We start from the raw sequence: 72089 nt of genomic DNA, 5'->3' as shown, positions 1-72089 counted from the left end.
GCTTCCTCTCCAAAGTGAAAAAGGCAGTCTTTTAAGTTCTCATAACTTACCAGGAAAAAGACCCCTTACGGTCAAGGTACATGTCAATTTTAGCTAGAAACCTTCCCCTTCAACTTGGTTGATGCACATGGGGCAACTGGCACCTGCAGGGAATTTCTGCCCAGGAAGAAGGGAAAAGGTTGTTTTCATGGAGTAAGTCCCACATCCCAGACTGATCTTGTCAGTAACTCGTTGAATGGCTCTAGGGAGTCAGCTACATTTTAGAAGCAGGTTTTTTTAAAGTGTAAATGTTTGTTATTAAAAAGAAGAGTTAAATATTTTCAGCCACCTGTAATGGTTTGGTAACTCTCCAGAAACTTTCCCCTCATTCCTAGTCTGAAAATAAAAAACAGACTCAAAAGACAGCTTTTGCTGCAGTCGAATATGTTGAGCACTTACTTTCCTAGCCCACATTAACTCCAGCCCAGGAGAGTGTTTTCTGATGCTCCCCTACATAAGGAGTCAAGGAAGTCTCATGCACAGAGGAAAAGAACGGCACTCTGGGCTCCCCAAGCTGTTGCACAATTTACTGTTGAATGGTAGAAAGTACCTCTAGAGAGACTAACACAGGGAAAAAATATGTTTCTTACTGAGTTGAATGCAATCTTTTTGTATTAAATTAGAGCCCACTCACTCATCAACTTTCAACTTGACCAAAAGCACATTTTGGTTTTCAGTTTCACCCCGCATCTTGCATCACCATACCTCTGGGTATTCATACTAAATCTGCTCATGCATACTAGCAGGTTTGGGGTGATTTTATATTTTTTTAATGATAGTTTTATATGCTGCATCATATGGGGCTAAAACTGAGAAGCTAGCCCTGGTACCTCCGGAGAAAACAGAGATGGAAAGGACTTACCAAGCCCTTGCTTTTGGTCCTTTCTGCTTTGCAACTAACCACAGCACAGGAATACAGACCGGGCCTTGGCAACTACCCATTCATTATTAGCAAATTAACAGCTTCATAATTCCCCGTTTTCTTTTGTTCTGTATGCACAGACACGCACAAACGCATGCATGCCTGGCGACTTGGTTTTTTTTCATCTTGACAAATCCTTCGTCCTGCTCTCCCTAGTTTTCAACAGCACGATGGGGGGCCAAGCAGGAAAGCTTCGCAAGGTCTATCAAACACATTTGTTTGACTCGTTTCCAATTCAGTCCGGATCTTATTGCGGAAATACACAACAGCCACGGAAAACATCTTTTTTCCGCAAGACCTCTAGGCCACTATTGTCAATTGAATATGTGCCCAAAACGTGGGCACGTACAAGCATGTGCACACCAATCTGGGTGCTCCAGAGGACACGGCTGCATTCTGGAAAGATCACCGTGTAAGGACAGACTCGCTCCCCAATGCACCGAAGTTGCAGCCGCTTCCCTCCTCCGCAGAAGCGGCACCACACGCCCCAATACTGAGGCAAGACCAAGCCGGGGTCACCCCCACACAGCGCCACGCTGCTTTGGGACGCCGGCCCGGCTTTTCCTGCCGCTTCCGGGGCTGGCGCTGCTTCAGAGGCCACCCATGGCCATCGTGCAGCACGGACAGAGCCCCAGCGAGACACCCCCTGCAAGGCCATCCAAGGGAAAAGATTGTTTTATCCATGAGAGGGGAGGAAAATATAAAGCTCCTGTGTTGTTTTCCACTCGGGATGAAGAGAGGAAAGAGAGCTCTCTTATTTTTGGTAGCTAACACATGTTCACCGCGCATCGCTTTCAAAGGGAGCGGAGGCAGCACGGGGGTGGGTCTCAGCAGTGCGAGCTTTGGGCAGAGCCCTCTCCGGGCGGTGGGTCACTCCCGCCCGAAACAGACGGAGAAATGCCACAGCCGGAGTGGGTGCTCCCACCCCCTGCAGAGAACCACAGTGGCGGGGGCAGCCCCACGTCCTCCATCCCGTGAATCTGCCCTTCCTCTCTCCGGCGCCTCGTGCAACTCAATGTGGCCCTTTGTTTCAGGGGAAATAAATAAATGTTTTCTTGACCCGAAATGAACTCCAAGGTTTTAAATTCACCAATAGGCCATAAGAAAAAATGATTTTTTGAGTTAATGCCTCCGATTTATTTTCACATTTATGTGTTGACAGCCAAACAAAAAATAAGTATTCACACAATGAAGTTCTGTCTTCCACTTGTTTTTCACATGAATGAGACTACATATTTCTAGTTACTGGTCCCGGGAAACTTTTCCAGATTTTATTTTAAAAATAAATAGAAATGCTTGGGAGAAGAGTTAAGATTATAATAAGCATGGATAAGTGTTACTTAGCAACTTTGTCCCTTGGAGAAGGCTTAATACTATTTATTTTATTTATCTGCTACATTTAGCTGGACAGATTCCATATTCCATTACAGTACAGAAGTGATATATTTCATCCTGTAATGATAATTCCCAGTTAATTATTACAATCAAATGTGTTTATTTAAAGCCAAGCATATACTAAAACTTATGATGCAGAGCCCATTTCCTTAAGAATCAATGCAATGTTATTCCAAATTTCCATAAGAAAAAATACCATTTTAAAATGCAAACTTGTAGATACAATGGAAAACGAATTCTATTCAGATGGTGCAATTAACCTCCAGTATAAATAATCTGTGGTGTATATTGTAATATGATAATGTGAAAGTCCAAAAGAACTCATTCCCAGACCACATCAGAAAATCTACTGAGTCAACAACTGTAGCAGACAATAACAGCACGAGTTAAAGAAGCAGAGCTTTAAAGCAGGTTGGTTCAAACTGTGCAGTATTTAAAATGTCACTGACAAGATTAAATACGACCATTCACATCCAAGCACTACATGAATTCCCTCAGAAAAGATTTGGTACATAAGATCTGTGAAGCAACAGCTAGTTCAACTTGCTAAGTCAAATTATCGCACGAGGAAGACTGTTTCTGCTGCTGTTTTGCATTATCACCAACAGTTTTTAAATCATTTAAAAAGAAAATGATTTGCTTAATCCATTTGCTTAAATTTTGTTTAAATTACATTAAGCAAACACATCTGAAGCTCACTTCCTTGCCTAAGGATTCTCTGTACACACAGAATGTGTCTATGGAACAGATGTAAGGAACTGTAATGAAAAAGGGCATCATTATCGCAATAAACATCTTGTTTCAACTTCTCTCAGATCAAAAACCCCAGCATTTTGGTGGGATATAAGTGATTCAACTATATATGTAGAAACAGCACAAGAGCCGTATGGTAATAATTACTAGAAGTGCATAGTTCACTTTTTCTTGACAAGAGCCACATGGCTTTTTTTAATCTATTGTATCACATATATGATGTAACAGTATATCAATGCAAATCAAACAAACACAAAGCAGCTTTCCAGCTGAGGCTCCAGACACACAGAAGTCAGGCAGCTCCAACTTCTGGGTCCCATTCCCAGATTAGCCCTCAACGGTCACATTTTCTCTTTCTAGCCGCAATGTTAAAAATGCATGGTTTAAATCACCAGAGAAAGGAGAGAAACCACCACCACATTTATTATGAATTCCAACACCACAGCAAAGCTGAACACAGGAAAAAAAAGAGTATCCCTCTAGAAGCGGCCCGGAGTGATCACCTCAGGAAGGAGTTGCTTATCACTCCTTAGCGAATACAAGGGCGTCCCTCTTCCACAGCGACACCTTTACCACACAGCTTGGTTTAATATGAACCTGCCACTTGCCCCACAGCTTAAGGCTACAGCAGACAAAACAAAATTCAGTAGAAGCCCTGGAAGCTAAGCAAGGGAGTATGGCACTACGTGGGAAAAGCAGCCAAGAGGAAATGGCTGTAGGTCAGTCCTGCCTAGTAATTTCCCAGGTGCCATGCACCCAAATTTCAGCATGGTAATGTTTTAGAAACACTGTACTTCAAAGTTCTTGATTTCTTTTTGAGAAATGCAATATCTAAAGGCTGTAAGAAAAGTGTCACGGCCCCATGACACAACACACTCATCTGGTGCGAGTTCATGACGCTGGATCAAAATCACTCCAGAGAGGATCCTGATGGGTTAGCTATGTGCCACAAGTCAGCCTCGACTTCTGAGAAGGGTGCTCAGGGAACAATCCAAAGCTTTGTACCGCAGCACCCCCAAGGGGAACACAGTGTCTGGGATTCCGTGGTGAGGATTAACCTTTGCCCAAGGCCAGCAGTGGGTGCAAGGTGCTGCTCCGCTCCTACCTGCTCCCATGACAATCCCAGCATCAGGCAATCAAATAAAAACGCCTGCTGTGCAGACCATTTGCTGCTTTTGCCATACTCTGGTTTTATTTATCCTTTTGGGATCTTATTTTCTGGGCACACAACTGAACGCTGGGCCCTTGGCCAGCCCAACCACTCCCTGCTCTGCTCTCACCCTGCAGCCCAAAGCACTGGGTTTGTCCCATCCTGACAACTTTGATTACCAGGGAGCTTCACCCTACCCCTTGCAGCAGGAACCTACGGCTCCAGGCACCACCCCTGGCCATGACACCTTTGTCCCCACCAGCTCCCACTCTGCACCTGCCGCATTCTGCTGTATGTCATCTGCTGTGAAGAGCAAAGCCTGCTTGCCATGCCGAGCACCTCAGTATAATTATAGAGCCACCAACAAGGGTGTGAGCAGGTGCGGATCAGGCCCCTGTTGCACTGCTCAGGGTGAAAGTGAAAAGGGGTTGGGTGAGATGTCCACTCTGAGACAGCTGGGAATACCTTCAAGAGGCTATTGCACCGGGCGACAGCTGGCTCTATAAGGAAGGGAACTACCAAAAAGCACCTCCATAGTGCAGTACTGCTCATATCTCATGATGTACACGGCACAAAGCAGCCACCATGATGCCACGCAGTCCAGGACACTCTGTGGCTTGCATCAGCCAGCGATGGTTGTCACATTGCTGTCTTGGCAGTGGCCATTCAAAATGCAATTGCAGATTACACTTGACCGTTTCAAGCCTGTACCACCAGTTTTATTGCATTGCACAGAACCAATTTTAATAATCCAAATTAATCCTAATTAATAGGGGAAGCTGTGGCAACATCATAAAAAGTAAAAGGCCTTCTTCACATTTGAGGTTTGGATTTCACAGAATTCACATATCTTAATTTCATGACTATATATTAAGGTCAAACCAGCAAATGAAGTAAGTTAATCCAGCTTCTACTTCAATGAACAGAAAAAAGGCTCTCATTATTGTCCTGTCAAATCACTTGATTTTATAAATCAGATGTAAGTCAGATGAACATTTATAAATCCAGAAAGATTAATCAAGTCTTTCTCATTCCTTTAAGTCTACAAAGTTTAGATGTGGCAGGAAAATGAGCTAATTTAAAATTATCGTTTTGGTCAGCATGTCTATTTACAGTGTTCAGTTACACGATCATATCATTTTGCACAGCCCTCTTTATATTGGCAAGCTATAAAAGAGCTTTTTCAAATGGAACCATTGTTCTGCTGCATGTTCTAAGAATAGCACAGACTATATATAAGGCCTCAGCTCCAGGGCTGTGCAGAGGATCTGCCTTGATAAATTCAGAAGTTTCCTATTGCATCAAAGTTCCTTCCTCCTTTCTCTTCCCAGTCTCTCTTGCCCAAATATACCAGACTGTATTTGGGCCAAGAAGCCCCCCTGCTCCCACATAGATTAAGTACTGATCTTTTGTCTTTTCTTTCCTAGAACAGACAACTGTATTTTATTATTTCCAAATTTGAAAGGCTGCTCCTTTTTTTTTTTTTTTAAAACCGTATTTAGCCTACCTGGTACACAATAACAGAACTAGGTGTTATTTGCAGGTCGGTATTTACAGTTGCTTGCTAAGAGATGCTGACAGAAAGCTTCCCAGGGCCCCTGCCCAGCTCTGGACCTCTCCTCTGATCGTCACTGGGTGATGTTTTACCCATAACAGAGTAGTGCCATTTCAGTCCTGAGTCTATCACTGTAAAACCATTGCGAAGTCTACTAGAAAACTCAATTTGGGATACTTTGTACTTTCTCACTGAAGTAAAAATATTGTGGTCAGTAGTATGAAGGTCATTAAAGCAGCTACAAAGTTTCGTTTTGCTTTTAGCTGGAGAGAGGAGAAAAAGAACAGCTTCTTATTTTCTGGCTGGTTAAAGAAATTGGAAGGACATCAGTGTTGATAATATTTGATAATATTGAGGGTGGGTAACCAAAAATAAAGCATCAACTGACAGAATAAAAAATAATCCTAGGTTTAAACCTAGGATTTGGGCAATTTTAAACAGCCAACAAATAGCGAGTCCACCACTGACATATTGATGATCAAATACAAAGTGAGGATTTGCCACCAAGTTGAACTGCTCAGAAAAATTACATAGGTGCAATGTAATGACAGTTTATAATCCCTTTTGTCTATTTTAACAAGCTGCCAACACCATTTTGAATATGCACACTTGTGCCTTCTCTCCACCTCTGTTGGGCTAACACCGCAGGGAGCAGTAGGATGGAGGTAACAAGATCGTTCCTCCCAGTTCAGTACAATTCCACTGAAATGGGATAATTCTAAACAACAGGATGGTTCCCACAGAGGGAAAATAATTTTTGGGGGGCCACATGGTCCCTCTGAACCAAAACACCTGGCAGGATCCCCCAAAGGAGGGGCAAGGGTGGAAGCAAGCAGATAATAAAAGAAACAAAAAGTTATGAAAGGAGTAGTAACTCCTTTTTACTCCTGTCAGAGATTTCCAATATCCTCCCAAATTAGGGTCTCAGTGAAAGAAAAGGGAAAAGCATAGCTTATCCAGCTGAGACAGACTCCCGGGGAGTCCCAAGGGCAGGCTGACCTCCAGACACAGGAGATGCTTTAGCAAGTCTGTGTTGCTCTCTGCCTGCAAAGGCCTGTGCTTAAGCCCAGGGCAAAGCAATTGTGGGATAAAAACCACCTGTGCAAAGGTTTTGGTATCTGTAAGGGTTTGATGGTGCTTCACAAAAACCTCCTACAGAAATGAAATGTAAGAGGGAGGGCAGTGCAATTCCCAAGTATCACTGGAGGCAACATCAGATCAGTGCTTATCCCCAAGGTCCCAGAGCACCTGACAGACACCCGGCAAATCAACCCAGGGGGTCATCAAGAGGCCAGATGTCATCATAGTGAGAGACCAAAAGTTATGCGAGAATATTTTTTCAGATTTGTAGATATTTTCGAAACTACGCAGACTGTTTCCATGCAATTTCTTCTAATCTAACTCTGCATCCCAAACATGCAGACCGGGAATGCAGCAGTCTGCCACGAGCTGCTCATGAGAGGGAAGAGGATCCAGCTGCTATTTATACATGTTATATACTACTGTCCACTCTCTCTTAGCAAGTGACTTCAGACTGTGGCATGGACAAATACTTGAGGGACAGACCCTCATCTTATTTCTGTTTCAGAAATCCCATCAGCATGCTCACTGAAGAAACAGCTCCTAGAAAAGCTGCATGCAAGCTTATAGAGCTAGATTTTAAAACTGTGTTAGTTTTGGCCTGGCTCTGGTCCCTCTGGAGTGATTTTGGCCAGCACTCTTGGTTTCTTAGAATCTCACAGATAGTATTACAACAGGAAGATTTCTTCAAGCACACACTCTGATGCACTGTGGGGACATTTCTGGCATCTTTAAAGAACCTGACTTCTCTGGAACTGGAGAGACCATGAAAGGGATAGAAAAATACAGGTAGTGTAGCCCTATTTCAGTAGATACCCCTTCAAGTCCCATCAAGTTGTGTGAAATCTTTATGTTGGATCAAAGAGGATCTTCTGAATAAATAAATGAAGCAAACTTGGCTGACAGAGCAGAGACCATTTAAAAATATAAAGTAACACAAAAGGCTTTCCTAATAGCTACAGTGCTTATCACTTTATCTGGGCGTTCCCCTTTCATACGCTTGAACATTTTATATCGATGAATAATATTAGAGCATTATTTAAACAAATGTTCTGTCGCTGTCCTCAAGCAGTGCCGGTCTTCTGTGTAGCAGACAGCACTAACAAGAAACAAGGTCCAAGATCATCTAATAAAATGGAAAGGAAAAGGGAAATGAAGAGAGCACTCAAGTTACTGCTTCAACTGAGGTCTCTGAAGCAAGAGATGAAACATTGCCTAGCAAATGTGAAAAAGTAAAACCTGGCCTTCAGAAAGGAGGTCACCATAGTTTGGGAGTGCACTGAAGGACTCAGGTTACTTCTCTGAGAAGTATGTTTTGGCTTTACTATTAGTAGCAACCCTGGGTCATCTGGCCTTTCCATTGACTTCTGCCAGGATTTAATTACAGTTGCTCTACTAGGCTGTATGAAAAATATAACATGTAGACATGTTACCTGGCAAGGCTGAAATATAGGTAAGCAGCATCTGTTCCACTTGGGTGAAAGAGTCACTGAGCAGAAGGAATAAACTATTTGCTGAAAGGTGCAAGCCAGATCTGTGGCAAAGCCAAGACTAGAAGCCAGCATTTATCATTTCTAAGGAAAAAACCTTTGGGATGGTGGCTACTTGCTGAACCTGAGGAAAGAAGAGAGGGACAAGAAAATCCTTTCCATTAAAACGAAGCACAGTGTGTGATTTGATTATTCAGTTATAAAAGCATGACTGACACAAAATGTATCAAGCAGCTTCGCACCCTAAAAGGTAACAAGCAACAAACAGTGATGCGAGACATGATTAAGGTAAGTCATCTGGATAACATGATGATAATCTGGATCCCATAATTCATTATCATCCTCCAAATAAACTACAAAGATGACTTCACTGCTTACACCTGTAATACCATCAGTCTGTAGGCACTAGCTGCTGGTAGAGGGAAGCTACCACTCACTATGAGCACAGCAACACAAGCCGTCCCTTGGACACCTGTGCACTGAAACGGCCCCACTCTGCTCCCATGAGCACTCTATGTAAATCCAAGAGGGATCTGTTTATATTCTTAATGTTTCTGGACAGTTTACAGTAGCTTAAGTAAATCTTTAACATGAGTGGCTGAACGGTACAGCATCTGCATTTTCTTCACAATAAGAACCAATTTTATACCCTCAAACAGCAGAGATATTTTTTTTTTTGATAGAACACTTCATGAAAATGGCTTATAAACAAGAAGTGAAATGCCATTTTTAAAAAAATCACAATACTAAGAACAAGGTTGAATTTAAGAAAAAAATAGGGGAAGAGAAAAAAATCAATTTGAAGGATAAAGACTTTACATAAAAGGCTAAAAAATATATAGCATATAAATCGTAAAAAAAAAGTCCAGAAAAGGCCTGAGAACTCAGGGAGTACATCCTTGTGCTTGAAGGACTGTCTACACATCATTTCTGACAGATATTTCTCAAACTTGTTTTTAAAAACTTCAACATCAGTCTTCACCATCTTCAGGCAACCACTTTCCACATTTCACTATCCTTTTCCTGAGAAAGTATTTCCTAATACCTCTTTCCACTGAAACTTCTTGTCTAAACTTTTTTTAAAAAAATGTAAACCGATTAATTCTTGTAGCGGCAACGTTGGATACAGAACGATACCATGTTGCCCTTGGTTCTGCAGTAACCTTTTACTTGTTTGAAGATTATCACCACGTTTTCCTTCACTCCTCAGAGAAAAGTGAACAGTTTGCTTTCTGTGTCTTCCCTCATATTTTAAGCACACCTCTGATTGTTCCCATGGCCTAGGAAACAACACTCTCCGATTGATGTCTATATTTCTTTACCTCAAGTGTTTAACATTGCACATGCCACTCCAGCAGAGAATTCAAGGGAAAGATCATCTCGCCTCTGACGTACACCCCTCCTTGGCCCTGCTCCTGTTACGACGCTGCTCTTTCCCCAGCAGCTGGGCAAAGATTCTTATCAGGCATCTTACCTTTTAACTTACCCACCGAGAGAGCCTTTCCAATGAAAAACACTGCCTCCTCCCACTGCTGATCGCTGCTTCCAAGAGGGGGTTAATAGTTGTGGTCATCCTGCACTGCAGCAGTGGCAGAGATTTGAAGGCTTTACCAGTGCAGTAGCTCATTCACTAAACCACTAATTCTCACATGCTGTCAGTGTAGGAAACAGATTTTAAGCTTTTGAGTTTTTGATTTGAAAAAAATCAAGTTTTTTTGAATTTTCATGTGCTGAAATTACTGGGGATATAAATGCATTCAGAGCTGGCTGGTGGTCTTCTGCTTAAAAACACCAAGGGTGCAGCCTTCAACCTGCAGCATGGGGCAGTGCAGCCAAACAGCCAAACCACTGCAGGCAGGGCCAGGGGCCGCACCACTTACAGATCCCATGCTGACCTGCCAGCCGTGTTGTGCAGACCAAGTTTCTCAGCCTTCCAGCATACGAACATCTCCCGCTTTTCCTGGCTTTGTCTGTGCAGTTCTTCCTTTTCTCTACTCCTTTTGGCTGCCCAGTTAGCCAGGAAAATGTATCACTAACTTGCATGCACAGGGTAAGAAGCACCTATGTCACCGAAATTAAGTGACCATCCACACACAAAAAAAAAGTGGGGAAGAAAAATGAAAGAGAAAAAGGTCTTTCATATACAACAAATGGAGAAACTCTCCCTGTAGTTTTAGAGGAACAGCTTATCAGCACTTAATGAATCACCTGGCTGTGGAGAGATGATTCTTTCATCCATGTTGAAGGTTTCACATTAAAAAAAAAGTAGTCAATGACTCTTTACTATGTCTCTCTACAAGTAGTTGACTTGTGTTTCTGCTTTTGTTACGAGCAAAAGGACCAGTTCAGAAATACTTTCCATATTAGATCTCTAGTGAAACCAGAAGAAAGAACTGCTCCTACTATTGCGCAAACCAGTAAACCCTGTCAGTCTTCAGACACACCAAGGAAGCCGTCTCATAGAGATGGCAAGGTCTGTGTCTCTGCTGCACCTGTTATCTCAGCCATTACAAAAAGGTAACCTCACCGCATAACACTTGAGAACCAAAAGCAAATATATTTCACTGAAGGTATTTCCCCATCCTTTCATCTAACACTCATCACTGTTAAAATGCTTAGCCACTGTCACAGAGTTTTTATTTCCAGAGCCCTTTACAGATATTAACAATGCCTGTGGAGACTGTGGTGAGGAAGAAACACAAAGCAGATCTGCAGAAGTGAGGAGAGCTCCATCTCAGAAGCCTTTCATCTCTCATATCATACTTTCTGGTTAAGTGATCACCTCTGATTTGTTGAATTAGAATCTTGATTGTGTACTTGGCATCAAGCGAAGGAACTACCAGCAATATTAACAGGGTTATTCAGGACTGGGGATGGAAGTCCCCATTGTTTAAAGCAAGAGTTAGACAGTATTACCACATGATCCCCTCACTCAGACTCTTTGAAGTGTTATGAAAACATTTTTAAAGCAATATTTGCCACAGGGTAGTCACTCATGTTACATCTGTCTTACCCCTCCTCTTTTCATCTGCGAGCACCTCATTACCAGTGGATAATACTGATGTTGTAATACCACTTTCCCTTGGGAACAAAATAATAATCATCTGTGTCATTTGAGAAGGATCTCGCTCAGGCCTTCATGTGCAGGAACGCACAGCGATAAAGCATGCCCGACAAAAACATTTGATTTTGTTCTGTTCTCAATTCAAGAAATACAGGTAAAATGTGGGATCATTTGTTCCTAGTAAGGGGTTTTGAATACTTTTTTGTTTGCTCAAAGAGCAAATACATCTGCCCGTTAAGACAGAAATTAAACTAAAGGTGCCTGTAAATGCAAAAGTGCTGTTGTTATTAATATATTTCTATTTGTCTGTAGACTATGATAACTATTTCTTTCATTAGGTTCATGATTCAGATCTGTATTTTCTTTTCCCTGGAATATGACTTACTAGGACTCACACTATGATGTGTTTTATCAGAAAATTAACCTGTTCAAACCAGCTCAAGAATTCAAGAATAAGGTGAAAAAAAAACATAGAAGGAAAGACTGCAAGGGCCAGAAAATGTGCTGAAATCTTTGTATGCAACGTGCTTGTTTGCATTTTAGGGGAATTTTTCAAGGAAATATTTCAGATTTGGGCTTGGCAGATGATATCATTAGTGGAAAGGAGGAGAAAACATGGCTAAGATCTACAGGGGTAAGTGATGAGCCCCAGTCCTGTTCCAAATGGGGAACTTTGATTCTGCGTCCTTTGCCTGAAACACAACTGCCTCTCAAAACCCCTAAAGCAGACCCTTGTATATTGCACTTTCAGTTGTGGAAGATTTAAGCTAAATTCTTCCAACCCTCACAAATTATTATGGAAATCTCCACTGAGAATATTTAGATAGAAGAATAACACCTTTGCAGAAGTCCAGCTGCAGCACCTGTCCTCGACCTCTTGCAGACTTCAACACCGTGCAGCCAGTTCCCCATCAGCAGAGCAGCTCCAGTCGTGCTGGAGAGGTGCTCTGTTGCTCCACATCTGTTTATTTTTAGGAAGGCAATCTCTGCTCCAAATCTTACAATTCCTCTGGTTTTGTTTTGCTTTGCTTTTGAGATCAATGAACTTCAGAGAAATATGAAGGCAACCTCCAATACTAACACAGCCTAAACTTATATCAAAAATGGGACTGCTCTTCCACAAGAGAATAGAACATTTCACACTGTACCCTGTCCTGGCTCCGTCTCCCAAAACTCACAAAACAGCCTCCAAAGGACAGTCTCCAGCGAGACCTCACCTGGAGTACTGCATTCAGCTCTGGAGTCCCCGACAGAAGAAGGACATGGAGCTGTTGGAGTGGGTCCAGAGGAGGGCCACAAAAATGATCCAAGGGCTGGAACATCTCTCCTATGAAGACAGGCTGAGAGAGTTGGGGTTGTTCAGTTTGGAGAAGAGAAGCAGCCTTCCAGTACCCAAAGGGGGCCTACAAGAAAGCTGGAGAGGGACTTTTTGAAAGGGCAAACAGTGATAGAACAAGGGGCAATGGCTTTAATCTGAAAGAGGGTAGATTTAGATTAGCTATGAGGACGAAATTCTTCATTCTGAGGGTGGTGAGGCACCGGAAGAGATTGCTCAGAGAAGTTGTGGATGCCCCATCCCTGGAAGTGTTCAAGGCCAGGTTGGATGAGGCTTTGAGCAACCTGATCTAGTGGAAAGTGTCCCTGCCCATGGCAGGGGGGTTTAGAACTAGATGATCTTTGAGGTCCCTTCCAATCCAAACCATTCTGATTGTATGTCCAAGCCCTGCCTCCAGACAGAAGAGTGAATGAAGGTCAGCCCCCAAGCCAACTGAAGCAGAATAATGGCAGAGTGGAACAATCTGAACAGAAGGTATTTTTAAACTTTATCCTCAGGGGAGTTAAAAAACTGTACTTAATGCTAGCTGTTGTCAAGAGTAACTGTGGTATCGTGGGAAAAAAAGGCTAAAGTCACATAATAATTACACGCCCTTTGATGTTTATTAAGAACAGCTACTCTTAGAAAATTATAATGCTATGTTCACAGATTAGAGCTTAAGTTCCATCAGCACTTTCATTGTAATATTTAGTGAGATTAGTCATTTTGTTAACGAAACATACAATTGGATTATTTTTAAAAATGTTTTATGTACAAATCTTTTAACTTACAAGTATATGACTGAGTTGATGATATACATAATTGTCAAATCTATCCACAGCGATGACCCTCACTCTTGTGTACAGGGGTACATGTACACACACACTTTGGCTTTTGAGAGATAAATGTACTCCTAGTTTTATGTAGGGTCTGTGTTTACATGAGGTGAAAATCCCGCTTTACTTGGAAATGACAGCAAGTATCAAAAAAGAATTTCATCCACCATGTCTAGACTGGGGCAAACTGACAGACAGTGGCTCACATTGTGTGCATATGAGAGAGAAAACAAAGAGGGAGATGCATGAAAAAAAAGTATCTTTCCACAGTTTCTCATCAATACAAAGGTGCATCTAGAGAAGGGGACAAAAATAACTATTCCTTCAGTCTGCTTTCCTGGACCAGAAGCTACAGTGACTAGGTAACTCAATTGTGCTCAGTACATACGAATCCCTGCTGTCATCATAGATGGGTGTTTTCCAGGCCTTTGAATATTCATTACACAACATCCTGGGGAGGCAGCAATTGTTTCTGGAGTGAAACCAAGCAGAGCAAAAGAAACGGCCTAATCTGAATGCATAGATAAATAAACAGGCACTTAGAGCAATTTAGGAGAAATTTGGGTATGCAAGTTCAAGCAAGTGATCCATAAGATCTCCTCCCAGCTGCCTAGGCTGTGGGGTGTCCAAGTTCTCATCAGTGAAGTGAATCTCAGGCTTTTGTGCATTTTCTGAGCACCTCCAAACTCTGACTGTAGACTGGGTCAAGCCTAGCCGAAAACATGGCAGTTGTGAGCACAGAATGGGACACCAAGTTCAACCACCTTCCTCATTCTTGCTAGGTACAGACCCAGCACTCTCATCTATCACTTCCTGCCTTAAAAATTGGACTACTGGGAGGAGAAAGCCAGAGACAAATTCTCACTTTGGAGCTGGGCTGGTGTATAGAAAAGAGGAATACAATATTCAGAGTAAGAATATGTTGTTTTGTTGACAATGCTGACAAGTAAAAGCAAATGCTTTCTAATCATTACAGGCAAAACTTTTCAATCTTCTAAAAAATAGTACTATAAACTGACAGAAAAAAAACCAAGGGATTTTAGTTTGGGCTTTCACACTTGTTCACACTGTTAATTAATAGCATCCTTATTGGTCATTTCAGTGGAGCAGGAAGTCAGGCATCAAATCTGATTACATATCCAGCCTGGAATTAATTCCTCTCCAAGTCACAGCAGACAGACTAACGGGGCAATACAAAGCAAATTGTCTGTCATACCTTACTCATCACAGCGGAAATTTTATTGTTTAGAGCCGCCAGTTTGCAAGCACCGCATTCAGGATACATCTTCATTTTTAAAAAAAATCCCAGTCCCAAAGGCCATCCAGTTGCAACAGCTGTACTCTCAGATGAGCACTGTTTACATTCCTCCAGCAGAATGAGATAATACAAGAATGTAAAAAATTCAGTCAAATCTGCTGAAGAGAATTCTCTCCTTTACAAAACATCTGAATTCTGAGCAATGGAATTTTCCACAACTGTAGAGGGCCATTTTCCGATTTCCGTACTTTCAAGTGATCTATTGGCTGGTCTTGCACAACTGTAAACACAGCAGTACATTTTTCAATGACATCCTTTTAGCCGGATACTTTGTTAATCTCCTATTCAGTTTCCTGGGCAGCTACTCTGAAGAATAATAGTTGAGTTGGAAAAGCACTTCATTTTGACATGAAAGACTTGTGATTCTTTTCCAACTGAATGAAGACAGTGAGTACAGTAGTTTTCTCACAATACGGTACCCTGCTTTAGAAAAACACACACATACACAACATTTTCCCCTTCACCCTCATCTCTTCAACTTGTACTTCAAAAGAATGTTCATATTATTACACAATGAGTTGATACTCTGTTTTAAATCATAAATGTTTGGGAACAAAGAGTCTCAGCAAGAATGATACTCCAGAAGGCAACACTTAATTTCGATTTGTGATACAGCTTCAATACAAGCATTTCTATACGAGGCATTTCTTTGTTTTTTTCTTTCTTTGTTTTAGGAGATAATATTAAAAGCTGGCAAAACAGAAAAAGGATGAACAATTATTTCTTTAGATTAGCAAAATCTTACATAAGAGGCAAAACGTGTCCTTGCTGTTTTGACTTAATGGAAGTCAGATCTAGCATTTGAAGCAGACCTTATGCTCTGGGTACAAGAGTGCAAAAATTGAAATATACGATGCAAAACAATACTAAGGACTGCCTATCCCACATCACAGATGAATACCTACCAGCCTACACAAGAACAATTAAATCTAAATTCCTAAATGGAGATCAGATGTCACAGGAGATTACAAACGTAATACGGGTCATTTCATCTCTAGTTTACCGATTTACACACAGTCCAAGAGAGCATAGAACAAAAAAGTCATTAGCAACAGACATCTGCTAGTAGCCAAATGAGCTGATCTCAATCCAGCTTTTTCTGGACATGCAGATAAATTGGGACAAAGAGGAGGTGAGAAAGAGAAGTGGCAGTGGAAGCACCAGAAAACATATACAGTTAGAAACCTTCCAGCTTCTGTGAGAGAAGCCTAGTGCTGTCCCATTTCTTGATTCTTAGTGGCCCACGAGAAGTCGACAGTCAAAACACCACAGGAACATCAGCATCACTTTACTGGGAATTTCAGTCTCCAATGTTTTAAGCGTTTTTCACAAAGCAAGTCTTATCTTTAGAAAAGGATTTGAAAGTTATGCAATAAATAGCTTTCCTATATTAGAAGGAAGGTAAAAACTATTCTGTTTAAGTGAGCATGTTGTTTCACAAGAAGATAGGCTTTCAGACACTTCATCAGGACTGTCATCACATATCATGGCATTGATTTACATTTAAAGGGGGAGAGGGAGGATTTTGCTCTCTAAATCTGGGCTTTACTATAAGCAGACACAACTTAGGTGAGAGCTAGATTTCAACTTCCATTGCAAGGCCAACAAGCTACAAGCAAGAATAAAAGACATGTAACACACTGGGGAAGACAGATACTTCTCGAGCAAGTCAGAATTAATAAGTGCTCCTTAAGAGAGCCTCTTTCCTGGGAATGTGGATGAATACTTTCAGGCTTCACTGAAAATGAAGTACTGCACACACATATACTACAATATATCCATACTAGGATATGGCAATGAGCAACCAAAAGCTCCAGACCTCACTGACAGCTAATACCATGAATCCTAAAAATGAGAAAACTCTACAGAGGAATGAGATGCTCCATTTCATTAGCTCCTTTTCTTCCACTTGCATTTTTTTTAACATTCATGAAAAGGTAACTAGGTTGCTAGATTATCCTTAAATCTCAGAGATTAGGCAAAGAACACAATCAATAGTTAATTTGCAAAGTACTCATTTTGCCTTTTCCCAGATAATAGCATCCAGGTAATCGAAGCAGGACAGCATGGCTGTAAAGTCTAGGCAGAACCAAACTTAGGAACAACAAGAATAACAAAGAGTTAACATTAGACAATAGCAACTTATTGTTTCCATTTTAGGAATAATTATTTGAACTAAAAATTCAGGCCATTTCTGAAATGTGAAAACATCTGTTCAAGAACCTCAGTATAAATTAAGTCATCTCAATATATACAAAGAATGAATAAAATTACTCCACAAATAAGTCAAATATTCCATATTGGTTACAAATATTTAGTTAGTTCCATTCCAACTCTTAAACAAGGAAAGTGGATCCAGAGCTTGGAGGAGAAGTTGCAAATGTGTTTCAGGTTCCTTAAAATATTACTGTTAAAGAGAGGACGCAGGAACATTACAACTGAAAAGTTAGAGTTTATTGTTCAGTTTTAATTAGAATTTAGGTTGATGTAATACACACAGGTAAGTAACATGTAAACTAAATGAGATAATTGAAAGCCACGCTTAACAGATTTTTATTGCTGTATTCTCCATCCCTCTAGTTTAAGGAACTGTTCGTCATGTTCCACAGAGGTGCAGAGGTTCTTCAGGGACTCGGCACAGGATACTGACACTTCTTATTAAATAATGCCATCAACTTCTGGGGATATTTTTAAAGTAATAAAAAAACCACCATTATTTTTATACCCGAAACAAGTTAGAAGAACAAACTATTCCTCCATTCCAGCCCAAGAGAAAGCATTAGACATAGTACGTGTTGTGGTGGGTACTGTTACATTTTGTTACAAGCTAAATCAAGTTTAAAACCACTGTTTAGACAATAGCTCAGTCGTCTTAGTATTAATCAGGCTTTTTCCTTTTAAAACAGATCTTATTCCATTTTCTGTTTGTTTGTTCCTTTGCTATGATAGTAAACACTCGAGTCTTAGCTCAGAGCGCTCCTCTTAGTAATGTTCTGAACTATAAACAAAGTTGATGTTATACAAAATTTGTCAGATAGGAAGACTTGACTGTTACAACAGGCTTTGCCTACCATACGCTTTGCTTCTTTGCATCAAAAGGAATTGGTTCTTTTCGGTTCATGTTTTCTTTTGCTGAACTGCAACACTCCTTAACACATTGCAACACTCCTTAACATTGCAAGATTTTTAAGGGTGAAATAGCACAACATGGAGATTGACGGGAAGACTGACTGCCCAATTCAAGTTTAATTTTCATTTCTTTCTCTTATTATCCTCTGCTGAAGTGGACCAGTCACTATTTTCAGCTTGTTTGGGCTATTCTGTTAGCAGCTGATCTATTAGAAACAGAGTAAAAATTGAGAAGCACGAGGAGACCAGACCCGCTGTCTGCTCCACAGGAAAGCCATTTCTGGATTTTAACAGTTTTCTTGCCTTCTGATCAGCAGCTTTTTTCTGCACAAACTATTGGTACATTCTCTTTCTTTGAGACATCTGTGGTGTATAGCCACAAGGTAGGTTAGGGAGGCTGGGATGCAGCCACCCCTGAAGGAGCAGTTCGGGGAGCAGCAGGGGTGGGTTTGGGATGGGCTTCCCCAGAAAGGGGAAGTGGCCTTCTCCTGCCCCTCTCACCTCTGCCTGTGTGATACCATAAGCTCCATTTATGCCAACATTAGTATTTGTGAGAGGTCAGACCTCACCTGGCAGAAGGAAATCCCAAGAGGTGGAACTATGATCAGTATAGAAAGGCTGAAAACAAGAGCCAAAACTAAGCGTGAGGGGGGAACGCAGGACCACGGCTCTCGGCGAGCACAGCCTTGATTCTGCCTTAAACCTCATCCTTGGGTGGAATAGCCCAAGAAAGCGTCCAGGATGTAACCACAAGCGAGAGAGAGCACAGCCTTGGCCGGGACACAGCAGTCATTTTGCCACATGCCTCTATAAGGGAGTAGCAGAGACTGCCTGTGCTCTGGCTGCCAGGCTCCATCAGCCCGGGTTCCCGGGAATAAGTGAGCAGTTGATCTGACCAGAGTTTAAGTTATTTATACCAACAAACAGTTTGCCTTCTCGACACTATATTTTATAACCAGATATGCCGCTCCTGTTGGCCGTTAACGTCTTGGGCGCTGCTCCCGAATAACTCGACTCCGGTTTCACATTCCTCACCTCCACATTCGTGCCGTCCGGCCGTTTATGTTACAGATTGCCTGGCCTCAAGAGGCTGCTGTCTGCTGTCCGTTCCCCCATCCCGGCCCCGGCCCTGCCTCCTTGTCCCCTCTTAACAGGGCCTTTGTCGGTTGCCACGGGGGTCAGCGGTGGCACCCGGGAGCCGCTACTGCCGGCAGACTCGCTGCCCGCCCCGCTGGGCCCTCCTCCGGGAAGCACCAGCCCTGATCAGCTCCACGCAGGGCCCTCAGCGACAGGAAAAACAAAAGGCAGGACATCGCACATGGTCAGCAAAGCAAAGCCCCGATTCCATTCTTCACCTACGGTGTGTTTTCCTTTCAGTCTTGCACATTCCCAGCAGGAAATTAATCCTCCAGAACAACACAGCTCATTCCTTCAGGCCGGTCTGGCTGGAGCTGAATTCCTGTTCTTCACTTTAATCCTAGACCATCTGCCCACCTCTGGCTGATGTATATTAAAAAAAAAAAAGTTACCGTTTTGGTTAATCTCACAAAACTGCAAATCCAAGATTACACTGAATTAATCCCTTAAACTGGTTTACAGTGATCAAACTACATGACAGGCACAATGTGAAAGTGACAGTTATTTCTTAAGACCTTTCCCAGTTGTATCTTAATTACAGAGCAGGTGAATGAGAAAGGCAGCTTTGCCAACGGATGTTTCTAAAAGATGACACTTTCTATCGAGCAATTACTGTAACGAAGCCCTAATCCTCCATTAACATTACCACAGGCCCCCAGGACACGAATCAATAACAGGAGCCCTGGATTGATCCAGGGCTGAATTCTGAGTTGCCCCCGGAGCTGGGGACAAGGCAGGGGACTGTGCCAGGGCAGCACACACAATTTGCCATTGCCGCACCTTCGGAACACCCGGTGAGGGTGCCCGGCTGGCTGGCTCACTAATTACTGCTTGTGAATGCAGGTCACACGTCAGGACACAAATCTCTGGAGGAGTGAAAGCAACAACCAAGTACAATGGGGTTGAACCCATCGTGAATAGAGACCTAATAGGTAAATATTTGTGTACCTGTACCTTTCTTAAAGGCTGTATTCAGCTCGCTCTTCAAAGAGCAGGTTGAAAGAGCACTGCCTACCCTCTATTTATTCCCGTTAGAGACTACTATTACCCCTTTGGGCCAGTCTTTAGCTAACGTTCAGATTCTTTTTGTTGAGGAAACTGAAGACTGAATTACATATAAACAGGGTAGCAACCCTGTTTATTTACTGAAAACGGGCATTAAATTGTATTTCTCTTAATACAATCATCAAACAGTAAGAAGGAATTTCTTTGCTCTTTATTCCAAGCCTTTTATTCACCAGCCAACACTTCACCCCAAAAGCACAACCTTTTTTCTTTTTTTTTTTCCTCCTCTCAGGGCCCCATTACTGAAGCTCATCTGACCGTTCTTGGCTTTCTCCAGTGGTCTCTGCCTGCTTTTGTGGTATCCTGGCTGTGCTGCCTACACACTGTTTCATCCAGCCCATACCCAGACGTACCCTGTTCCTCATTTCTAGCCCTTTCTGAAACTCTTGCAGTTATATAGCTCATGTCCCAGGTGACCTTCAATGCATTGTGTCACGGTCAACAGCTACTGCCATTTCAGGTTTTTTTTATATTTGTTTTAAGGAAAAAGTGGATTTTACAATCATTAGTTTCCAGGAGACCTGACAGTTTCTGCTCCAATGATCTACTCATTTCTGCAAGGACTCTGGACTACTCTGAGTACCCCAGGTCACTTCAGCAATCTGAGTCAGTCTCCTCACACAGTGCAATTGGTAAGCCCCATATGGAAAATATCTGTTTCCACTGTTTTCACTCTGAAACCCAATTCCCAGAGGTGTAAATAAGGCATAGAAGGAGCAAAGGAAAAAGCTTTGTGGTTACCTACTCCCTTCTGCCAGGTATCACATCACACAGAAAAGCTCCTATCTGTGCCTGCACATGCTGGGTGACAGTCACACATGAGTGGTGGCTGTGGCCAGCTGAAACCAGGAGCAGACAATATGACTCCTGGTTTCTGCGTGCTGTTTCATCTTCCCTTCTGCTATAAGGGAAAAGAGAAACCACAGCACTTGCAGAGCATGCTCCTGCCACTGCAGCACCATGGAGGAAGGGGACTCTTGGGAACTTCGGTCCCTTGGCTTCCCAAAGATCCCATAACTGGAATGCTCTCTCAATGGCATCATCAGTCAGATACTGATACTAGAAAACATTATTATCTTACTTTAACACTGCTCCAAAACTCTAAAGACTACATTAACAAGAAAATAAGGGATAAGAAACCAAATTCCTTTTAAAACAGCTAGACTATGTTTCAAGGGGCTTTAATCAAATCCATATTGCATGCAGTTTAGTTGTAGATCTTTACTACCAGTAAGAAAGCCTGAGAGGTGAGAGTTAATGCTGGTTTTCTTGTATCCTGGAGAGAGATATTCATGCAACTTCATCCCTCAGAAGCTACACCAATAAACTATACTTCTTATGAAGCTTGCACAAAACTCTCCTCTCAGCAGAATCAAAATGACACATATTTGTAGACGGAAGGGAAAGGGAAGGGAAGGCAAGGCAAGGCAAAAGAAAATGAAAACACTGGATTTGTCGATACACAACCAGACCTCTACTCCAGCTAGTTCATTATTCCCAAGTAGTGCCACCAATAAATACGTTAAGGAAAAAAGATACACAGGACTGATGTAAAGATTCTGCTTCCCATTGAAGTTATCCTAACCGTTAAGAACTGTAGTTTACTTCACAGCCTGAGGTTTTTTAGCACTTATTGCTACCGCTTCTGAAGATACTGCTATATGGCAGCTGCCTACCTGAACTTTCACATGAACTGTTGAATCTTGCCATCCGTTATTTCCTAAAGCACATAGCGGCAATGAGCTCCACTCTCTAATCGCATATTGTAAGAAAAAGTTGCTGCGTGACTATCCATCCTGAATTCCACTACCTGGAAACTATATAACTTATGATTAAAGGAAGTACAAGTATTTCTGCTCACCCTTGCTCAACATATTGCTTCTTTCAGGGCAACATACAGGCAGAGCTCCGTCAATTAAAGCTGTTCATTATAGATACATTTCAGTGCTGTATTTGTTCCATTTTACACTTTGTTTTGGGCTTTCTCAGGCAGTATCACATCTGTTCAGACCCCAAAACATGCAGTGTGGAAAGTATATCTAATGAAGACAGAATTCCAGGCACATTCCTGAGAAGCTGTGAAACAAAGCAAAACCTTGATAGTTTCTGTTATTGTTTGGACTTGATTTGAAAACGAAGTTGGTAATCTTTTGATCATATACACTGTAAAACCTTATTGTAAAGCCATAAATACTATTTCCTGCTGTAAGAAAATTCATGGGCTATTTTCCAGATGCATTGTAGCACAATGGGCATGGCATCAAAAGACAAGATCAATGAGTACAGAAAAAACATATATCACTTTTTTTTTAATAAGTTAAATCACTTGACAAGTTTGAATGGGAATCCTAACACGTTTAAGGTAAGATTTTAATACAGAAGAAGTGGCCAACACACTGCACAGGAATTTGTCCCTTTAACAGATGCATTATGAAATACGTGAAATATCCCAATTTTGTCAGAAAAGAATGGGCTAAATCCTCGTCTTAGTTACTGACAGGTTTCAGTTCCCATGGGATGGAATTTGGTGTGGTGAATTTAACAGGAAACAATAGACCAAACAATCTCCTTGCCTGTAAAAATTAAACACTGTATTTTCATAACTTGGGAGTTATGTAAGGAATATCTCAAAGGCACGCAGTTATAAGAGCTCCACACTCAGCAAGCACACTTTGAAGGATAAGGCCAAATGATAATTGCCTCCAGAACTTGGGAAGTATAGAGATCTCAAATAATCACAATCCCCAGAGCACGTTAGTCAGTTTGGAAGTTGTTTCATGCACATTTGGACAGAGGTGCGGGGGAAGAAGGACCAGGGGAGGGAGGAGGCCTTCGCACAGCCAAGTTTAATCATTCTTGCTCCATGTGCACATGCTCATCTTTAACTAGCTAAGCACCTTGTTCCCCTGAAAGTCCCAAGGCATATATGTAGGCAACTTATACCCATACCACTCCCATGCACAAGGTTAAATACATCCCAGCGTTTTCAGGAGCAGAAACTGGATCTCAACCACCTTCAACATCACTAGATTGGCTGCTTTCCCATCAGTAAAAATATGTACACTTTGGTCATGCAGGACAGTAGTAATCTCATACACACCCTTCTGTGTGTATATTGGCTCACAGAGACCTCAGTCCAGAGTACTGTATCCTAATTTTAAACTAGTTTATTTTAAATTTAATAAAATACACATATTTAAACAAAACTATGAAAACATCCATCCATCTGAGAAACCAGATCTCAGAGGACTGGGAGGCGAGAATTAGGAACAGGAGATAGAAAACATCTTAAGAGCCCAGCCCTCACCTTTGTCTTGCTTGTTAATTCCTACCAGACAATGTAGACATCAGGCCTGTGGCTTTTTGGCTGCCTTGTGGTCTGCTTCGTGTTTCCCCAACATTCAGAGCTAGCTCACTCATGACTGGAAAGGGATAGTTGAAGAAAACTGTAAAGTTAGATTTTGAGGAAAGATTTGAAGAATGCAAGAAGCAATGCAAGAAGTAATCTGGAATGACCGGAAGGAAGCTGCAGAAAGTGGAAAGAAGATCTCTGCCTGAGAGACCTGTGCCCCAACAGAGGCACATTTGTAGAGCAAGAGAGTCACTACTTGAGGACACAGCAATCACACCATGTGCATTTCAAAGGTTACTTTGGACAAGCTCCAGCCTGAACCCGTGGCCCACCAGGTGTGCTCCTAAGAATACTGACAGGATTAGCTTCATGCAAAGGGAATTCAGTCAAGCCATGTACTCCAAGTCTTGCAGCTCGATTCAAAGAACAGCAAGTGATGATGATGGGAAGGTTTGTTTCAAAATACACTCCCAATCCAAACTAAAATGCTGGGTGGACACATCCTGGGAGATGTGACATTGCCAAGGCAGGGTAAATGGGCAAAAAGAGCTCCACTGGAATTTTGAAGAGGGAAGAGGCCTTTGAACTCCATATGGATATAAACGAGGAAATCATGCAGACCACATGATCCATTCAGAAGAAATTGTGGTTTATTCTAATCAGCCATACTACACAGCTGAGACCAGGGGAAGGTCAGGTTTCCATATTCTCCTACCAACCAGGAGCAATAGACTCAATCCCACCAGGCCATGCCCTACTGTTAGGTATGGAGCACATCCTCTCGCTGTTCCTGTACCTCCATACTCTCTTGATATGAGGGAACCTCTGAAAGTTACCGTGGCTACACACCTAAGTTTTTTGCTTTGGTCTCACAGAACTTATAACAATGCAAATACAACCCAAATCAAGGTGCAAGTCCTCAGTGCAGGGACTACATAAGACTATAGGACCCTATTTCTGTCCCTCTACTCTGCTTTTGTGAGACCCCACCTGGAATACTGCGTTCAGCTCTGGAGTCTCAACACGAGAAGGACATGGAGCTGCTGGAGCGGGTCCAGAGGGGGGCCACAAAGATGATCCAAGGGCTGGAACACCTCTCCTATGAAGACAGGCTGAGACAGTTGGAGCTGTTCAGTTTGGAGAAGAGAAGGCTCCGGGTGATTTTATTGCAGCCTTCCAGTCCTTAAAGGGGACCTACAGGAAAGCTGTAGAGGGACTTTTTACAAGGGCATGTAGTGATAGGACAAGGGGCAATGGTTTTAAACCGACAGAGGGTAGATTTAGATTAGATAAAAGGAACAAATTTTTCACTCTGAGGGTGGTGAGGCAGTGGAACAGGTTGCCCAGAGAAGTAGATGCCCCATCCCTGGAAGTGTTCAAGGCCAGGTTGGATGAGGTGTTGGGCAACCTGGTGTAGTGGAGGGTTTCCCTGCCCATGGCAGGAGGGTTGGAACTAGATGATCTTTGAGATCCCTTCCAACCCAAACCATTCTATGATTCTACGACCCTGTCGTCTTAGCACCAAACAGCTTTTCTGTATGCTTGTGAGATGTATTAGATATAGCCTCTGATTCAACTTGGGAGACATATAGTTGTCACATTTCCTCAGAAATACTCATTCAGGCAGGAGAAAAATCAGTGAGCTGATTCTGTGTTTTGTCGGTTAAACTAATGCAAAAAGTCACTTGAAATATTACCCGGAGAAGTAGTCCATCTTCTTGTGCTGTGCTCTGCAGGGCTGTCACCACAGTAAAACCAAGTTTTTATGGAATGTTTCACCCATCTTTTTAAACACAGACTTTCTGACCTCTGATCTCGGAGGCAGAAGCCTGCTATTTCCAAGTGTTGCTCTACCATGGCTTTTAGCCGCACACAGGTGAGGTGGAGTCAGGATCCATCTCGGTGACAGAGCACCATTGCTGGATTTCTGTAAGACCAAGGGCAACTGGGAATAGCAGACAGTAATGAGGGAGCTGCAAAACTGAAGATAAGACTTTTTCCTCCCTGCATTCATCCTGTGATCAATGTGGGAAGTACGACAGGTGAATCTAGGCTGTCTTTGGAGGCCATTGTCAATGCCACACTCAGGGCCAATGTGAAGAGCAAAGCCCCAGCTCAGGAGCAGCCAGAGAGTGCCTGCTGGGGCGTGCCGGACCCCGTGTGTCTGCCAGGCTCAAAAAGCCAAGCACAGGCAAATGCACGAAAGAGACCAAACCGGCAGCATCTTATGTCCTCAAGGCCACTTTTGAAGAGCAATGTAAATATCTATGTAATATCTAATTAATATAATTAAGCTTTAAGAGTAAATTACTACATAACAATTCATTTCCTGAAACAGATGGAGCCTCTGTTCCTCTTTTCCACTTAATTCGTTTGTCTGTCTGCTTTTCCGCCTGCACTTAGCAACAACAGGTCAGTCCTGAACTCCACTGTATCAATGGGTATTCCCATTGGCTTTCAGGGAACTTGTGATCCCCTTGTCTTTATCAACGGACAGAAAGCATAAAGATTTAAGTAAAAGTTAAAGATATGAATTATCCATAAAGCCAGACTGTTTACTAATGTAAATAAGCAGTTATGCTGCAGATACCACTCCTTCCAGAATTATTCAGAGATGATTTCTGAGAAACTCCACTCCATCAATGCCAATGGGCAGAGGTGCAGAAATCCAGCTATAAATTTGTGATCACAAGCTTGAAACAAAAATAACACAAGCTGCAACACGCAAACAGGCACGTCCAAATCAGAGCATCATATTAGAGTGCTCTTCCCACATACACGGCAGAATGACAGTCAGTTATCACCCGCAGTGTCGAGCCATGAAGCATCTAAGGTGTGGCTCTTCCTGAATGAGCATGAGCAAAGCAGTGACCATATATAGTGGCAGGATACTCCTTGGCTACCAAACACCATTCTGTTCCAAAGCACATGATTTTATTTCCCCCCCTAACCTGCAGGCTCATTCATCATCGTATTATTCGAGTTTCATGCTGTTATAACCCTGTTAACACCAGGCCCATAGAACCCCTGATTGCCTGCTGATACTGAAAGAAAGCACATGTCTTTCCAGTGACATAAAACCAAGTTTTGTTCTGTAGTTTCTTTCAAAACAAGCTGTTCCGTTGCATTCAAGTGCATGACAACTCTCTAAATTAAGGGACACTTGGCAACACGGTTCTAGAAAAATTAAATAAAATACATTATTAAAAGTCAAAACTTGCCTGCATAAAGCAGCTTTTTTTTTCATCCCCTCCTTCTACATTATTTAACTCCTGAGTTTTTGACAGATTTGTACTTGTTGTACACGTCCTTTGCAATCATTATAACAGGGAGAGAAAAAAAAAGAAGAAAAAAATAAGGTTGATTTCTTTAGTAGACTATTTGTTTAACATTTTAATCCCGGATATTCTCCTACCACATTCAAGAAGAATACACAGTAATACCTGTCAATTTTAAAATCAATAAAAGAAGAGCTGCCTTGTGGGCTTGCATTTAGCCATTTCAGCTGAAAGCAACAAATGAATAGCTAAAAACAGCTGAATCCAGGAGAATGTAAATAAGAGATCCTTGCCAAATCCTTCCTGGTTACCAAATACTCTACCAAGTTTAAAGATCCCATTGCGATATCTTTGTACTTTATTTATAAGGCTTTGAGTAAGCCACTCCCTTTCCATATTTGTTTGAGTTTGTGCCCGTGTTCTCATGATTATTGCAGAACCAAATCCAGGTGAAAGGTTGTTCTTGTTTCACACCAACATTCATCCGATTTTTTCCCCCTTTCCTGATGATATATTTTTAAACCATCAACTGAAATCTTAGAAGAATTCAACCAAAATATTTGAAGTTCTGTAGAAGGTTTGTTTTTTTCTTCAGAAACAAGGCACCTTTCACAAAGCACTCGCACTGCACAGCGGGTCTCAAAGACCTCATTCTAAGGAGCTTTGTGAAGCTTCCAAAGGAGGAAAAACTTTTCCTGCTTGTCTCTTTTCTTCAGCGGACTGAGAACTTTTTGAATCAGAGTACAGACCAACTATTTGGATATCTCTTCACTTCATCAGTGATATCTGTGCTGTACTGGATGCACTCCCAAAGTCCTGCCTGAACATATTCCAGGCTGAGTTGTGCAGGACTTAGGAGGGGTTCTCTGAACGCCGTCTCTCCTCTGCACCTTCACTGGGAAAGCAGAAACGCGTTCCCAGGGTGTTACACAACTTCGCCGCAGGTAAAGCATGAGATACCGAGTGGGAATGGTAATTAGAAAAAATTCGAAACCGAGTGACCTTCCCTCAGTGCTAACATGCCACATAGTACTTGCTTTGTCCTGACATGTGAGGCACTTCTCTTCTGTATCTAATCCAGGAATCACTTTACGTTTCATGAATCTACATGCAACATGAGTCAGATATAAACAGAGTTGCCCAACCCTTTAAAAAATTCCATTACACTTACTCTTCCTGCCAATTCAAGTGAAAGTTTTAGGCAGAGCAGGTGACCCACAACTCGCTAACTTTTTTCCCCTCATGTGAGAGGCTAGGATGAGACGACGGGTGACGGTGCAGATCACTACTTGCACCAGACATCACCAGCCTTGTTTTCTCGGTTCAGTCCTGCTGAGAGCTCTTTTCATGTCTCTGACACTCTCCACTCCCTGGTTGGCATGGTCCTTTTCAGGCGTCAGTCTCACTGAGCCTCAGCGAGGATGCCTTGCAGGTGTCATCTGGTGCCTTGCACTCATGACACAGGGCTGACCAGACAGCTACAGAGCTCAAGAGCTTTCTTTGGTGGACTACACTTCTCCAACAATAAACATCCTAGAGCTGTGTGGCTTACAAAATAATAGAAACTCCCTATAATCATCAAGTCTACTTTCATTTTTTTTTATTTTTATTTAATTTTCCAAGTATTTTCTGCCTACCCCAGAGCTCCAATGAAATGAAGTGAATTTATTTCATAGGCATGTACTTTTCTCCTACAAAAAAAAATTTGTGGGAGGATCTGTAGATACAGCCTTGTAGGTACCTTACAGACAAAAAGTTGAGAGAAAACAAGAATGTTTTGTTTGCAGAAACAGGGGAGAAAATGCACTGTTTTCAAGTTCTTGGTACCGAACAGTGAAAGTTGCTTATATTCATCTACCTTTAACTGCACAAAGGGCTGGCACAAATGGTAACCATGGGTTTCTCCCCTCAACTTGAGAGAAAGCTGGCTGATACACACCAGAGACTTGAACTTAAAATGAAGTTCAGAAAAATTAAACTAAAAAATTTAAATTTCAATTAAAAATTAAACAGGTTTAGAAAAATAGGCTCATAGGGTTAGATAAATACATCTTTGCTCTCCACCTAGTTCCTTCCTGAAACGCTTGCTTGCTAGCTGGCTGATTACTGCCCTCCTCCCCCAATATAAAACAAAATAAGAAATCTTTATCTCCAACCTCATTTCAGTGACTCACACCAAAAACATACCCTTTTACTTCCCTGAACTTCTGAGGAGTTTAAAAATGCAATCCTCAAAGCCCCAAGGGAAGTTTGGTCTTTCATAATAGCCTAGGAGCCCCACCTGAGGTATGAAGAATGCTTTGAAACATGCCTGTGATTAATTAATTAACATATTGGCACCTAACTAGCCTCTTAACACTCCGCCTAATGTTTTAGTTTAGAGCTGCCTGTGCCTGTCACAGAGACTGTGTGGATCGGTGCCATTACCTTGTAGAGAATAACACGTTTTACATCTAAGTAAACATAACAATGTAACACAGATACAGCAGCTTGAATCAAGGATTAATTACAGCGATTCCTAGTGCTTAAAGAGCAGGCAGTTTACAAAAGGAGGAAGCAATTACTTTTAAAGACAGGTTTTTTTCGCTTCAACGTTTCTGAGCAGTTGCATCGTTCTTACTCCTGACAACAAAGGCAAAACCGGCACGTTAGAAAACAGCCCTAAAGATGAGAGTCACCGCTCTGCCCTTCCATCTGCTCTCCCAAGGGAAACAGAGGCTTCCTCTGCCCTCTCCCCACGTATCGCTGGAGCCCTCCATGGTCAGAGCTCCCTGGGTAGGCGGGTGCTGGTAGGTGCCCTGGCCTGCACCCAGGGCGAAGTCCCCAGTGGACACTGATGGCAGGGAGTGGAGGGATGACGGATGATTAACTCAGCAGCCTTGTGCGCAATGCTTCCTCACAGATGACGGGATTCAGAAAATCATGAGATTTAGGCCCTGCACACTCTTTCTTATCAGCTGAGGAACTCAACCAGGTCATTTAATTCATAGAAAAAGAAGTTTGATAAAAAAAGGTGAGTTGTTTTAAACCCTCGTTGAAGCGTTAACTAAATTACTTGGTTAACCGGGGTATTTTGGAATATTTCTGGTTGTTTAGGTAAGCATAAAACCCACACAACCATAATAACAAAGTACAACCAAAATACTTAAACAAACACAAATCACCTTTCTCCCCTTCCAGCTACTAGAATAAATAACTTGTTTGTTGCATAAGAGAGAGTCTTAGGCAAATATGAAATCAAAGGAAGGAGTTTTGCATTTAGCCCTGAGAGTAAGGAGGCTCATAGCCATCTATACATCTTGTGGCAGCACATTTCAACATGCAGCTGTAACTCCAGGGAAAGCTTCCTCCCATGCTCATGGCTTCCCTATGTTCGTTAACAGCTTTATTATTGTGGGAGGACTAGCAGCAGAAGAGCTCTTCATCAAAGGCGGTGTTGATGCAACTGCTAGTAGATATCCCAGGTGGGATTTCTGGGTTGCTTTCCATCAGCTTGGAAGGGCACAGTCAGTCTGCAGATGGTGGCTCCAACTGCTATCAGGGTCTGTCCCCTCCAGCCCATGCAGAGTGAGAGCAGCTGTCTCTTCTCTTTCTTTTTTAATTTGTATACTGGTCTTTACTTTGGTTTGACTACAGATAGCAAACCTCCTGAAACACCAGGAAGCACTACAAAGTTATACACTGAATTTGGAGGTGGCTTGTGAATGTCCCACAATCAGTGGAAAGCTCATTTGTATCTAGTTTCCAAATTTAAAACATGGAAGAAAATAGTAAACAGCACAGGATTTCTCTCTGGAAATGGCACGAAGTCCAGATCTTGTAGTTATATTCATAAAAGGAGGCTACTTTTCTAGTCATGAGTGAGACACAAGACAAACAAAACTGGATCAGTGTTCACCAATAAAACCACGAGATAAAAATTCTGGTAGAAAACAAGCAAGTGAGATTCAGTTTAGAAGAAAAATGCATATAGAAAATAATAACCCTAAACCCTTTAGGAAAGAGTAGCCTTTCTAGACAAGACTGAGCTGATACCGAATGTCAAAATATTTATAAGCCTAAAAATCTATAATTCTGTACTTTTGATATAGAACTAGGATATGTTGATCTTTCTTGTACGACTCTGTATACAGATCTGGATACCTCCATACCAGAATGATGTTCACAAATTGGAAGGAATTCAGCAAAGAGCAACAGTGGACACAAAAGAGCTACAGAGACTAATGTATGTTGAGAGAGTAAAGAGGTGAACACAGAACCTGAGGGCAAAAGAAAAAATGGTAACTCTTACAAAATATTCGAAAAGTGTGAACAGCAAGGAATTCAACTGTTTAGATCGCTACACTAAGAAGTAAGAATAGTGGAAGTAAGAAAAGTAACTTATCCTATCCATTGTATTACTAAGGAAATATAAACATCATGTACTAAGTAGTCTCATTTGGAGGTGGAAATCAGGAACCAGATTTGTTTCAAACCTGTTGTTCCTATGTTTGTTTTCCACTGTTTTCATAGATTCATAGAATGGCATAGGCTGGAAGGGACCTCAGAGATCATCTATTCCAACCTACCTGTCATGGGCAGGGACACCTCTCAACTAGATCAGGCTACTCAAGGCTCCATCCGATCTGGCCTTGAACACCTCCAGGGAAGGGGCATCCACAACCTCTCCGGGCAATCTATTCCAAACTCTCACCGCCCTCGTACTGAAGAATTTCTTCCTAAAATCTAATCTAAATCTGTTCTCCTTCAGCTTAAACCCATTTCCCCTTGTCCTATCAGTGGACACTCTTGTAAAAAGTCCCTCCCCAGCCTTCCTGTAGGTTCCCTTCAGGTATTGGAAGGCAGCTATTAGGTCCCCCCGAAATCTTCTCTTTTCAAGGATGAACAATCCCAGCTCCTGCAACCTGTCCTCGTAGCAGAGGAGCTCCAGCCCCTGGATCATCTTTGTGGCCCTCCTCTGAACACGCTCCAACAGATCTATGTCTCTCTTATGGTGGGGACACCAGAACTGGATGCAGTATTCGAGGTGGAGTCTCACAAGGGCAGAGTAAGGGGGGAGAATCACCTCTCTTGACCTGCTGACCACGCCTCTCTTGATACATCCCAGGATGCGGTTGGCATTCTGGGCCGCATGAGCGCACTGCCGGCTCATGTTGAGCTTCTCATCTATAAACACCCCCAAATCCTTCTCTTCAGGGCTACTCTCAATCCACTCTGTGCCCAGTTTGTCTTTGTGCCTAGGATTGGCCCGACCCAGGTGAAGGACCTCACATTTTGACTTGTTGAAGCTCATGCAGTTACCACTGGCCCATTTCTCAAGCCTACCAAGGTCCCTCTGGATGGCATCTCTTCCCTCAAGTGAGTCCACAGCACCACACAACTTGTTGTCATCGGCAAACTTATTGAGGGTGCACTCAATGCTGTCATCCATGTCGCTGACAAAGATGTTGAACAGCACTGGACCCAGACACACTACTGACTAGTTTTACACACCAGTGTAACCTTTTCTCTGCAATAACATCACCATAGTATACTGAATTTCTTCTCCAAAGAATCCAAAGATTTAGCTCTCTCTTTCTAAATATACATACACAGTAACCAAGAAACAAGAGTGGATTATTTTTTTTTACTGCTGATTGAGCATCTGTCATTTCCACTCTTCCCACATTTCCAAACTCTGTATTCTAGGAGTTACTATGCTTCCTCTCAGCAACAAAAGCATTACAACCACAGCCAATGTTATGGGTGCTTAAAACTCAGGCCTGTCGTACAGAGATGAGCCTTGACCCAGCATTTCATCATGGACCGTGCAAATAACTCTGCGCCATTGCAAGTGGCCACATTTTGCTCACAATGACATATCTGTCGCTAGGCTTGAAGGTACATCTGTAACCCGAGCCCCACTGCCTTGACAGGATCATAATTCACAGGCTAATCAAAAATAGCTGATGACAGCACTTGTTGTTCAAGGGAAGGAAATAGCCTTTGAAGGGCATTTCCACTCATCGGACTTTGTTATGCAACACCAAAATACATCTTTCTGAGCATCTGGAGACCTTTGTAAAGCACAAATTTCGCTCTTTCCCAAAGGGATGATGGGTGAGAAAAAAGCATCAGGTATAAATTCCAGAACTTGCTTTTCTCTTCCTCCCTTAAAATTTTCACAGTCGATGGCATAGTCGGAGTCAACAAGACTCAGTTGACTCCAACTCTCTAGTATGATCATATTTTTATTAGACACTCTTCACAATTTTTATTCTCACTACATGGTACAAAATACTGCATTTTTAACAAGAATCACCTGCATAAAATGTTACATTCGTCATTTAAGATTCTCAGTTAGTTCTGAAAAGGTTAGAGGAAAAATTTGAAGAGAAATAATAATCACAGTTATGTGAAATCTTTACTTTTCAAACCATGTTAATCACAAGCTATATATACTGATTATGTATTTGTACAGAAATCTGGTCATAAAGAATCATTGAAATACAAATTCACACTGTATGCTACCAATTTCCTTCTCGGAAAAAATTACTTATTTATCTAAAGATCAATTTTTATTTTAGTTAAATATTTGGATAACAAAGGCAGTGAGAATTTCCAGGTTCAGTTATTCTTCTTCCACATAGCTTCCCTTCACAAAAGTTAAACTAATACTGTTACAATGCGTGTTAATTATGCTTTGAATTCTGCATGAGCTTGGCTTTATGACCAAATTTTGTAGATCTTAGTTAAGAAAAATTACTTTTGAAACCAAGAGGAATGTTGACCAATCAGAACTGCAAACTGTAATCCTGCACAGCTATAAGCTGCACAGTTGTTGGTGTATGAAAACAGCAGTATAAATTAGTCCAAAATCTACATTAAAAGCACCAATTTAGAAAGAAAATGTGTCCCAAAAGAGTCAAAGACTCAAGGACTTGCTTATTGTTTTTAACCTCTCAGATTCTTCTGCAAGTTCAGCTGTGGGTGACAACACAGAAAACATTTTCTCAGTTGTTCAGTGGCTGTAAGTGACGTAGGGTGGTGGTCGCTGGCAGCAATTTATGCACTTATCAGGAGGGGGGAAGCCATCTACAAAGTGACTGGTCCCTGCCAGGGCCTGGGCACACACTAGTGACCCTTTCACTGCTTCTGCCCAGGCTTGGCTTCTCCCATGGCCAAACCTACAGAGTGTGAGACTGAATTCACTGGAAGCTATGGCAAGACATACTCTAGGACTATGTCACGCCCTGGTTTCAGACATTAGAATTATCAACCTGATGTTTTTCCATCACATCATCAGCAATTAAAAAGAGGAGCAGGAGACTGAAAACTAAGTGCCATAGGGAACAAAACACCAGGAGGGATTTGATCCTCTGTGCACACATCCTCCTCAGCATCCCATCCCTCAGTTGTTACAGGGACACCCAGCACTTTGCAGCTGAGAATATTTTGGCAGTATGAAAAGCCAGATTTGTACGCAGCCAGCTGTGATAGGCTTGACCATGTCTTACCAGTGGATGTATTAATCTCTTACTGGGGGGTGTTAACCCCATAGCAAGGAAATACAGCTATGCCGCTACCCTGCGCACACCCAAGGCAGGTAACGCATTGCATGGGACTGGATTATGTTCTGTCCGAAAATCTGACCTTTGCAAAAGAGAAAGAGTCTATTAGGAATTAATGTACTGCACATAGAAATGTCTGCTTGCATTCCTCTTTCACAGACATGTGTTTGGCGCCTGGGGTATTAACTTTCAGACTTTGTTTCTTTTTACTGCATATTCGTCTACGGTACTGTTGCCTGCAAATGGGGTGCAGTAGTAAAACAAGCTGTGCTGCCTTTGCCCTTTCCCAGTTCCCTCAGATGAAAAGGTAGTTCATTCATAAGATCATAAGTGACCTTAATAATTTCTTATATAAGACACCATAATCTAATGAGAGTTTACTTTCAATTTTGGTCAGAACTACAACCCATATTATGTTTCTATTTCTAAGTAACATATTTTTATTTTTTTTTTAATGCTCCAGTAGGAATAAAATAAACAGCAATGTAATGAAGTGTCTCTGGGAAACAAGATGGAAAATAATAAATGCTTTGACACAAAACTAAAGGTAAATCATTGTTGTTTAATAAACATAAAACGGTTTTCAAAAATATTACATCCTTATCTCGTTCAGAGCTACATTACATGCTATTTTAATCAGCCTTCTTGCATAAATAAAATGCAACTCTTACTTTGCAGACACATGAATGAAAAAGATATTCAGCAGGATGCTACTCACAAACCATCCAAAGGTAGTTTTGACCATAATGCACAGAAATCAATCTGACTAATCTGTACAATCTGTGTTCTGAAAACTCTCTGTTCTATAAGAGAATTTGCTAAATTTCTTCAGAATTAATGTATTTCTCACTTCACAGACGAACATATCATTAAGATCAATCCAGCAAATTTTTTTTAATATAGCTGATAATATGTTTTGATTGTATATCTTTCCTTGTGTTCCCATGCATTTTTGGTAGTTCTACTCCTTTATCCTTATTTTGCAAGAATAACCACATAGGTTTCTTTTTCGGCACTAGCAGGTTACAGTGCTCAAGGCAGACACCAAGAATTACATAACCCGATGAGTCTCTATTCATTTTTTGCTGTTTGTAAATAACAACAAGCATTAGTACCTATGTATAATGCGTATTGTATTCATATGTATAATGTATATCGCATTCATTCAATATTAGGCAAAAAATAATTTCAATAGCAGGATGTAACTGCTTATGCATTATTAAGTAAAGGAAGCTGGAAAGAACATTTATGTGAATATACTCCAGAAAAGAGTAAATGGCAAGAGAATACTGGGGGCAGAAGTCATTTCACCATCTTCTAACATGACAGCAACTGTGTATTCACATACACACAGCTACTCAGCGCAGGAAAGCTGAGATTAAAAGCTGTGCATGAATACATGTGGACAATGATATTAACACTAGTCACTCAAAAGAGGATAAAGAGGCAATGGGTCAAAAAAAGGAAGTGATTTTTGTTAGCAGCGTTATCTTCATGTATTCACTAGCATCAGAGCTTTTAAGGTTTTGAGAGCAGAATTCCTTATTCTGTAGCATGGACACAAAAAGGCTCACACAGACCACAACAAACAAGCGCTTTCACACAGCAAAGTGGTTACAGTATTTACCTTCCTGAGATAGATGTTACTGGAAATTACGTGCATTTGGAAAAACACTTATTTTTCCCTACATGAAATACAAACAATTTTTATTATTTTTTTTTCTGTTGTTTAAAGCTACTTCTAGGTATCTCTGGATTTCTAGTTTAAAATCCTCTATGAGGAATCCATTCTAAATGGTGGAATTTCATGATGATATTTCAAAAAAAAATTTTCCTTCTGTTTTCATAGCTCTATCTGGTGCTATAACATATCAGTAAATACTGATCTGGTTGCTGTGAACCAGAGTAGCACCTGCTATTCTGCTTATAGAAAAGTATATTGATCTGGACATAATTCAGTTAATCTAGTGATTTTTTATTTTATTTTTCAACATCAGTTCAACTCATTTCAAAAAGCTGTACAGAACAGGGCGTTGTTATTGTAAGGGTAATAGTGCACGATCACAGAATAATCTTCATTTTTAAAGAACATCTCATCCAAAAACTCTGTGTACAACTTATTATATTTGCAAATTGAAATAGGGTCCTTCCTTCCGTCTCAGTTTACCCCAGTGAGAAATGAGCTCCTTTTTTTCTGTCTTGCCATGAATTTTAGCCCCTATTCCTTTGCATACACAGAAGGGGGAGCTCCCATGTGGGACTATACTCCTTGAACTGTCTCCCTGCCATCACCGTTGCCAGTCTCACTCCTGATCCCAAGTGAGCAGAGAAGTGACACACCAGTGAAGGGACATAGTATCCTTCCACATGTATGGGAGCCTCCTCAGAGAAATTAGCAACACTACATTAGTGTAAAGCACTTGATTACACAGATCGAGAGATGGATCCCACCTGAAAAGCTTCCTTTGACAGCCACCAGATGGGTCCTCAGTGGGCAAGGGGACCAGCACCCATGCAGCTCCAGCCTCTCTGTTGACCCTCCGAGAACCCTCCCAGCCAGAATTCAAAGTGACTTGCTCAGGCTGGGACAGCTCTGGATCATTGCACTACGGAATCATCAATCGCATTAAACCATTACATCTCCTCTTCTGAAAAAGATGACGGTGAATTCTCTCTCCATCCCTTCTTTGCTTTCACTCACAACAGCAGGTGTGCAAAGCCCCAAACCAAGAAAACCTGACACATCCTTTCACTAATATCACTTCAGTACACTATTTTACCCTAATTAGCTCACACTTACATTACAGATACTTGTCCAGGAACGTATCTTGCCTCACTAGATAACAGTGAGTAGAAATTTCACCATAAACATACAGCTGAATCTTGTGTTAGCTGTGAGTATAAATCTATTAATGCATTTCTAAACTGAATATCTCTATTCCAGTTAATTTCCAATTTAAATCATCTAGATTTTAAACCAGCTGTCCCCAAGTAAGGATGTGAAAGCTGACTTACTTCCCCCTCAGATGAAAACCAGACAAACCTTTCTGTTCACAGAAGAAATAGTATGACTCACCCATTATTTTGTAAATCTACTCTGTGGAAAGCAGTAAGATTTGGAGGTGCTTAGAGGGAAAGAAAAGTCACTGAAAGAAACACTACTCCCACCAGCTCCATGAACCATCAGTACCTTCCTCTGTTTTCCCTAAAAGATTTATTGTTTTCTCAGGAGGAGAGTAGAAAGCATAAGAACAGGGATCACAACTTTTCCAAAAGATGTGAATAATGAAAAAAAAGAAAAAATAAATAAAGCTTCAGTGGCCAGTTACGATACTAGGATGCTTCAGATGTCACTTCTGGGCTCTGTCAAAGACTTTCTGAGTGACCTTGGCTTAGATCAGTCAAAATCCCTCTGGGCCCCAAGTCCATACATTAAGCAGGGATAACAGTAATACATCTTTGTGAACCTGTAGAGACAGTTCCTTTGTGTAATAGCTATCTCCATCAGTTACCTAGGACACTACTGACATTTTGCCCGAGTTGACACTGCCGTACGATGTAGGCCGCTATGATGATGCAATAGATGCTCAACAACTTTCTGAGCAATATCATAACACCTAAAGCAGATCCAGTTAACTTTGTGCACTTATTCAGTCTCAAATAGAATAGTGTCTGAGCATATTTAGTCTACCTGTGTCCATGTACTCACCTCAGGTGGGCAACTGCTTGTGTAAGAAAGATGTACAAGGAGGCTAAGAAACAGCTTCTCATGAGATCTGAGGCATCTAAGTTAGATGTAAGTGGACACTAAATGCCTAAGCCCAAACCGCAGGTCTTGAAATACCACCTTTGCTGCTGCCTAATCCTGTATGCATCTGTGTCTTTGTCAGCAGAGGTCTGACAAAGATCCTATCTTCAGGACAGGATCTGTTGTCTGCATGTGACCTAAAGTCACCAGCAACTGCTCTGTGACCCGTGTCCTAAGATATCTACAGTGCCACTGTGCACTCTTCCTAGTGCTGCGTGGCAGGTGAACACGCACACTACACCTAGAAGAACAAGCACTGGAGTAAGTATTGCAGTAGCTGTTATTTCACTTAGAGGAGGAAGAGAAAAAGTCCTGTTACACAATAGCTTAGCAGTTCCAGAAGATGAGGAAAACCTGCCCCCAGATCCCAAGCGCATGCAAACCCACCTCTGCCATCTCTCAGAACAGCCTGAAGCAGGAGGCCTGGAGCCACACACTGCACATGGCACAAGGAATGATCCCATCACTTAATGAGTGTGAGAAAGAGTCTGTGTGACTCTCCAGTCGAGGGGTCACATCCTTGCCAAGAAGGCAGGACACCTGAGTTCTCAAATCTGCCCCAGGTACTATAATATGTAAACAGTTTTGTGTCATCCACAGTAGAAGAGCAGGTGAAGTCTCAAGTACTCACATATACTCACACACAGGTATGTATATAAATGTGTCCAAAGAAAAATGAGTCACTGCACATCATTTTTTAGAGTTGCAGTGAAAACAGCGTACTCTAAGGACGACTCCTGACTGGAGGAAGGCTCTACATACAATCTAGAGTGAGCTCCAAAGCTGAGTAAAGAAATGGGGCTCAGAACATACTTTATAATACTAAAAAACTGGGAAAGAGCAAGGACAGATGGTCAGAGGTTTGAAACAGCTTCCATGTAAGGAAACGATCAAATACATCAGTCTAGGAAGTAGATGACTGAGGAAAGATGTAGCAGAAGCGTATAAAATCCTAAGTGCCATGAAGAGGGTAGCCTGGCATCAATTTTGTATTGCATCTACAAATTCAAGAATGAGGGATATCAAATGAAGCTCCAAATAAGAATTCAAATGGAATTAAAAGGTGTAGTTCTCATGAAATGGGTGGAACTCCTTGTAAGGAATATCAAAGACGATAGAAGTTGATATGGGTTTGAGCAGCAACCAGATCGGCTTTTCTTATGTTCTTCCCTAAGAATCCGCTTAAGACAACTGGTAGTTTGGAGGTAGGGATAGGTTTTAATTCAGGAAAAAGAACAAAAACAGTCTCTCACATCATAAATTTTACAGTCAAGTTCCCTGGATGTAGGGAAATGGCAGGAGTCAGCCTCCCTGAAGGTGCTCATGATGAGGCTCACTCTCAAAAATTATCTTCATGATCAGATCATCTCCCTGTCAGCTAAGTGTCATAGGCAGCCTGCTGGGCTGAGCGAATCCACGTTCTGACTCAGCACAGCCATTCTTACGTTCACCCAGCCCCACAGTATCACTATTGATTATCAGAGTCAACTGATATTGACTGTCAGTATCAATTTGTTTCAGTATCTAACTCCACACACATCCCTGCTTTGGTATCCACTCGATAGGCATTCCTTACGTAGAAGATGCGTTGGCATTGCAGGTTTGAGCATCCCAAGCCTTTTCTTCTAACCGGAGCTAACACTTAGAGCCGGCTTCACGTTGCTTAGTAGGCAGCCCAACACCTGGAAAATGGACCCTGTTAGTCTTTTAAGACACTAAGCTGGGAGCCTAGACATCATACAGAGTGGGGAAAGGCATTCCCAAGGAACAAGGTAAAAATCCCTGCTGAGTGGGGACCTACCTAGAGGTAGCCAATAGGAAACACATTTTTTCAGGAATACACTAACGGACACCATCTCTGAGTCAAGATACAGGTCTTAAAAGGCAACTGAGTCTATCTGGAACAAGGCATAGGTGCTGAAATAAACGTTCATCATCATACTCAACTGCCTATGGTCTTCTAGCTTTAAAAGTTACACAGGTTTTATAACTTCTTTCTTTACCTAACTTCTATCTAGATTGCACTAGAAGTGTCAACGGGGTATTTTGGATCTTGCTCTTAATACAAACATGTCTTGAGAGGAGAATCAGTTAGCTAAACAGAAAGAGTCTGATGAAAACTTAATTAAAGGAGATGGAAATAACTTCATTGTACATCCTACTCTAAGAATATATGAACCTTATGGAGTTTGAGTTTTTGTGAACCTAAGGGATTTTTAAACTCTCTGAGGGCTTGCAAAATGAATTTGGTCTCTTTTTACTCTGTTATTTAAACTCATAGTTTATTTTATTTCATATAAGGATAATTCAATTTTTTAAAAACCACAAAAAATGTTTTTCTAGCTAGAGACAATCATGTGCAATGTATTAAGGACAGAACAGCCTCCAAGTCCAAGGTTTGGCACAGTCTCAATCCTAAAGAGACATACTTACAGAAATTGGGATTTTTTTTCTTTCCCTTTTCTCTGCTCCTTTCCCAGGATGTCTCTTTCTTTTGCACACAGTCAGCTCTCTGCTTCTTTTCTCACCCTATTTTTCACCATATATACTTCTGTCTTCTCCTTTTTTCATACTCACCCTTAAAGACATAAGTAAGATGTGCTCCCAGTAATGCTGGAGTTGACGTTAAAATTTTTAATGAATAATGTTTCAGCAGGTTTGAAGTCTGTCAGAATGTTTTAGTCCACATCTAATAAGAACAGGATGTCCATGGATTATTTCCAGCACTCTCTCTTGTGAGTTTATCGCTTCTGATTCGGAAGCACTGCATTTTGAATAGCACCAGGCCAAACCTTCAAAAAGTATTCACTCAAATTAAAATTTTGAATTTGTCTGATGTCTTCATGCTCCATTTGCACTCACTCATCATGAACATGCCAATATGTGAAACAATGACAGAACTGATCAGAGTAAGAAGTTAATTTTAACTAAATACATAAAAAATTCAACAGTTGGGAAGAACCTTAAGATCAAGAAGAATTCCTAGAAATTATCAGTTTTTGAATAAATTCGAGATAGCAGTAAATATTCAACAGGGATTTCTTTAAGAAAAAAATCTAATTCACACAGATACATATCAGTAAAATATTCAGCACAAATATTGAGCATACTTTTATCAGAGACAGAGTTGAATTAATGGTTCATTCAGCTACTCTGAAACAACAGTCCAACCTCCAGGGCCACCAACCACCAGCACCAGGAGGAACTTTAAAACTAAACCCAGCCTCTATTATTGTGGCACGTCATCATGCACATCATCAGTAGTGACACATGCCTCAAATCTTACCTATCCTCCTGCAAAAACATCTAAACCACTTGTTTCTAACCAGCTTCCTTCCCCAGACACAGATAATTAAAAGTCCAACAGCATCTTCCAAGCAGCCTCTGCTTTCTGCTACTTGAGAGCCATAGACAACTACAATGAAAAAGGAATGTAGAAATCAGCTGAGTATACATAATCTGTAAAATTATATTCTCTCTTGCAGAGAAGAGTTACTTTATAAAACAGAGTTCATCAAGTAGCCCCCAAAATAAACTAGGCACCCTCCTCAGTCTAGTTCCTTTATCAGACCTCCTCCAGGTCACTTCAAATCACTGCAGATACAGGAGAGTTAGAAGAAATTAAAAGCTAATTCTTGAAGGGGAAAATGTTCAAAAAAAGAAAATTTGAACATTTAAAAGGCAAGATAACTTCCAAAGAATAGTAAGTAATGTGCTATCAGAGGCCTAAGTTTCACAAGTTGCATTTTTTAAGCAGAGACGTGCATTCTCATACCAGCAAACACTGTTGTTCCTGAGCCAGGTTTGCACAGAGGATGCAGTTTTATCGGTTCTTTCTTGTGTCACAAAATGTACAGTAGTTTACAGCCTACAGTGATTCAAATTGCTATATTTTGAAAGACTGCCACTAGTTCTCCAGACTGTAAATTAAAATCCTTTTCTTGTGTCCCAGTGCAGATCCTCATGTGTGTCTGACCAGCAGAAGCTGGCTGCTCTGCGCTGGATTAAAAACCTAGGTTAAAAAAAAAAAAAAATAAAAAAAAGAGGTGTGCATTGATTTGGGGCATATTTTATTTCACATATACATACATTTAGAAACATTTATTGCATTAGTGCTACTGCCAGAAACAATTTAGAAGATTTTGGATCTGAATTTACCTTTTTGTTGCATTTTTAAGGAAAAGTCTGACAACACAGGTCAATCTATTCTCAGCTTACAGTCTTTTAAATTACAGTGAAAAGCTCCCTGTTGCTGACAGCAGCGTTAGCATTAGCATTTGCCTATTAGTGTGTTGCCTGGAAGTCCTTGGCAAAAATCAGGATTCTGCCTGTCTGCAAACAGGACTTTGTGAAGAAGGTCGGTATTAACTGTGATTATTAGAGTTAACTGTAACTAGAACCACTGCTCAAAGGAAAATTTTGGAAAATCTTGGACCCGCATTCAGACTGGCTGCTCTGGCCACTTCTGTGGTAATTGCTTAGTCCGCATTCTTGAAACCCTTAGTTGCTAACTCTGGCTGGCTTTAAACTGGAGCTCCTTTTCCTGTCAAAATCCCAAGACACAGAATCAACAGAAACAATGGAGAAGAGGATGTTATTTTACTTCACACAGTATTAACTGAATACAGAATAAGGACAGAGGCTGCACCAAAATGTAAGGGAACTTCACGTTTCTATAGTGCAGGCAGTAAACTGCCTATATCTGAAAGGTTCTTTCTTTTTCTCTAGAAGCAAAGAGGAGGCTATAAGTGCACATAAAGGGTAAAAACAATACTAACAAAAGAGGAAGAACTCAAAAAAAAAGACACTATGGAGCAGTCAGACTCTGTTTCTTAAACAGTTAATGACCATCTTTCATTGGTGTACTTGCATAATTTCAAAACACTTTATTATTGAGAAATCAACGCAGATTATTTCCTTTGCAAATATGACAGCCAGAATATTTCATAGAGGGTTCCTTTCCTTTACAAAATGTCACGACTCCAGTCAGCAAACAATACAGTTTTGTTAATTAGTTACTCAACCTCACATGCAAAGTAATAAACCTTGTGATATGTTGCTCTTGCTCCACAAACTCTCCCACAAATAAATGTCTTTTGACAATAAAGAAGTGATATTTCCCATCCCCCTTGAGTGGATATGTGTTAGTTCTGCAGCATTTCTGTGCTACAATGAATCTACAGAAAAGACTTGAGGTGATGGCACAGATTTCACAAAATACATTACAAAATGCTTACATTGTACATTCCTCTGTACCCACCATTAAAAGGGACATGTAGCAGCTTGCTGCTGCTTTGCTGTAGGAGGACCTGCAACGCGTATGCAAAATAATGAAAGAAAATAAACATTTTTAAGGACCTGATCCTGCAAGTTGTTGAGCCACCACCAATGATTTCCATGGGAATGTTTGTGCTTAAAGTTAAGAACGTGCTTAAGAGGTGTGCTGAGTCAAAGCCAGAGAACTCAACTTCTCAGAGCATTTGTATTTTTCCTCATTTGAAACTACAAAGATGATCTTGACACTTTACTCTGCTGTTTTAATTAGCTGATATATTCTAGATGTATGCAAGTTAGAACAACGTGCTTTCCTTTTCACTTAAAACTGCATTTTCACCTGTGTGCCTAAATACTTTAAGAAAACCCCTCCTCTGCCTAACCTGAAAAGAACTCATTGACACATTATTCTATTTCATAATTAATTAAAGTGGGTACTCTGAGTATGTGCTTTACCATGTGTTTTATCTGATTGCGTTTGATCTGCCTGACCTTTTAATTAAAAGGGGAAACAGATTTATCCGTGGTGAAAACATGACACGATCACCAGCTCTGCCGTACTTTCTAGAATCTATAAGAACCTTTTGTACCCAGGTTTTACAACTGTATTGTGAGTCATCTTCCCAGCACAGAGATGTCATCATGTTTACCACACCGTATTTTCTTTTTCTTGTCCCAATTTCCGTTCTGGCTTTAACTGAACTTAGACTTTCCCCATTGCTTCCTGTGTTAAATCCATGCTGCCGAGAACTTTGTGCTGATCTCTTAACCTCTTGTATTCATGTTTACTACGTATTGCATAGTCATTATTAAAATCAGTAACATTTTCTTGGAAACATTTTTAAGGTCACTGAGGTATTTTGGACTGTTGCCTGTTAGTAATCTGCCTACAAAGAATACTCTAAATCAGTCCTTGGGCAGTTGAACTATGATTGTTGCTCGTTTCATTGGTGCTCTCAAATGACTGGGGTTCTGTTGCAATAGAAGCTTCACAAATACAGGAAGAAATGGTACAAAAGAACGCACTGTTGCCCAGATGATACAGGTTTTAAAACTCTTTAACCAAAACGGCACACGACTTGCGTCAACGAACAATGTTGTAAATGTTCTCACACTGTTGGCCAGGGTCAAAGCAGCTGGGTTTTAAGAGCAATTTTTTTTTACAGAAGCTAAAACACTAAGTCAATGCTTTAGTTCTTATGCTTATAAACAGAAACTTTCAAATGCAAGTGGCTGCAATAACTAGATTTAATATATCATACTGCAGTGTACTTTGGATCTTAAAGACAAAGACAAAATTTGGATGCTCTTGTTTTGTCATGATGAAAAGCATAAGAAATGTCATATTCTTAGACTACTTGTCTTAAATAAAGTTGAAGAAAATATCCTACCTGTGCATAGTCATCTACATAGTCTTCCACAACATTTATAGAACATTTTAACATCTTTATCCCAAAATAATTTGAGAAATTATTGTCTCAGTGGTTGCTTCACTTGTCACTGGCTTCAGTGGCAAAACCAGTTTAAGAAGCCTGGGCTTCTCCTCTTTCACCACACCAGTTTGCTGCCTCCCCAGCAATTCTCACAGAGCTGTTGGTGGAGCTTTGCAAGAAGGTGTATTGCTGAAAGGATCTACATTACGAGCAACCCTGGAGAGGCTGATACATTGTTGTGTAGGGGTAGAAATGAGAGACAAGCAGAAGAGGCACAAGGGAAGAGGCAGGACTCCTTGAACTGACATTATCTTCGTAACACAGGCTGACATCCTGAGAAATATCCTCCTGTGGCTGAGGAGCAGCTATGGGGAGGTGTGAAGAACTCTGCTGCAAGCTCTTAACGCCTTCAGTGAAGAGGAGAAGGCACGGAGGCTTTAGCAGCAGTTGTGACTTCCAAAAGCTAACTAATCACAGGCATTAAAGAGGTTACAAACTCATCCCCCCATCTCAAGGTCTACAAACTACAGATAAAAAATTCCTTCTTTTTTTGGGACTGCTTGTTCCTTCAGTTGTTGTCATGTTGCTATTTCACCAATGCTGCTGTCACCTTACACATTTTTCTTAACCAAAAAATTGCACTGAAGGTGAGGTTAGATTTAAAGAAAACCCAGTCAGACAAACTTCTCCAGTTGTGGCAGACCCAGTGCCAGCAGTTACCCATGCAGACTTCCCCAAGCTGCTTATTCAGGCCTCACCACCCATCCCAGGTGAGATGGCTGCATCTTCCCATCTGCTGGCGTCACTGCATGAATAGTCTCCTCTAACCCAGTTCTGTCAAAATTGATCCATTTAAAAAAAAAAAAAATCCCTCACTATAAAGTGTTTAAACTCACTCAAATGATTTTGACAGAATAATGTTAATGAGTAACCAGACATTCAGTTCTGCTGGAGGCTGAGGGTAGGGAGGGGGACAAAAGTTTCCAGCTGAAAGAAAGCAGCAGGCGCGTGACAGAAACCTGGGTAAGTCAGTCCCTCCACCCCATTGGCAGCCATCAAATGTAGGCTAGTCTCATACTGGCTAACAAAGTCAAAGCTAACCCTTCAGTTACTCCCAACTGATGCTTTTCAGTCAGTCAACAGCATGCTACTCAAGAACAAGTAGACAAGACAACTCAAGAGTGCCGCAGTCCAGACAGTATCTGGATTGTGGAGTAAAAGATGAAAAAGTAAAACCAAAAAAAAATACCCACATTTTTAAAATATGAAGTTTGAGCTTTTGTTTAGACATCACGCAGTATAAAAACTTGAAAATATCCATTTAAGTTTCAACTTTTCATTTCAAGTAACAATACTCCTTGAAATGCAAAATACCAGCTTTCAATGAGAGTTGCAAAACTATGGGGCAAGTTAGTCTCTTAGGATGCACATTTCCAAACTTTAATTAACCATGGAGAGACAATTGCCTTATCTTATTGTCTTGGATTTCTCAAGTTCCTTTTTCCATCAAATACGTTTCAGTTGTGGTCATATGTCATTGATTTGGTAACTACATTTGCTCTCTTTCGGACTAGTCTTGTGTTGATCTAATCTTGAGTTAAATCCAGGTCAGTTCATTCAAAATTTGGCTGTGCCAGAACGGGACCTTTTGATGGTAAATAAAACATTTATTAATTATTCTAATGTTTCAGACACTATGGATGTGATGCTGGTTTTTTATCCTGATACAATGGAATGTCACTCAGTCAAGAGCAAAATAAAGCAACATAAAGCAAAACATTGCTTTATATCAGGCTATATCGTTGCTCACTGAGTAACACAGCAGCAAGAATCAGCCTCTCTGAATCTTTTATATCTTAAGGGAAAATTACCTAGCTGACACATCATTCTTTAATGTAATTTTTCCATGTCTTACTCCTTTCAAAAGAAACGCAGGGCTATACTTTAGAAACCATGTAATACATAACAGGTGTGGTATTTGGTAATTTTACTTGCATCGAATAAGCAAATACTCCTAAAGAGCCCTTACAAAAATCTAAATTTGGTCTCGGGAATCCTGCCTTAGCATACCTAAAACAAAGGAGTTACATATAAGCATGCATTATTTTTGCAGCTGATTTCAAGGTTGATGGGCAGGTAAAACATTTTCAAATGTTTGCTTGTGGATCTCTTCTTTTTCATATGCTGAGCTAAATGAGTATAAGTGCCAGTGCAGCTCAAACTATTTATTTTCTTGTAGCTGTCCTTGGAAAAAACTACAATCATTGTTAGCAAGAACAGCAAATTCATCTTCATCACAAGTTTAGATAAGGAAAGATTTTACTGGAAGTTGTAAGAAAGAAAAGCACTTTCCAGAGCAATATGTATTGTCAAAAGACCATTCTTGTACAGTATCTGTTTATTAGAAGCTATTGAAAAAAATAACAGTAATAGAAGCATTAGTTTAAAACACATGAAATTTTGAAAAACTTGTCTGAAACCCAAATATATTAGGTGGCTCATTTTCATGGAAGAGCACTAATATAAACGAAAAAATAGTCTTGTCATCATTTTTTTGAGAAAAATACAATTTCTCAATGAAACATAGCAGTTATAGCACTTAAGTCAGGGGGAAAAAAAGTTTTATACTTTCAAAAGTTAAAATTAACAAGGTTTTCCATGAACAAAAAAACATATACACCACGGTTTTCTATGAATCTATGTCCCTTGTATCTCATACTCAGACCACCACAAAAGCTCTATCTCCTGAATGTTTGCTCCCTTCCAATAGTACTTCCAGTTCCTGCTCATATTCCTCTTTCCTTCTTCCCCTACATAAGTATGCCTTTTTTTTTTTTTTTAAATCAAGGCTAAACTCAACTTAATTTTTCATGAAACAGTTTAAATTGTGAAAATATTAAAAAAAGTTCTAGTACGATTATGTAGAGCTGATTTCTACACCCACAAACAGAAAGAGGGAGTGACCACAGCAAATACAACTCCCCTGGTTGTGTGGAAGAGGAACTGATACTTCATGTTATTGTCTTCTCAGCTTTGAACCTCGGGAGGACCCTCATCAGCACTGTTGCTGAAAATGCTGAGTGCTCCCCAGGCCTGGACAGTCTGACAAAACTTCAACGCTTCAATGCTTTCAAGTCACGGCACCTCGATGGAATAATTCTCTGTCCCCACCATGCCTGTCCTGGCAGCTTCAGTAATGAAAAGTCACTGACGAGGACATTTCATACCCATTACGACATAGAATACTCCCAGATCTGGGACTTTTCAGTATTTTTGTTAATGATTTGTACAATGGAATCAATAGCACTCGATTCAGCTTTGCAAAGGATGTGATGCTTGGAAAAGCTGTAAGCCCTACACAGATGGCAGGATTTGAATTCAGAAGAATGAACTGAAGAAACAGAGAGGATGCATTACCGAAATAATGCAGTCATTAAACAAATGGAATGCATTTCACTAAGGACAAATCCAAAACACAGCACTTGGAAATAATCGACTGAACAAATATAAGATGGGGATGACCAGGCAGTAGATCCAGAAACAGGATCAGAGGTCACAGTGGGTCACAGACCAAACACGCGTCAGCAATGCCACGAGGTTGCAAGAAAAGCAGCTATCTTCCTGGATAAGTGTCCACAGGAAGGTTTCATTCACACAGAGTACTATATTCAGTCTGCAGCATTGTTCCCAGGAATGCCAGGAATCAAATGGAGACAGTACAGAGGAAAGCAGGTAGAGATCTCCAAGCCTGGGAAACATTGAAAGGAGCAGGCTCTTCATCATCTACAAATGAGAAGGCTGTGGGGAGACATGAAAATTATATTCAGATGTGTAAAAGGCTACTGCAGAGAGAACAGACAGCAGCAGACTTAAATTGCAACAAGGGAGAATTGTACAAATTTCTGCCAAGAATGGTTTAGGCATCCTTAGAGGCCTTGAGAACAGAGGATGGACTAGCTGACTTTCAAGGGCCACTTTATTTCTCTGTTTTCTATGACTTCTTTAATGCAACATTCAATAAAACCTTTGAATTGCTCCAGAAGCAAAACAGAAACGTGTCAGCAGCTCTGGAGGCTTCTTTTTCAGTTTATGTTTAAGTTAATCTAGTACTCCCCAACTAAAAATTACTACCTCTAAATTTCAGAAAAAGTCAAAGACCAGCATCTCTACAACAACTGTGAGAAAAGGTAGAAAGTGGAAAAATGGCTTCTTGGGAATGACTAGAAGAATTTAAAAAAAAAAAAAAACAACAAAACACCACAGTAACAAGATTATTGCTCAAAACATTCATGACTGTGCTAATGCCTGACAACTGTGTATGAGTGCTGAGGACTTTTATAAGACTCACTTCATGACAAGATGAATCAACAAGCTTTAGCGAAATAACTGTTTCTTGTGTAGACAGAACATTTTAGAATAAAGTACTCACCTCATTCTTCAAAGTAATTTCTTTCTTGGAATGTCTTTTCCCATAGCAGAATTTTAGCTACAGACTGAGAACAGATTAATTATTGTAACTATTTTACCACCACCCACAAAAGGAAGGAGACTGGCTCTTTAGGCTTCAAATTAACCAGAATTTGCTCTTTGGACTCCAGGGTGGGCTCAAGTGTTTCTCTCTTTTTTTTTTTTTTTTTTAATCTAGATAAATTCTAACTGTTTTTTTATTGAATTATCCCTTTGCTTGGGAACATATTTCCTGATATTGTCTAAGTTGGCAGAAGAAAAGAAAGTAATGCTTCATGTCAAATACTTCTCCTATACAGAGAGGAGCATGTCTCTGTCATTGATTTCATTCACAAGTGCATGTGCACAGCAAGGCATAATCTGTTTTTTTAAACTTAGAGGAAGGTTTGCACAGATAGTCTGGAATAAATTCTCTGATCAGCTACAGGCAATAATATTATATATTATTAATATTATGTATTAGCAGAGAATCTGCCTCAATATGGACTCTGCCTTGCACCACTTCTATGGTAGTATTTGATGTTAGTCAACACCTGCACCTCATTTATACGATTGTTATCTTACATCTACAAGAGTACAATACCATCAGAGTCATGTCGTGCTTTGCAACTGCAAGAGGATAAATTTTACAACGTCATTTTGCTAAACATTCAAGTGTAGCTATCTTTGCGCCAAAGTAAGATAGCCGGATATTGAAACTGAAAAGTCTGTGAGACATACAATGAAGAATATTAGATTTGAGAGACAGGCAGGGAGGAAGGAATGAAGAACAACCAAACCAGATTTTGAATTTCAGATTTTACATGTCCAGCAACCAAAACTGAATATACAACTAAATGGTTGAACAAGCCTCTGTGCAACTTTAAGCATGCAAATAAACTTAAAATTTCACAGTATTTATTACATTCAAAATGCAGACTATCTTCCTCAATAATATACTATCATAAAGCTCAGAAGCATCACAGGAAGACCAAAGTTTAGTTATTTTGTGCTTCATTTCCATTGGAAATAGGAGGTTTATAAAAATAGAAAGGCAAAAATATCACTTCTTACTCACATAATTTTTTATTTATAGACCTGGAGAATGGTGAAATACTATACTTAAGAATGCATATGTCGTTACGAAACTCCTTGCCACCTCATCTCAGAAAACTTTTGAGACTATTTTGCCTGTATATTTTGGAATGGTACTAAAGATAGCTGGTTGTAGAAATGAATGAAAGTAAGAAGTAGAAATAAACATTTTTAAGTTTGATAGTCCTTTTTCTACATCTCTTTAACTTACCTGGCAGAAGCAGCACTTGTTCAAATATCAGAAGAAAACTAAGAGTTTGATTAGCCTTCACTCTCTTGCAGCTTCACTAGTTTTAAAGAGCATTTTCACAGAAAGAAGTTTTATATGTTCTACCCAGCACTGGGCATGAGAGACTACAAACCTGGGTCCCGATCCTAATGCCTGCATGGCTGTAAGGGACCTGCTGACTCCACTGATCTCCAGGACATACATGTCCCGCTGAATGAAGTCAAACGGTTAGCAAAAGCAGAACAGATCACACCATCCTGTGTCTCTTCTCTTCCCTTCATTTGCACCCCAGAACGCACCATGTATCTCAACTCAGCCCAGCTGCAAGAACAGTTACCAGTCACCAGATGCTTGTGATCAAAAATTTAGTGAAAACTATTACATCCCGAGCTGAGCTGATGAAAGACGTGAGCTTTCTTCACGTTTCATGCAAAATATCTTGGGTTGTTTAAAATTATCCTGGAAAGCTATTGACTTTGCACTGAAAAAAATGAGGAAACTTCACAGTCGGTTTGGCTGCAGGAGCAGTGACACCCTAATGCAGCACAACCTTTCCGCAGCAAGTTTCTTATCGTGGTATTAATGTGTGTTTGGAACCCGAGACCATGCTTGGCTCAGAAGGATTATAGCTTCAAAGACAGCGGCTAGGAAGAACTGACTGAAGAAAATCCAACTGCCTACTCACTCAGATTTACACTACCAATTATATTATCTGTTCGGTATTCCTATGTGCCTACATTCTACACAATTATCCAAAGATAGATAAAGACTGAATTAGTCATACAAGTTCTGATAATATTTAAAAGAATCACAGGTTGATTATTGCAACTGCATACATTTTATAAATACATAATAACACGAATATTTGTAACTGGAATATTATTTAAAATAATTATGTGGTCTCATACAGCAGTGACCATCTGCCTCTGGTGGTGTGCATGCTTGCATTGATGTCTACAGAAGCATGAAACCTGATAAGACAATATTGTAAAGCGCTACAGTCTATGTGCTTTAGAAATACAAGTATTTGCATAGTCTGTTAACATACAGAAGTAGAATTCTGCTTGTTTAATTAATTCAATAATAATGAATATAAAACCTTGAGAGAAGATGTTACAACAAATGTACTGGCATGTTTTACACTCTATAAACTAATGTAAGACCTTACTGTTCTTCAATACTTTTAGCTTGCAGATTTAGACTGGTTAGGAAAGAACATCAGCTATACTTTAAAATGCCAAGGCTGTTCCCTGAATGCTGGATTTAGATGCTCACATAGAAACCTATTAACTAAAGTACACATTCAAAAATATATAATCATAATCTGTCTTCATCATGATTTATAAGTAGCTGGACCTTCAGACTTGAACAAAAATTTTTTTTAGAAGTGTAACAGTAAGAAAATATTTTGTTTACCCACAAAAGCTTGTAGTGACTCTACACAAAGAGAATCCCACATCTTCCTTTTAATAACTGCAGGATTTGAGGCCAAATCCCTACCGAAGGTCTTTGACTGGAAGCAATATGACATTATGTAAAGACAAAATCCCTACAGTAGTAAAAAGTGTCTTGAAGTACTGTAACATTTTGGAAAAACATTTATTTCTGCTGCATATACTGAAAGTTACCAAGAAAGATACAGCTAGGTAGCATGGAGCTGTACCATGGAGTAGACCAATAGTAGATTACGAAAGTGTATAGAGAAGCTGGGTGTGCTCTCACCAAGCTGTTGGTTGAAGTTAGGCAGTATCAAGAAAAGAGAGGGATATATTTTTCTTTTTAAACACTTTATAGCAGCTTGTAAATGTAAAAGCAGCAAAAAGGCTTTACATACACCTGAAAGAAGGATGATACTAGTTGCCAGCATCAAAAAAGGAAAGTTGTGTCAGTCCTTAGAACTCTCAGAATTAGTCGCACCCCTCCATTGCCCACACACAGAACGGCTTTATTGGACCAAGTCCCATGCATGCTACAGGGGAGGATGAGCTGGGAGCCTACAGGAACCCCAGGACAGGCAGGCAGAGACCACCAGCACCCCCAGCAACAGAGCAGGCCCACACCCAGGCAGGGTCAAGGTGGTGGTCAGGTCACAGTCCATCAACAGTCCCAGACGTGGGTATTGAACTAGGTCCATGGTCCATCCCGGGGGTGCACCCAGGTGTTCCTGCAGGAGAGGGCCAGGGACAAGGCTGCCTATCATGTGAGTTCAAGGCCCAGTCAGGAAACAGGGCTGGAGACAAGGCTGCCTGTAACGTAGCTCCAAAGTGCAGCCAGGAAGGCAGCCAGCGAACCCAGACTGCAAGAGACAGAGCTGGACACAGCTGCACCTACAACACCGAGCAAGCAAGAATGAGATGCCCAGACCCGAGTTTAAACAGGCAGGGTGTGGGTGAGGGTCCCGGGGGAGGCTGGTCAGCTGGCAGCTACAGCCTGTCCAAAACAACACAGGTTTCAGCATTCATTTAATTGCTGAGGGAGATTTCTTATAGAGCCCAATTCTCATGCAAAGGTCTAACATGACTCTGGCATTAGCTTGTAGCCAGTTAGTACCCAGGTCCTACCCTGTGCTCCCTCACATCACTCGGGAGGATTTTGTTACAATAGCAAAGGATTGCCAGGACAAGAGGGTATGCAGAGGCACAGCCCATTCTGGGTTGTCACAGACCTTTAGGGACACCAGGAATACATGAAAAATGAGTTGCCAAAGGGGCTTTGTGCTACTCATAGATAGCCTTACACTCATGGTCCTTCAATTTTCAGGAAGATGGCATATGACTGTTTTGCACCAGTGACAGGCAACAAGATTATATACATGCACGTGAGAACTCAGCCTAGAGAGTACTGTGGTAAGGGGATCATGACAAGATCTCAATGCTAATTTAGTAAGCAAAGTGATGATCTGGTCTATTGATGACTTTCTTGCCTCTCCATGACTCCTCCTAATGAGCCCTCCTCAGCTTCTACTCTTATTTTTTTCTTATAGAGTCTTACTGTAGGTTCATTTCAAAATTTTGCACAAAGTCAAAAACTGCAGAGAAGTTTTTCTGTGTTATTAAGGTTTTACAAGGTGCCAGATTGATCTGAGGAATAAGGGTCCTGGACATGAGATAGACAGCAAGAAGCAAAGCAGACAAAGAACAACAGAACAAAAGATGTCTCTCCGGCACCTAGGGGAACTGGAAAGATAGGTGGGGAAAGGCAACACTGTTAGTTTTGTTTGATTTTCTACATATGCGTATGATTTTGTCTAGGTCAGTTATTCTTTCTACTGCGATACTGTCTCATATATCTTCTGTAAGAGGAAAAAAACTTCTAAAATTCAATGTTTTCTAAGTCCATTTTGGCAACAATGAAGGTCCGAGTTTCTATTTGACAAGAAATGGTATTTGTTACATACAATGCCAACAATATTAAAATAAAAAATATTTATAAGGTTTGGGGGAAAAATGATAAATGATGGGCATGTCTAGTACACTGATAAAATAATTAATCTACATTCCCTTCATCCTGTATCAAAATTTTTATTTATAATATTATTTCAACAATTTTATTTCTCTATGAGACTTTTCCATTTCAGACTGTTTACTAGAAAATTATATCAAATTAGATCGTGACCTTGAGAAGTTCTGTAAACTAACATGATGTTAAAAATAACTTAGCAATCAGAACAGAAAGGAACAACTTGCATTTATTAATAGCATCCACTAGCCATTATTAACTCTTAAGTCCCATTAAAACCATGTTTCTCTTTTTAAATGCATTACTTATTTTGACATTAATTAGTGAATCTACTTAGAATATCTCACATGATCATATTTTAAATGACCTTATATTTCTGGTGAAGGGATTCCATCTATGTCTCTCTTATGGTGGGGACACCAGAACTGGATGCAGTATTCGAGGTGGGGTCTCACAAGAGCAGAGTAGAGGGGGAGAATCACCTCTCTTGACCTGCTGACCACGCTTCTCTTGATACATCCCAGGATGCGGTTGGCCTTCTGGGCCGCATGAGCGCACTGCCAGCTCATGTTGAGCTTCTCATCTATAAGCACCCCCAAATCCTTCTCTTCAGGGCTACTCTCAACCCACTCTGAATATATACATATTCTATACGTGTTAGTTATTTATAGAACTGTCGGCTATTTTAAAATTCTTCAGATACTTTGTACAATTTATTGTTACTTTTTCGTGTCATACCACAAAGAAAGCTTAAGATTTCTTAGTATGGCACAACAAAATCCCATATCAAATTCCAGTGCCATTATTTCAATAAAGTATACTCCATCAGAAATACTGCAACATGAGATCCACCACGTCTGGTCCTGCAGAAGCTTTAGTACAGGCATAAAATCATGCATGTGAAGATCATAGAATCATAGAATGGTTAAGGTTGGAAAGGACCTCAAAGATCATCTAGTTCCAACCCCCCTGCCATGGGCAGGGAAACCCTCCACTACAACAGGTTGCCCAAAGCCTCATCCAACCTGGCCTTGAACACTTCCAGGGATGGGGCATCTACAGCTTCTCTGGGCAACCTGTTCCAGTGCCTAACCACCCTCAGAGGGAAGAATTTATTTCTTATATCTAATCTAAATCTGCCCTCTTTCAGTTTAAATCCATTGCCCCTTGTCCTATCACTACACGCCCCTGTAAAAAGTCCCTCTACAGCTTTCCTGTAGGCCCCCTTTAAGGACTGGAAGGCTGCAATAAGATCACCCCAGAGCCTTCTCTTCTCCAAGATGAACAACCCCAACTCTCTCAGCATGTCTTCATAGGAGAGGTGCTCCAGCCCTCAAATCATCTTTATGGCCCTCTTCTGGACTTGCTCCAGCAGCTCCATGTCTTTCTTGTGGTGGGGACTCCAGAGCCGAATGCAGTATTCCAGGTGGGGTCTCACGAGAGCAGAGTAGAGGAGCAGAATCACCTCCCTCGACCTGCTGGCCACCCTTCTTCTTTGGACGTAGCCCAGGATACGGTTGGCTTTCTGGGCTGCCAGCGCACATTGCCAGCTCATGTTGAGCTTCTCATCCACCAGCACTCCCAAGTCCTTTTCCTTAGGGCTGCTCTCAATCCATTCTCCGCCCAGCCTGTACTTGTGCATGGGATTGCCCCGACCCACCTGCAGGACCTTGCACTTGGCCTTGTTGAACTTCATGTGGTTCTCACAGGCCCACCTCTCCAGCCTGTCAAGGTCCCTCTGGATGGCATCCCTTCCCTCCAGCATGTTCGCAACACCACACAACTTGGTGTCTTCTTCAAACTTGCTGAGGGTGCACTCGATCCCACTCTCCATGTCTCCAACAAAGATGTTAAATAGCATCGGCCCCAGTACTGACCCCCGAGGAACACCACTCGTCACTGGCCTCCACTTGGACATTGAACCGTTGACCACAACCCTTTGAGTGCGACCATCCAGCCAACTCCTTATCCACCGACTGGTCCATTCATCAAAACCATGTCTTTCCAGTTAGAGACAAGGATGTCGTGTGGGACAGTATCAAATGCTTTGGATAAGTCCAGGTAGACGATGTCAGTTGCTCTTCCCCTATCCATCAATGCTGTAACCTCATCAGAGCAGGCCACCAAATCAGTCAGGCAGGATTTGCCCTTATTGAAGCCATGTTGGCTGTCACCAATCACCTCCTTATTTTCTATGTGCCTTAGCATAGTTGCCAGGAGGATCTGCTCCATGATCTTGCCGGGCACAGAGGTGAGACTGACTGGCCTGTAGTTCCCTGGGTCTTCTTTTTTTCACTTTTTAAAAATGGGGGCTATGTTTCCCCTTTTACAGTCAGTGGGAACTTCACCAGACTGCCACGACTTCTGAAATATGATGGATAGTGGCTTAGCAACTTCATCTGCCAGCTCCCTCAGGACCTATGAATGCACCTCATCAGGTCCCATGGACTTGTCCACCTTCAGGTTCTTTAGATGGTCTTGAACCTGACCTTCTCGACAGTGGTTGGTTCTTCATTCTCCCAGTCCCTGCCTTTGCCTTCTGTGACTTGGGCTGTGCAGCTGGAGCTCTTTCCAGTGAAGACTGAGGCAAAGAAGTCATTGAGAACCTCAGCCTTCTCCATATCCTGGGTAGCCAGGTCCCCCGTTTCCTTCTGGAGAGGGCTCAGGTTTTCCCTAGATCTCTTTTTATCACTGACATATCTATAGAAGTTTTTCTTGTTGCCCTTGATGTCCCTGGCCAGATTTAACTCTATCAGGGCTTTAGCTTTGCTAACCTGATCTCTGGTTGCTCGGACAATTTCTCTGTATTCTTCCCAGGTTACCTGTCCTTGCTTCCACCCTCTGTAGGCCTTCTTTTTGTGTCCGAGTTGGTCCAGGAGCTCCTTGTTCATCGATGCAGGCCTCCTGGTGTTCCTACCTGACTTTCTCTTTGTTGGGATGCACCGCTCCTGAGCTTGGAGGAGGTGATCCTTGAATATTAAACAGCTTTCTTGGGCCCCTCTTCCCTCCAGGGCTTCATCCCATTGTACTCTACCAAGGAGATCCCCGAAGAGGCTGAAGTCTGCACGATCATATGACTCTATTTAGATGTGTAACTTTCCCACACAGTGAAGTCTCGGTATTATGGCAACTGAGGTACTCATGGCCTATAGAAAATGCAAACGACCTGAAGTTCATACCGTACTCTTTTTTCAATCCAAAGAAGGCCATCAAAAGAACAGTATACTAAGCACTTCCACAGCAACAACCAAATAAATGGACTTGCTCTTTCCCTGCTGAACGCACTGACAAACCATTTTATGGACTACCATCAGAGTACAACTAATCTCAAAAAGATGTGTGATTACATGACAAATGACACTAAAATCTTTAATGGTCAAAGGTAAATTTCAGTCTCTGCTAAAAGATTATACCTATACATTTAACAAAAAAAGCAAATGGCTAAATGAAATGTGAAGTACCGCGCTGTTTATGGAATAATTATGCTTCTAGCAGCAACATAAACTAACTACTTAACGGATTTTGAAGTAATAGCTGCAGATATTTCTGTAAATGTAAACTGGATTCTGCTTGTCACGATCCAAACATGTACTTACACATTCAAGGAAAAGATAATTTAAAACATCATATAGGAAGGGGAAATAAATGTATCGGACATATTTATGGCTCCATAATAAAACCTTCCTACATTTATAAAGAGGAAGGCAATGTTTACGGTTTCTCGTAATTTATTCTGGCCTCACAAACTTTTCAATATAGGTTATATATTGGTATCATAAAGTGTAGATTATCTAGGTTTAGACTTAACCACTCTAGTTATGTACATATTTTTCTTTCTTCAGGAAACATTGCCAACAAAGAGCACCATGTCTCTCGCAGATCTATTACTACTCACATATTCAGGCAAAACTCCCTGTGAATAACTGCACTGCAAAACTGAGAGTTCAGCACATTGAAATGAACACTATTGCAGTATTTTCTTTAATAACGAATCATTACTGCCAATAAATAATTTAACGCGGGTAGATTTTGGTTTGCTTTACATGGCTGCCTAAACACATTTCCATTCTCCTGCTTATAGCTTTTTCAATGAAGTCAGCTATAACGCTGTGTCATGCTTTCATTTCCTAAGTAAGGGGCGTAACACTGCTCGCCTGATACACAGGAGAGAGAGTCTATCAATTCTTAGTAGAAACAGGAGCTGTCGGTCATTCAGTGAAAGCGTGACTCAGCAGCTGCTTATTCTGTAAAAGTACTCTGCACACAGGAGATAAACACGAGGGGCGATGTCTTTACAAGCAAAGAAATTCTCTGATATGTATATAAACAAAAATGTCCTTCCCACCATACTGTATTTATGTAATAATATTTTCACTAATTCCTTTCAAATTTTCTCACTGCATATAAGGGACACTGTATAAACTGGTTTATTTAACCATTCCTAATTTTTGACAGGAATCAATCCATACAGATTTCTCTGGCTAAATTAAAGGTGTCCATTTTGCTCACTGAAAAACCATACACAGTCAGCTGGGAGAGTGATTTTTCTTCCCACAAGCAAAAAGTGTACAAATGTTGCTCATAATTATTTACAACTAAAAACCATCTTTCCAAAACAAAAAATAAATGGCTACAAGTTTTCTACAGGTTAACACCAGCCAACTTAGAATACATAGACCTGCAGCAAACACTCAATCTAAAAAGCTGGGGGAAAAGTCCTTCCTCAGAATGTACAGATGCGCATACATCAGGCTGAACGCAGAACAACAGCAAAGAATGTAAAGGTAAAATCTGCTTACTGTCATGTTATAGGAGACTCCAGGTCTAAATTTTATTCTCTAACAAATGAGGAGACGCCTACAACATCTTGAACAATCTTCATTTTCTCCAGTACAGGAATCCAGGGGGACTGATGGTACGAAATAGTTTCTACCTACCAGATTTACTAGGACTCCTCAGCTTCAAGAAGGACAGCTATGCAAAGTATAATAAAGGTTCATAAAACTCAATTCTTACTGTGCAATATTTGGGGATCTCAAATGAACTGATGAGGAAGAAGTCTGGGGAAAAAAAATAACAAATTGCAGAAGTTTTTGTAAATGCCTAAGTAAGCTTTGCCACTGCTTACAATAAATATCAAATTATAAATGGGTTCAAAAGTGATTCAACAATTTTGTGCAGATGAGTACCAGAAACTACTAAATATAAACATGTGGATACAACCTTTGGCTCAGTAAATCCTAAACATCAAACTGCTAGAACATACAACTGCATGGCCCTATGCTCTTTCCTACCCTTTGTCACAGACAAATCCTCTACTGGCCACTGCCAGTAAAAAAGTATCAGATTTTACAGACCTTTTGTGATACCATAAACAGCCATTCTTGTGCTTTATGTATGGGAGATGGAAAATGAAATTTCAAGTTCAGTAGATAATGATCATTGTCCACAAAGTCCTCAAGACCTCAGGCTATCCAATCCTCAAATTATTTAGGAATATCAGAAATTGTACCAAAAAAAAAAAAGATAATACATGCGATTTTACATACACATATTCACAAAATGGACATGCAATTATAAGTTTTTATTGCTATCTGCTTGTGCTACTTTTTTTGGCAGGAAGTACTAAGTGAGGAGCTGATCCTGCTGATTCACTCAGGATTGGGTTTTTTTCCATCAAAGTACAGCACTTGTTGATCTCCTGCTCTACTTTGCCCTTTTTTACCCCATCAGTGCATTCACACTTAGTTTAACTGGTAAAGCACGGAAGCAGCTTGGTAATTACACAATTATTCCAGTTTTGTTCCTTTCTTAATACAGCTCTTGCTTAGAGCCTTGCCTAGAGAGCTCTGTCTAATTTCTTAAACTTACACTATTTTTAAGGGAGCCACAAAAATGCAAGTGACTTTTCCAAGACGTGAAACATTATTTAGTTGACAAAAAATATCCTTAAAGATCTGCCAACATAAAAAGTGATGCTGAGGTACAGACTACTGTAATTATGGCAATAACATCTCTGAGAATCCAAATGTATATCTTAAATTGTACTCTCTGCCACCAGCAAATCCTAAAAGAACAAAAATAGTAGCTCTTATTCCGGTAAGGATCTAAAAAAAAAAAAGTGGGATGGCTTATAGAAAATGACATAACCTCAGTTAATTAACAAATACCATTCCCAAAGCTTTTCTTCACTTATACTACACAAACAAAAACAAAACAAAAAAAAAAGAGAGACTTAAAACCTCATGTTAATTTCACAGAGGGAAAAAAAAATCAGTGTTTGCTGAGTGGAAAAGATGAATCAAGTTTAATAGAGAGATGCTATTTTTAAACACCCTAAAAATGTTAGAGTCAAAAACATAAAGTAGAAACTATTTTCATAGCAGCTGGTAATGTCCATTTAAGGCTGACAGTTTCTCGTGGATGAGTAGTACTACGTATCTCATGCAGCACCCACTGTTTTGAGTTTATTGCAGTATAACAGCATAATCAGATGACTTTTAAAACTCAGACTCAGAATCTCTCCCTATTTTGGCTTAAATCCAAGTTGTAATTATAGTAAATGTACTATTTTTTAAAAAGAATTCTGCTCCTTAAGTTCTTAACATAGTGATTTTGTTGTTTTCATATTGCAAAACTGAAACTAGGCTAGGATAAACATAGAGGGAAAAAATTAAGGCTTAAAATGAGTTTAATATGTAACTCCAAATGTAACTCACCATCATAAAGCCCAAGAGGCAGGATATGCAATCCTGCATTCTTTACGCACTCGTAATACCTCTTGGCTTCAGTGGAAGTTTTGTTTGAGAAAGCATATAATCAGAACCTACAATTTCATTAATTGCACGCCACAGGCAGTCCATGTGAGGTAAGAATAATGAACCAAACTGGTTGGGAGGACGGTGGAACCCTCAGCCCCGCCTGCATCTTTTGCAGACCACCGAGTCCACACAGCACAACCAGGAATCCTCGTTTTCCCACTCACCCACGTTGTCCTCGTGACAGACCATGTCCGTCATGTAGAAGAGACCACTGCGCAGACCCTTCATTCGGGCCACAATGTTGCCCTCAGGTCTCTGTCACCAGACGCTCCACGTTACCAGATTCTCGGCAGTACTGAGGATTTCACCGGATGCAGATCCTTACTCTGTTAGGATTTTTGTATTATTCATACCAGGCACGGGCAAAAAGAATGTCATGTAGCTATTAGCGCAGATTGCTTTGACACAACATACTACATATTTCATTAGATCTCCTTGGGGCAATTTAGCAAGTATCATCTAAAAACCATGTGGATGGACTTGACTTTTGCAGCATTACTGTGCACATAACTTTTCAATGCATACCATAAACATGAACGACTCTACTGGGCATGTGCTACTGACAGTTTCACAGTATTCCACAAGGTTTGTTTATATATGTAGAAAGAAATAGCAGGAGAAAAGAACCTCCCATATTATAAAGACCTTTTATTTGCTAAATCATAGGGAACAAAAAAAAAAAAAAACCAAAAAAAAAAAAAACAAGAGGCACTTGCCAGCTACTTCTTTTTCTAAACATAAAACCTACTAATCCAATTTAAAAAGAAAGCGTTCGCAGGCTGCGAACCGGTAGGCCATGTCGCAGCACGGGGTGAATCTACAGCGTAGGCTCAGCTGGAAACTGGCATTTAGGAGCACACAGCAGGATGCTCTTCAGCTATAGGAAGCTACAGGTAACCCCCCTTACCTTGCTGTATAATAAAATGAAAACTCCATTTCTACCTGTATAATTGAAGACAATTCAATTTTTACACCACCTAACTAACGACGAACTTAACAGTTTCTTTTTCAACACCCTTACAAGAACATACCTTATTTTTGTTTATCTGGTTTTGTTTGTTTTGAAAGTGTAAAGTATCACCCCCTAAATGACGACAAGGTCTTTCAGCAAGGCAAACCCGACTAAAAACAAGACCCATCACCGAAAGCTCTGTATTAAATACAGAAACCTGGTTTTCAGTATTTTAGAAAAATCTTTAGCAGTCTTTAGTCTCCAGAATTGAGCTGGCTTATCTTATGAACATGTGAAATAGAAACATAATCTTCAGATTTTAAAAAAAAAAAAAAAATAAATAAATTCATTCTTAACTATCCTAAAGGCTCAAACTTTGCAAGGAAGTTTGCAATGAGTAGATGAACGCAAAAGAACAAAACCCAAGGCAAACAAATGGAAGGTATAAAGATGAGGGTGAGTGAGGGATAAGGGTGATGAAAGAAAGGGAAGGAGAAAAGACCATAAGAACACTTTAAAAAAAGGGAGAAAGAAAAGCAAGACAATGAAAACAAATGAATCGTTGAAACTATGGTGGGAGGAACCGAGGAATATCAACTTTTATTATTCTGATTACAAAATATATTTCAAAATTGGATGAAACACATTGTATGTATGTTTTGCCAAGGACATTCTTGGCAATTACAAAGTCAGGAAAATTATAATTCAATCAGTGAGGCATTACTTAAAACCACTTGAAAAAGCAGACCATTTGAACTATCAAACGAGCTGCATGGGTAAAGATTTTAAAGACTCAACATTCTGGAGCAGTGCACATTGCATTCGCATGTTTCACAGTGAACCTTCCAATAATGGGGCCACTAGGTAAAGAGCAATTTTTCTTCCTGAATGTATTTTACCAGTTTTTCTTCTCATAAATGAGCAACAAAGCTTCATCTTTTCCATATAAAATGAGGACAGTTGTAATAAAAAAAATAAGCACTTATACAGTAAAACTTTTATTTTGCTATAAAATCCGGGTTTAACTTTTTTAAAAACTGTACCATTCACAGCAACCAGATGACATCTATGAAGATAGCTTCTGCATTTATCAGATGCACGTGGGACTCTTTACCGTGGACCAAATCTGTGCGCTTGCCTCAAAAAGGATGCTGCTGTCAGTGCCTCCAACAGCTACGGTCCTAAAAACGTTAGGGCCACGTCATCACCTTTGTTGTTATGCTAGCAAAACCTGCAATGAACAGGTCACCTTGACCTCTCTCATGTAATTTCACAGAACTGCTAACACCTGAGGAATGGGATTGACTGAAAAACGCACAAGGAATTAACTGTTCCCATTCAAAAAGGTGTATAACCTGGCTTCCCCATACTGATGCTTGTTTACCTGTCGCTGTAATTGTACTTTCAAGCAGAGCTGTGCAGTCCTCTGGTTTTGCCCATGAGACTGCTGTAACCTTCGCAAATTGCCGGTTATGTTGTCAGACTATCAGGAGGACTGAAAACGGCTCTACAGGCACTCCTGGTTCAATTTCAAAATACCTCACGGCCACAAACACACGAATTGTACTTGGCCTTGTCTTCAGGAAGGGGAAACTCGGCCCCCCGACGCCCCGAGCCGGCAGGCCGTTAGGACGGGAGCGAGTTCAGCCCCAAAACGCTCTGCGCCGATTTCAAATCCCGCTACGGGGCGTTCGGTGCCCGATCACCACCCACCGTCCCCACAAGACACACTGCCCGGGGCTCGGGACCAGCCCCGCCGGCCGATCTGCGCTCGCCCGGCCCCTCACCGGGCCCGGCCAAGGCCAGCGGCGGCGCGGGAGACACCCGGCGGCGTCACCGGCCTGATGCGGTGCCGGTTCGACGCCGGCCCGGCGGCACCGGCCTCCCGCGGAAGCAGGTGCGACAGGGCGGCCGCCACCACCCGCCCCTTCCCCGGGGCTGCGCGGGAAAGCGCCGCAGCGCACCGGACGCGGCCCCGCCCCGCCCCCCCCTCGCTCCGCCCCGCCCCCCCCGCTTCGCCCCGCCTCGCCTCGCCTCGCCTCACGCGCCGGGCGGGCCTACGGGTGGGAGGGAGGTGACGTCACGCGCCAGATGGGGGCGGGGGGAGAACTGCAGTGATGGAAAATTTTCGGCTCCGCATCTCCTGCGCGTGCCTTCGCCGGGCCCCGCCTGTGCACCACCCGCCCCGCCGTTCCCCCCCCCGCCGCGGCCGGCGGGGTCGCTCCAGAACGTTCTGCGGTGCCAGCCGTCGGGCTGCCGCTGCCTCGCGCCGCCCGGCGGCTTCCACCGAGTCCTCCCGCGCTGTGTCGCGCCAGGGAAACCTTGTTCCCCCCCCGCCAGAGCCCAGCGGCCGCGTGCGCTTCAACGGGGCCAGAAGCGCGGGCGACGGTGGCGGCGTTCACTGCCCCTCGAGGGCGCGAACCGCTCCCGTGTCACCGCGGCTGCCCCGACCCCGGGGCAGGCGGTCAGGCCGCGCTGCCAGCTGCCCCTCGCACCCTCCACGAGCTCTCCGTGTGGCAGAGGAAGCGGGGGAGATAACACAGAGGGGCCAAACCGCTCGCTGTCCAGGCATCCTCCGCACTCGAGGCTGGCAGCACCAGGCTCGCGTGGTAATGAGGTGCTTGCTGTCGTGGGGGCAGCGCGACCGAAGTTCGGGTCGGGGGTGGGGGGGAGCTGCTTCAGAAAGCCCCCGCCTCAAGAAACAGTGGCCAACTGGTCCCTCGCTGCCCACGCCGAGCCTTCCCCGGAGCGGCGGGCTCACTCTGTGTGTGTGAGGCGAGTCTGGGGCCGACAGTAAAGCCCCACTGCCCCCTGCCATAGGGGATCGAGAAGCAAAGCCCTCAAAAGTTTCTGGAGTGACTACCTGAGGAAAAGGAAGCCGGATTTCCCCCCACCACTACCTTCTGGTCTCAAAAGTGGGGTTTATCCTACATCACATCACTACGGGGAAGCCGTCATGCCAGATCACTTCCCAGAGGAAACGCTCGTGGAGCCGTTCAGCTGCCCCCGGGGTCTGGGCTTGGCACGTGCATCGCCGCTTGCTCGTGTATTAAAAATAGCCAGTGACCGCAGCGAGTAGCTATGGGTCGGTGGCACCTCACCCCCTGTCATGCACCGAGCATCTGGGAAATGCCGGAGCTGGAGCCCGGCGGCGCGCCGAAGGCAGGCACAGGGTGGAAACGAGGAGGAAGCCGCCTCGGCGAGTCTGTGCCCGGTGCTGCAGTCGCGCTGCAGATGGTGCACCGGGCGGGTGGAAGCACCTTTCAGACAGGGCGCTCTTGAAAAGCGCCGCAGCGTCCCGTCTCCGCTGCGAAACGCAATGGCCTCCGGCGTAAACACGGGAAAGCTGCTTGGCGCAACGGCCGCTGTCAGATGCTGGCGACCCCGCTCCCGACTCCCCCCCCCCGCCCCCGACACACGCCGGTGACCGGCTTCCACCCATCAGTCGGGCGCGGCCCAGCTCCCCCCCCCCCCCCGCCTTCCCCCGCATCCCCGCCCGGGCGGCGGCAGAGGGTCAGTCGGGCAGGGCGAGCCACGGGGGGCGGCGCGGCGGCGGGCGGGCGCCGGCCCCCTCCGCGATGACGCGCCCGCATTCCTGCCTGAAGAGCGGCGGCGCCCCGAGGGGGCTGTCAGACGGGGCGCGACGCGGCCGCTGCGATCCGCCAGCCTCTGCCACAGCACCACGGACACAATATTTTCTTTCTCTTTTATACCGCTGGCTTTTTTTTGAAGTGATTTTTTCCTACTTTTATTTATTTAGGGTTCTGTTTTCGCTGACGTTTTATAGTTAAGGGCTTTTTTTCCCTTGCAAGAAGCAGCGGCCGAGAGAGGAGCATCTCCTTATTCTGCGGCTTCGGGAGGAAACCTCGCTTCCGAGCTCTTGCGGTGAAGGTACGGCGCGGCGGGTGCCGGCTGTTACGCGCTCGCCAGGAGGAACGGGGCGACTTTTCGGACGCAGCGCGGCTGGTCCTCTCGCGCCTTTGTCTGGCGGCAGCCCCCTGGCTTTGCCGCCGAAGACCCTGCCGGGCTCTACCCGGACGCGCGGTGGCGGCGGCGGGTGCGCGGCGGGACGCGCCGCTGCTGCATCCCAGAAAGGTGGAAAAACCCCAAGCGACTGCGGCGCGGTCCAGTCCCGTGACCGATTTGCGGGTTTCCATTGAAAACGCCGGGATGCCCAGTGTCGCCGGCTGGGAGGGAGGGAGGGAGGGAGGGAGGGAGGGAGGAGAAGGTAAACACAGAGGCGGCCGTGGGACAGGAGGCTCCGGCAGCCAATGTGACAATCGCCCATCGGTGTTGCATCAGTCCGCGCTCCGATACGGGGTGGAGGGGGGGAGAGAGGGGGGGAGAGTGCGGCGTGGCGGTGCCGCTCCCTCGGCCCGGTCCCTGCCGCAGGGCCCGTCGCCGCGGCGGCAGCGGCACCACCCCCCGCCCCGCCGCGGGGCTCACCTTTGCCCGCCGGCGCCCCCCGCCCCGCGCGGCGCCCCCCGCCCCGCGCGCCTGGTACTTTTCCACTCGGCGGCGGGCGGGGGCCGCCGAACCGCGGGCGCGCGCTGGCCACGTGACGGGCCGCGGCGCCCGCTGCGGCACTGACGTCGCCTCCCACCTCCGCAGGCGCGGCGAGCCCCGCCGCCAAGGACAAAAGAGCGGCCGCCGAGCCCCCGACCCCCGGCATCGCCGCCGCCATGAGCAGCGCCGAGATGGGCAAGTTCAACATCTCCCCCGACGAGGACAGCAGCAGCTACAGCTCCAACAGCAACGACTTCAGCTACCCCTACCCCACCAAGCCCGCTGCCATGAAGAGGTGAGGGGGCTCCGCCGACACGGAGCGGCCGCCGACGCGGGCAGCCGCCCCCCCGTTTCAGCCCGAGCGTAAAACGGCGTCGCGGGTCCGGCGGTGTCGCGTGTTGACGCGCGTTGCAGAAAGACGGGAGATGACTGCGGACGTAAACACGCGCGATGCTTTGTGTGCTGGGCGGAACTGGGCAGGTGGAGGGGTTCTTTTTTGGGTCATTCCCTTGGTTTTCTCGCTTCGCTTTGAAGTAGATTGGAAATGCCAAACGGGAAGGGAATATGCAAGCTGCCCGTGGTAGTCACTAATGATGCAATGTTTTTTACAGCCACTATGCGGATATTGATCCAGAAAATCAAAATTTTTTGCTCGACTCCAATCTCGGAAAGAAGAAATATGAAACTCAGTATGTAAGTACATAGCAATGACGTTTCAAAAAACGGAAAAAAAATGCTTTTATGACAAATTCATGTTTGTTTTAATTCTGACATAAGTAATAACGCTCTGTTAATTGTTACCTGTCTCCTTTTTCTTAGCATCCAGGTACTACTTCCTTTGGAATGTCAGTATTTAATCTGAGCAATGCTATTGTGGGTAGTGGCATCCTTGGTCTTTCTTATGCCATGGCTAACACTGGAATTGCTCTTTTTGTGTAAGTATCTCTTTTGGTTCATAAAAAAAAATCTTTCTGCGGTGTAATTAAAAATGGAAAAATACTTGATTTAAGAATATGACCTTTAAAAAAAACCCAGTCATTGCTGTAGGTGCAGAACTGCGTTTTAGTAATTATGGATTGTTTTGAATTAAGAGGTTGTGATACATTCAGAAGGACTTGCAAAAATTAAATAGATTCGTTGGAAGTTCTGCAACCCACAGAACATTTTACAGTGGATTCTCCTTTCCTTAGCTGTAGTTTCTCCATGAATAACTGATAGACTTCCCTTGAAAATTCTATTTATCCAAGTGGAAAAGAGGGATGCCATTTAGCAGACTGAGTTCTGTGTTAGCTTTTTCCTTCAGAGTTCAGTGTTCAAAATTAATGACAACAGAAACTTTTCAATTAGTGGAAGTCATAACTGCACAAGAAGTACAGGATCAGGCTGTAGAGAGTTAGAAGAAAAATGCAGGTGGAAGAGGATTATTTTATTTGTCTCTTGCAAGTCTGGTTGTGTCTACTCTTCAGAAATTTCTGTGGCCCAGTCCTACCAATCGGTGGCATGGTCTCCTTTTCCTCAGCTGACATTGTTGTGCCTATAGAGGTACAGTGTTCTTACACCAGTAAATTGTATGCTATGCCATTTATTGCTATGGTTTTGCGCAATTCAGGGAACTGGTTTCAGCTACACCTATAAAAATATCTGTCTCCCTGCAAGGGAGGAGTGTAGATTAACCAGCATATCTTTATTGGTATGTCTATATTGGCAAAAGCTTTCAGGTATAAGACAAGATAATGTAACTGGAATTGGCATGAGGAAACAATTATGTACAGTGATTCTAAATGTCTTGGAAAAGTACATTTTTTATGTATTGGAGGCAGTTCAGCTCACACAACATGTAGTATCAGTGGCTGAGGGTAAATGTGAATTCGTGGATATGTCTAACGAGCCTTAGAATTTTTGTCCTGGAAATAGATAAATGTGCTGAATGTTCAAGAACAAGTGAAGAGTAATGTTTAGTTGGAAATCTACTTTACTCTGTTTCCAGATTTCCAGAAAGTGGTAGGTCAGATTTACTTCCAGATATTTCACAGTATGTCAGGGTGGTGGTGAAGTCTCCTGAGGAAACTACCAATGTGTAAAGTTTTGATCTGAAGGATTTTATTTCAAGTATATGGTGATTTGTTCATTTTTTACTAAGACTTTCGCGTAGTTAAATGATGCTGCACCGAATGAAGAACGTAGCAGCGTGAATTCGGAAGCGATAGATACTTCATCTCTCTGCCATCAGTTTCATGCTCTAAAGATGTTCTGCAGCACATATACGATAATCAGCATAATGTGCATTAGAACATCTCTGAGGAGAGGAAAAAAGGAATCTAAGGTTAGATATTTGGACAGATTTGCATATAATGGGAGTCCTTTTTTCTGAAGAAAAAAATGTGTAAAACTGTCAATTTAACAACTCAGTGCTGAGGTCATTTAGTTACCTTTCATTTCCAGATACTGCATTCAGATCTATTTGTGTTAGTACTGATTTAAAGATAAGCTAACTTGTTACCTTCCAAAACTTCGTGTAGTTTGTATAGTTCCAAGGCAGGAAAGCAGTCAATTGCTGCTGATACTGATGATTTATGATGACACTGAGGGCATTACAGACATCCTTTAATAACTAGGTTACAGATTCACATCCAGATGCGGTTGATTAAGGCAGTAAATTCTTCGAGGACTGTGTGAAGTCACTTGTGTCAGTGCTGTGGCTTGTCACTTGTGTCAGCACTAAATAGATGAATGGTATGGTCTGGAAGCCGGAAACTGAGTGAGCTTCGAGAGTTTGCTGACTGATCTTGTCAACACTGTAGGCAGCCATTCGACATGAGGACCGAGGGGTCCAAGATCTGTGCTGTTTTAGTAAAATGTAACCCTCGCACATCTCTCTGTGCTGTTTCTAGTTGATGGCCGAGTTAAACCCTGGTTAATGTCTACCTGTCAGAAATACAGAGGTTTATTTGTGTGCCTGTGTTGGTGTTGAATTGGCTCAGTAACACAAGTTTCCTGCATTCCTTGTACAGATCCGTGAGGCTTTTCTCAGATGTTCTTGTTTCCAGTTCTTTGTGCTGTGTTTACTGATTTCGCCAACGTTAAAAATGAGACAAAAGGAAATGGAAAGAGTACTCTGGGAGCTCAAAACGGAGCTTGCCATTTTTTAACAGATGTGCTGATTCTTAGGTTTCCTATAAAGCAGAATGCTTGTATTGGTATAAGAAAGGCCAGAGTTTTTTTGAATGCATTGTAATTTTCCACTGTGTTCTTCAGCAGCTGAGAAGTCCCCCCTAGTGTGCCACTCCGGGAAGTGCATTTGTTGTGGGAGAGACGTTTTGTTGAGAGATCCAAAATTTTAGATGTTGCAAGTGTGCTTCTGGGAATAATACATATTGCATGTAAAAGCTGTGGGGAAGATAAACAAGCCACTAGCAATTCCCATGTAAGCACACGTGAAGAGTAACTTTTGAACAAAGAAACTGTTATTTTTTTTTTAAATGACAATAAATTTGTATTTCCCTTTGAAGACACAGCTCTTGCTACATCTGAATTTTCAGTCAATTCTTTAAGACTTTTCCAGTTTCATCTTTACATAAGAAAAGACATAACACAGGTTTAAGCTGAAGAGGTGATTTGTTTAAGACCGAGAGATAATCTTCGCTTTAGTTGCAGTGAGTCACAACTCGAGGTTCAGTAGATGCGTGACACACTATTGGACAAGGATAGGAAGACAGGAGAAACACCGTTTCTTACAATGATACAAAACCACATTCCTGTTGATACTTTGTTAACTTTTATTTATATCAAATGTAGCCAATTAAAATGGCCTGACACGTGTCCCTGCCTGTGCCACTTTACACTGCATGTAAGCGTTGTTTGATCTTACACTAGAATTTCTCTATATGCTTCTGCAATGCATTTTAGTATGAAATCCTTCCTAAACTAGGCATTAATTGGTTTTTCAGAATGCTTTTAACTGGCTTTAGAGTACACAGGTTTTTCCCAGATAATATTTTAAAGTGATTAAGTTTGATGTTTGATCCGCCTTTATTTAATAAGGTTACAATAAGTAATTTATGCCTATTAAAAATTTGCATGTTTTCCCCCCCCAGGATACTCCTGCTGTTTGTCTCAATATTTTCTTTGTATTCAGTGCATCTCCTTTTGAAGACTGCCAATGAAGGAGGTATGGCAAATTTACTAATTTACAAATATATGGTATTTGTTTCACATGGTATCTTTGTGAAACACACCCTTCTAATGAATTATTTTATTTTCTTTTAGGATCTTTATTGTATGAACAGTTGGGAATGAAGGCATTTGGTATGGCTGGAAAACTTGCTGCTTCTGGATCAATTACAATGCAGAATATTGGAGGTGAGGACGAGATCTTAAAATGTCTGTACTGTCAATAGTAATTGTCCCTACTTATTCTTGGAGACCTTTTTTTCACACAACATGTGTTCATTAACTGCTTGTGTTCAAGTGAAGTTATGAAACATGTTATGTGATTCTTGCATCTTGTGCCATATTCTATATTTGTAATGATCTATGATGTTATTCACCTACAGCTATGTCAAGCTACCTCTTCATAGTGAAATATGAGTTACCATTGGTCATCAAGACATTTATGAACATCGAAGAGACTACAGGGTAGGTGTTAGAACTCCTCATCAGAGAAACTATTAGGAGAAACAAATACGGAGACTGTATATATTTTTATATGAAGACCACGTTCGGTACACCATAGGGTAGCTTCTTACTCAGACAGAGATGCAGTAAGTTTGCCCTTCCCCTGAGTGCTCCACTTCATTTAGATCAAGCCTGTCCTGGGAAAAGGGTAGAAAAACACAGGTATCACATCATATTACAGAAAACTGTTCTCTAAAGAACATCAGGTAAGTGTTAACGTATGTACCAGTCAGTACATACTCTCAATAAGAAAAGGTAAATGTGATTGCAGTTGTTTGTGGTTTTTTTTTTTAATCTTACTGCATTCCAACTGGTTTGGACTGATTATTTTGGTTTTCTAGTGTTAATATTGTGGGAAGTGGTTAAATATAAGACTAAGGTACAGTTATGTAATGAACGTCTTAAGGAACAGTTCTCAAAAAGACATGGGGACTGGACATTGAACTAAACCAGAGTTTATATGCCCAAGACTAAAATGGTGAACGCATTGCGGTTTAGCCCTGGAGACACCTTGACTCCGTAGTGGCTTTCCTGCTTATCTTTAAAAGAGAGCGCTTTGGGTAGGGTTCATTTTTATCTAACCATATCATCTGAAAGTTAGATTTTGAGCTCATCATTACTCTGGGTTTTGTATAATCCATGGAGAAAGGTGATCCTCTGTAGTGGTCAGTTCAGTGCACCTGGCTTAGATGCCTGTTTTGGGCATCTCCAAAGAATAATTTATCATATCGCTCTATATTGAGAGGGTGTGTAAAAACAGCTGTCTAAAACAAGATGCCTGACTTCAGATGGATAGAGTTAAGTGCTATAAATCTCACTCTTCAGAGTTGTACTTCTGTGCCTTGTCCTGAAGTATCCCAGTCTTGAGAGGGCTGAGCAGCTCAAGACTCCAACTTACACCTAAGCCTGAGTTCAGAAGGTAGGCATTTTTCTGCCTGTGTTCCCCAAGGGGTTCAAGCCATTT

General features: G+C 42.0%; 1 protein-coding gene and 1 long non-coding RNA gene across 2 annotated transcripts in view; one reads left to right on the top strand and one right to left on the bottom strand.

The window, feature by feature from the left end:
* Positions 1-39323: 39323 nt before the first annotated feature.
* LOC147528835 (uncharacterized) lies at positions 39324-61266 on the bottom strand. Its single transcript, XR_015222111.1, has 3 exons — positions 61158-61266; positions 40814-42248; positions 39324-39918 (listed from the first exon to the last, which is right to left on the bottom strand). It is a non-coding gene; the product is annotated as an uncharacterized LOC147528835 (long non-coding RNA).
* A 4301-nt stretch (positions 61267-65567) lies between these two features.
* SLC38A2 (solute carrier family 38 member 2) overlaps positions 65568-72089 on the top strand; it is a 16674-nt gene continuing 10152 nt past the window's right edge. Inside the window, exons 1-7 of the mRNA XM_086610806.1 lie at positions 65568-65836; positions 66557-66746; positions 67063-67144; positions 67271-67386; positions 70546-70619; positions 70718-70810; positions 71005-71086. Coding sequence (XP_086466932.1) covers positions 66628-66746; positions 67063-67144; positions 67271-67386; positions 70546-70619; positions 70718-70810; positions 71005-71086 — 566 coding nt within the window. The 5' untranslated portion in view covers positions 65568-65836; positions 66557-66627. The remainder of the gene's footprint in view (positions 65837-66556; positions 66747-67062; positions 67145-67270; positions 67387-70545; positions 70620-70717; positions 70811-71004; positions 71087-72089) is intronic.

This window comes from Tauraco erythrolophus, chromosome 4 (genome assembly GCF_009769465.1).
Source record: "Tauraco erythrolophus isolate bTauEry1 chromosome 4, bTauEry1.pri, whole genome shotgun sequence".
NCBI classification, from domain to species: domain Eukaryota; kingdom Metazoa; phylum Chordata; class Aves; order Musophagiformes; family Musophagidae; genus Tauraco; species Tauraco erythrolophus.
This window is presented reverse-complemented; position numbering and strand designations above follow the sequence as displayed.